Below are 52078 nucleotides of genomic sequence, written 5' to 3' on the forward strand. Positions count from 1 at the left end.
CCCAAGCTGCTCCAGCTTCGGGACAAGGGGCTGTGCTGCCCCCTGCTGCCTGGAGCAGTCCCCTGCCTGCAGTGTGAGGGGTTCCTGCTGACCCCAGGGAGCCCAGCCCCACTTCACAGGGACACGTGTGGACATCGGGCCCAGACCTCGCCCCCGCCTGGCACCTTGGTAACTGTCCTGATGTTGTTCAAAGGCCATGTGTTCTCTGTCTGACTTGAAACCAAAAAACTCTTTAAAGGGACTCTGCTCGCTTCAGGAAAGCGCGCAGACAAGCAGACCCTCTCTGGTCTGAGTGCACGAGCCCCGAGAAACGACAGGAGCTGAGTGCAGACAATTCAACTTTATGTTTAAACAGGACACACAGCACAAGCGTTCTGGAAACATCTGGTGAGAAATCTCTGAACTCATCCACCTGAGGCTTCAGCTGTGGCAGGAGCGGCTGGCCTCACTGCGCAGTGACGGCGACCCTGGGCGCTGGAGCTGGGGGCCCCTGCGGGCTGGGCACTGGGGGGGCCGCCTTCTGGCTCCTCTCTGCAGACAGGCGCTCCAGCCGCTCTGTGTAGAAGCCGTTGAAGTCGAGCCTGCAGGGCAAGTGGGCAGGGTCCCTGCAGACGCCTCCGTGGCCACGCTGGTGACCCCCTTACCACCCCACGGTGAAGGGCACAGGAGGCACTCAAGTCGCCGGCACATGCGCACGCGGACACACACAACCGGGCCCGAGGCTCCACCTGCCCCAGCAATACTGAGAATAAAGCTTAAAGACACAGGTGAGGACTTTCCTGGTGGCACAGTGGTTAAGAGTCTGCCTGCCAATGCAGGGGACACGGGTTCGAGCCCTGGCCTGGGAAGATCCCACATGCCACGGAGCAACTAAGCCCGTGCGCCACAACTACTGAGCCTGCGCTCTAGAGCCCGCGAGCCGCAACTACTGAAGCCCGGGCGCCACGACTACTGAAGCCCGCGTGCCTAGAGCCCGTGCTCCACAACAACAGAAGCCACCGCAATGAGAAGGCTGCGTGCTGCAACGAACAGTAGCTCCCGCTTGCCGCAACTAGGGAAAGCCTGCGCGCAGCAACGAGGACCCAACGCAGCCACAAAAAAAAAAGACACAGGTGAAGTGAGACAAATGTCTCCAGCCCCTGGACGTTGGGGCTCTCCGAACCCCGGAGCCCAGGACATTGGAACGCCTGTGGGCAGAATAGGGCAGCCCAATGTTTGGCCGAGCCTGAGGCTACCCAACAGGAGGCTTCCGAGGGCAAGGACAGCCCCTTCCTCACCTGAACCCACCCCCAAAGCGAGCAGGCCCATCACGTCCCCTCTGAGGAGCAGGAAACCGCCGGCCCCAGGTCCACAGACCCCACCGACCGGCCCTCGGGCCCCGCGCGCCCGTCCTCACCATCTCTGCACAGCCCTCCCCACGGCGCCCCAGATTCCGCGGACTCCTGCTCGCGTCAGACCTGCAGGCTCGCCGCTCCCGGGGTCACGGGAGGTGGACCCCAGGGGGGCACCAACGGGGCCCTGGAGGCGCGGCCGGCCCCACATGCCAACACGGCAGGCCGGGCGAGCGCTGCCCTGACCTCCTGTGCGTTCCCCACGGTCTTCTGACCTGCCGCCAGCGGGAAGGCAGTGCCACCTCACTGCTCATCTGGAGACAGTGCGACGGCCCGCGGCTGGGGCCAAAGGGCCCTTCCAGTGTCCTGGGTTCTGGCTTGGGGCACAGCGGCCAGTGCAACTGACCCAGGCCTGGCCCTCGGAACACAGAGAAACGGGGCGGGGGCTGATGGGGCGGCCTGACGTGTACCGGTCAACACGTGCACACACGTGAGCACGCATGACGCACATGTGAACACACACATGAATACCCGCTCACGTGTGAACGCCCAGATGCCATTCCTCCGGCGAGTGACCAGCAGCAGCATGAGGAGGCCAAGGGCAGCGCCTCGGCTGGACAGACGTGGCCTCTGTCACACCTGCTCCGATTGGCGGGAGGACGTGGAGGGGCAGGGAGCCGGCGGGGGGCGGAGCACCCACCTGGAGATGACGCTGGCCATGCCATGCTCGCAGTCGCTGGTGCTGTAGATGCTCAGCCGGGCCAGGAGGTCGAGCAGGTGGGCTGAGAAATTCTTATCGAACTTACTGATGGTGGCCTCGAAGCTGGGGGCCAGCTGCGGAGCGCCCACGTGCTCGGCCAGGCACTGCAAGACATGGCTGTAGTGACTTGGCCGCCTGCCAGCAGCTCAGCCCCCTTCTCTCCTTTTTTTAAATAGAAAAATGTGTCTCGGGAATTCTTCACGTGATGAGGGGTAAAACGTTAGGTACTGTGAAAACCCCTGAGACGGCAGGACCTAGAGACGCTCCAGGCAGCCGGCCCTGCCGTGCGGCCCCACCACACGGAACCAAGAAGGACGCGAACCTCAGGGTTTCCGTGTGTGGCTCAGATTTTCTGGCTGACACTGTTCTCTCTTGACCGCCGCTCAGCAAGAGGGGAACCTGGGAGTGCCTGCCTGGTCTCACCCTGCCCCACCACACCCCACCCTACAGGACGCACACAGGCACCCGCCGAGCCGCCTGGCCCTTCCAGTTACAGACAGACTATAATCACAGTGACCGCGGGCCCCTGTGGGGCGTCCCCACGGCTCAGCCTTACCACACCCCCCCTAAACGACGCAGCCTCGCCATGGGAAGTCGGGAAGGGAGATTCTCCGTGGCTTGTATTTGGAACATAAATTTAAGAGTCTTTTTATCAATCAAAGGGAAGACAGGCATGGCAGGCTGTAGCAGGTGTGGTTTCTAAGCGCCGTGACCCTAATGCTGTGTCAAATCCCAGCAGGAGAAAGGAGGGCCTCGGGACGCCCGCTTGGCCACCCACCCACCTTGCGGGCACGCTCCTTGCGGGCACGCTCCTGGGCCCGCTCGGCCCCCGTGGGCGGCCCCCGCACCGCGCCGTGCTCCAGCGTCAGGTGGCCCAGCTCGCTGTCCAGCTTCATGCTCTGCGTGAATCTCTTGGGGGTCGGGAGGAAACGCTCGTCAGCCACGACCAGCCCGCTCGAGGGAACGCGGCCCCCACGTGGCTGGGAGGGTCTGCAGGACGGGCTCCCCGCCACCCAGAGCCCCGGGGGCGAACCTGCATGCAGTTGGTGAACATGACGCACACGGACATGAGCTTGGAGAAGACGCGCAGCAGCTCGGGGTTGGTCAGCATGCAGTCCTTCAGGCAGCTGTCCAGGAAGCTGGTGTGGTGGCCCAGCACGTCATCAATGTTGGAGGCCTGGGCGGGAGACACCGTCAGAGCCGCTCTGCTGAGACGAGCACACCAAGGCCCTGACGGGGCTGCTTTGTACGCTCGGTGTTGTTTCCATGTTTTAAACAATCCTGTGGTCTTTGGGGGAAAACTTCAAAATATCGCTAAAAGAACACACTGAATGTGCCCCAGAAGGTCCAAGGTTTCGTTTTTAAAGACAGAAAACAAGGAAGAAACGCTGCCCCCTTGCACTTGCCGCTCCTGGCATTTGGTGACATGAACTTTTTGGCTGACGGCCCCCAGGGGCCCTGGGATGGGCCTGGATGGGGCGCTGACCCAGCACCGAGGCTCCGAGGGAACCGCACACTCTTCCGGCAGCCTGAGCCTGGGCGACGTGGTCCTGCGTGCCCTGCCCTCCACTGCTAACACAGCTCTGGCGGCATCGGGGGAGCCATCGGGGGAGCTGTAGGGTCCGTGCCCCACCTCCGCCTCCCTGACCCCTGACCAGGCGTCGCGACCAGCTGGGCTAAACTCACAGATCTCAGGCTCTTCTCCAGGATGTGCCAAGTCGGCTCCAACACCTCAAACATCATGTAGTACTGGATGTTCTGGACGAAGTTGAGCATCCGCTGCCGCAGGGTGAAAGCGCCCGCGAACCTGCGCCAGGCGAAGGCGTCAGATACACAGGGCGCCCGCGGGCCCCCAGCACTCGCGATGTGCCGAGCACCCCTGGGCCTGCAGGCGCTCCCAGCCCTGGAGGAGCCGGAGGTCCACGAAGGGCTCTGGCTCAGACACGCCCCACCATCCCACAGTCTAACGGCAGCATGGAACATCAGAGACATGGAGGCTGCACATGCCAGCTCCTGGGTCTCTGTTTTCGGGGTGTGGAGAGGAACCTCCCTGCTCCACGGGAGCCCCGGAGGACGTACCACTTGGCCGAGTGCAGGGAGTACTGCTTGGCAGTCTTGTTGCTGATCCAAACGTTGCAGAGCTGCCGTTCCACGTGCTTGCAGTAGAACATGTGTCTGAAGAGCATCTGATAGCGGGTCAGGGCTTTCCTGCGAAGAAGGAACGAGGCGGATTCCGACAGACGCCTGGGGGTTGTTGCTGGCACCAGACATCAAACGCGAGGCTCACGGGGCGGAAGGTGACCTGAGCAGCCAGTAACCCCCAGGGGCCTAAGCAGGCGTGAGAGCCTGATGCTTACCTGTTAATGATCAGAGACAGGGGCCACTTCACCACGTAGTCGAAGGAGAAGGCCTCGAGGCCACTCAGCGTGAGTTCGGTGGGGTCAGCGTGGACCATCGCCTTCTCCTGCTTGGTCTCGATGGCGAGGACACGCAGAAGCTGGGTGATGAGGTCGTGAGGCATCAGGTCAATCTGGGGAAAGAGAAACAAAAAAGCATCAGGTCCCAACCCCACCCCGGCCCTGCATCACGAAATGGAAAAGCGAGTCCAGGGCCGAGGAATCTCCTCCAGACATGGATTCTAAGTCTGGGAGGCTGGCTTAAAACACCAAACATCTACTGATAAACCTTAATTAAAAAACAAAACTGCTTTCAGTCAAAACAGAAAAAGAAGAGTACAGAGAAATTACTTTAAAAACATCCCTGATGGTATCAAGGAGAAACAAGGGAAAGTGAGAAACCCTGAATCCCGCGAGACTTAGCCCTTCTCCACCACCTGCACAGGCCAGGCGGAGGGAGCACGTGGCGAGGGTGGGGCACGGCGGTTCTGGGCAGGGAAGGCAGTCCACACACTGCCTCATTCACACCCTTACAAGGTGCCACCTATGTGCCAGAGACGTGGGACAATTCCTGTAAACTGATAAGAAACTGAGAGGATAGAGGATGAATGACAGAACCACAATGAAAGACAAATAAGGAAGGATGAAGAAGTGCACAGGAGTCCGCAGGTGAGAACTCACGCCACCTGCTGCAGAAGTGGACCCTGAATGGTGTGCTCCCTCCCACCAGGGCCGCGGCCCGACTCAGCGGGCAGCCCGGGGCCCGCGGACTGAGCATCAGTGATGTCAGTCCAGTGGAGCACTGGCCGTGTGCTTTGACCCAAGAATCTGACTGCCAGGATCTTATACTATAAGAACATTCCTGCACCTCACAAGAGACCCCAAAACATATGAAGTGCGAACTGACAGAACTGAGAAGCGTCTACGATGACAGCAGGAGGCCTGACACCCTGCTGTCAACAACACAGACAACCAGGCAGGTCAGAGACAGGACGTGAGCACAGTGAGCTGACTGCCCCCACGGGATGCGGCCCCAAACAGCTATTAGGCATGCAGAACACTCCCCAGGACAGACCATACGTGAGGCCACAAAGCCAGAACTTACTAATAAGATTATCAAAACTGGTATCATAACATGCCCTCTGATTACAACAGGATGAAGTGAGAAATCAGTAAGAGAATAAAATAAGAAAATTCACAAATAGTGAAAATTAAATATGCTCTTAAAACAAATGGGTCAAGGAAGAATCACAGGAGAAATTCAAAAACATCTTGAGAGAGGCTTCCCTGGTGGCGCAGTGGTTGAGAATCCGCCTGCCGATGCAGGGGACGTGGGTTCGTGCCCCGGTCCGGAAGGATCCCACATGCCGCGGAGCGGCTGGGCCCGAGAGCCATGGCCGTTGAGCCTGCACGTCCAGAGCCTGTGTTCCGCAACGGGAGAGGCCACAACAGTGAGAGGCCCGCGTACCACAAAAAAACCCAAAAACAAAAACCAAAAAAGCAAAAAAAAACATCTTGAGACGAAGAGAAATGAAAACACCATAACCAAAACTGATGGGATGCAGTAAAAGCAGAGCTCAGAGAGAAACTCAGAGCAGCAAATGCCCGTGTTAAAAAAGAACAATCTCAAGTCAACAACCTAACTTTACAACTTAAGAAACTAGAAAAACAGCAAACTAAACCGGAGGTCAGCAGAAAAAGGAAGATAATAAAGATTAGAGAAGAAATAAACAAAACACAGAACAGAGAAACAACAGAGAAAACTGATGAAACCAAGTTAGCTCTCTGAAAGATCAGCAAAATTGATAAGCTTTTAGTTACATTTGACTAAAAAAAGAGAAGAGACTCATATTACTAAAATCAGAAATGGAAGTGGGGACATTACCATCAACCTTACAGGAATAAACAGGATTATGAGAACTAATTCCTACACAAATTCCTAAGCACACACAAACTACCAAAACTGACTCAAGAAGAAACAGAAAATTAGCACAGACCTGTAACCGGAGAGGAGACGGAAGAAACAACCAAACCTTCACAACAAAGAAAGCTTCACTGGTGAATTCTACCAAACACCCCAGGAAGAGCGGACACCAACCCTCTTGAAACTCTTCCAGAAATCCGGAGGAGGGAACCCTTCCAGATCAGTCTATGAGGCCATAGATGCTACAGAAAACTAAAGCCAACATCCCTGCCAGACACGGATGCAGAGTCCCCCAGAGACCCCAACCCCCCGGTTCAGCAGCCCACGGAGAGGCTCACATACCACGACCCCGAGACGCGTCCCTAACAGAGCCGAGGAAAACCCTGTGAGCATTTCAGCCGGGGCAGGAAAAGCAATCGTCAAGGGCTGGCTTCTGCTGTCTCTCTCTCCAGGTCCCTGGGGGCGCCTGCTCACCTTGAGGTCATCTTTGAAGGGGTCAGTGTTGGCGGTGCTCATGCGCAGGGCCAGCTCCAGCAGCGCCTCCAGGCGGGTGGGCGTGATGTCGTCCACTGGCTTCTTCAGCTCCTCCTCTGTGAGGTCCATGAAGTGCACGAAAAAGTCGCCCTGGTCCATCAGGAAGTAGCGCTTGATGGACCTGTGGGCAGGAGAGGTGAGAGGCCGTGGACACGAGGACAGCCCAGACCCGCAGAGTGCTCCCCACGAGGGGTGCTGGGGTGATGGGGGGAGCTGGGCGGAGACCGGGAGGAGGTTCCCACGCCCACGGGTGCCCCGAGTCCACGGGTGCCCACGCCAAGAAATACATTTACGGGGGGACCAGGGGTCAGCTCCAAATGTGCTGAAATGAACAGCAGGGTCACAGCACTGCACAGGACATGCTGCCAGAAAGGCACTGGGGACTGCAGACAGGTCCCTGGGAGGGCAGGGGGCCAAGGAGGGGGCTGGCGGCCGCAAGGAGGGAGCTGTGCCACCACAGACGAGGGGAGGCGGGCAAACACGGCCCTCTGTCGGCCTCTGGGGGCGGGCGCACCTCAGGCGGGCCACGAGCTCCTTCTCCTCCATGAGGAAGTCCAGCAGCACCTTGCTGGCATAGTTGAAGGCCTTCTCGATCTGCTCCACGTACGCACGCTCCTTCAGCGTGTAGATGACCTCTTTGGCCACAGGGCAGGTCACGTCATGGCCACACTCTCTGACCACATTCAGATATTTTCCTGGAAAAAGTCGGATTACCATGCTTGCTATATACGTGATAACTCGCAGGCCTGAACCCCAGACATCGCAGCCCCAGTGCTGGCCAGAGGCAGGCAAGAGAACCAGCCAGCTGAGCACAGTCCCTAACCCCTCGCCCAGAGCAGAGCAGCACAGCTGTCGCCACAAAGGGCTGCAACCTCCTGTGACTTCATACCTGCACTCGCCTCATCAAGCGCACAGGAATAACCTCAGAGAGCCTCACGAGAACCAGACGCTACACCACCTCCCAACCCCTCCCTCAGCCCAGATCTCAGAACCAAAGTGTGAGGCCCCGGCTGGAGCGTGTCTCCAGGTAACTCATCCCACACGTGTCTCTAAATCACGTTCCTGACCACAAGGAGATGAGTAAAAACCCTGCCAGCCCAGTGGGGCACGTGTCCTTTACTGCTTTTCCTGTGTTAGTCTGTGATACTGAGAAATAAGACACATACCTCTGGTCTTTGTTCTTGGTTCCTGGCACTGAGCTCCTAAAACCCTTGGGATTTTGTGGCTCTGCCAGAAAGGCACTGGGGACTGCAGACAGGTCCCTGGGAGGGCAGGGGGCCAAGGAGGGGGCTGGCGGCCGCAAGGAGGGAGCTGTGCCACCACAGACGAGGGGAGGCGGGCAAACACGGCCCTCTGTCGGCCTCTGGGGGCGGGCGCACCTCAGGCGGGCCACGAGCTCCTTCTCCTCCATGAGGAAGTCCAGCAGCACCTTGCTGGCATAGTTGAAGGCCTTCTCGATCTGCTCCACGTACGCACGCTCCTTCAGCGTGTAGATGACCTCTTTGGCCACAGGGCAGGTCACGTCATGGCCACACTCTCTGACCACATTCAGATATTTTCCTGGAAAAAGTCGGATTACCATGCTTGCTATATACGTGATAACTCGCAGGCCTGAACCCCAGACATCGCAGCCCCAGTGCTGGCCAGAGGCAGGCAAGAGAACCAGCCAGCTGAGCACAGTCCCTAACCCCTCGCCCAGAGCAGAGCAGCACAGCTGTCGCCACAAAGGGCTGCAACCTCCTGTGACTTCATACCTGCACTCGCCTCATCAAGCGCACAGGAATAACCTCAGAGAGCCTCACGAGAACCAGACGCTACACCACCTCCCAACCCCTCCCTCAGCCCAGATCTCAGAACCAAAGTGTGAGGCCCCGGCTGGAGCGTGTCTCCAGGTAACTCATCCCACACGTGTCTCTAAATCACGTTCCTGACCACAAGGAGATGAGTAAAAACCCTGCCAGCCCAGTGGGGCACGTGTCCTTTACTGCTTTTCCTGTGTTAGTCTGTGATACTGAGAAATAAGACACATACCTCTGGTCTTTGTTCTTGGTTCCTGGCACTGAGCTCCTAAAACCCTTGGGATTTTGTGGCTCACAAGCCCCTTTCACCCACACCTGAGTTTACACTCGCAAGGTGACTCCTGGCCATCCGTACACAGCTTCGGGATGGGGGCTGGCGGCCGGAGGAACCAACCACGTGACGGGAGAGTGAAACCCTCAGCCCCGTCCCCATATCTGGGGGGAGGGAGGGGCTGGAGGCTGAGTTAATTCCCAACGGCTCGCGAGCCGATCAGCCGTGCCCTGTCCCGGAACCTGCATGAAAACCCTGCAGGAAGGGGTTTGGAGAGCTTCTGGGCTGGTGAACGTGTCCACCTGCCAGGAGGGTGGTGCCCGGCACACCCCAGCTCCACGGGGACAGACTCTCCTGTGCTCGGGACCCTTCCACACCCGCCCCATGGACCTCCTCATCGGGCTGTTCATCTGCATCCTTTACAACATGCTCTGTAACAGACCAGCGATCTAGTTAAGTCAAGTGTTTTCCTGAGTCTGGGAGCCGTCGTGGCAAATATCGAACCTGAGGAGGGGGTCGCGGGAACCCGATTCATGGCCACACTGGATGGAGTGCAGTGGCCTGGGGACCCGACACTTGTGACCGGCGCCTGGTGGGGGCGGCCTCGAGGGACGGAGCCCTGACCCTGTGGGGCCTGCACTGACCCTGGCACGTAGTGCCAGAACTGAGTTAAATGCAGGGGGGGTCACCCAGCTGGTGTCCACGGGGAGCGGAGAACTGGCTGTTGTGCTCAGAAGTGCTGGGAGCAGAAAACAGTGTTCCTTTAAGTGGCCGCAGAGCTTTAAGAATCACAGAAGGACGGTGAGCCAAGCTCAGGGGCGGGACGGAGTGAGCGCACCGGGTGCCAGCACTGCGGGCGGGCGCCTACCCCGGTGGGCGGCGGGCGGGGACACGACACAGCCCGCCCGGCCCCGCCCCCACGGTCACCTGTGCTGAGCACCTTGCCCGCCATCTTCTGCAGGAAGGACGGGATCTGCCGCTGCACCACCGTGTAGCGCTGGTCCCAGTACTTGTCGTTGTAGTCCTCCTGGAGCTTCTCCTTGCGCAGCTCACGCTCCTCCACCATGAACTCGCTGCAAGGCACAGAGCTCGCCGCACCGGCCACCACGAGCCCCAGGAGTCCACGGGGGCCACGGACAGCCCCGCCGCCCTCGACTCTCAGCCGTGAGTGAGGATCCACCCGCCGACCCCCTCTGGGGCGAAGTGCTCATCCCCCGGGCGCAGAGGGGACTGAGGTCGGCAGGGCTGGACGGGACGCTGGCTTCACATTACTCCACCCGCCCCCGCTACGGGAACCTCGCGTGTTCTTCCATCTCGAACGCGGGCAACAGGACGACACTCCCGTCAGGCCCATGTTCCTGTCACCAGCAGAGCCAGACACCCTGACGCCACCTACGCTTACCGAGGAAGGGCTGCCTCGCCAGGCCCTCATGCTAGATTTTGTCATCTGGGTCGTTAGTAAATTACGTCTAGACAACAGGTTCATTTTTTTAACGTTCCGACGTGTACAACAGATACACGTCAGCACAGAATTCTCCGTGAGCTGGCGCGCTTCACGTTGTGTGCTGAGTGTGGGGTCAGCTGAGAAGGGCCCGCAGGCCCCCACCCCACCCCGCTACCTCCGCGGCCCCTACCTGTACGGGTCGTCGATGATGCCCCTGTAGATCCACTTCTCCAGGATCTCGAAGTAGGGCACGCTGGCGGCCGTGGTGAGGTACAGACACAGCTCCTGTGCCTGGCTGTCGCCCGTGTAGCTGAAGCTCCGGTCGTGCAGGAGGCTCAGGGTCGACCCCCCGACACACTCGCCTTTGTCCACCGAGGTGGCTGCCAGGGGAGAGGACGGCGCTCAGTGCTGAGAGGGCCACCGGGCCACGACGGGCCCCTCCTCAGGGAACAGGCCTTCCTTTTGGGATAAGCTCCAACTACAAAGCTGTGGTTTTTGGAAGCTCCCGGAGTCTTCCTCCCGCAAACGAATACAACACAAAGCTGCACGGCTTTCGCCTCCCAAAAGTAAGAATCGGAGGACGAGAGCCCTGGCTTGGGGGTCCCTCCCACCAGGTCCGCGCACCCAGGGAAGCCAGGATGTCCACGGTGCGCATGGCCGGCTGGATGTGGAACCAGAGCTTCTGCAGGGACAGCAGGCCCTGCCTCTGCAGCTGCTCCAGCTGCGTGACCAGGACCAGGTACTCTTTCACCAGCGTCCTCATGGCGGCCGCCAGGGCGTGGTTCACCTGCCCGTACTCGAAGGAGGACTTTTCCTCGACGAACCTGCGAAGAAAGGCAGTCCTGAGCACCGGGCAGCTGAGAGCTGCGTCTCAGAAGGGATGCTCAGAGCCTCTGCCCCAACCCCAGAGGGCACCGTGGGCAACGCCTCCCTCCTCCAGGCCCAGGAGTGAGGCCGCGACTGTCCCCGCAAGGGGCTGAGTGCACTTTGCTGGGTGCCTACCTGGTCACGGTGGAGTAGCTGGAGGCTGCTGGGAGGACCCTGCTCACCAGCTCCCGGATGGACAGGTCCAGGCTGGGGTCCACGAGGAAGGTGCGGCTCTGCCTCCCCGTGAGGGGCTGGGCGGTAACGTACCTGCCGTCCACACCCACCAGCACGTACAGCAGGTCCTCCACGACGGCCGCCTCCTGGGCAGCCAGGGGCAGTGTGCCTGTGGGCGCAGACGCCAGCTGGCCTCGCCGCCCCCAGACCCCCCTCCGCCGCCCCTGGGTGACTCCCTCCAGTGCTGGTGGATGTGAAAGCCAAGGCGATCCCTCGGCTTAACTGATCCCGTCGGGGGGCCAAAGGCTGAGATTACACAGCCTGGACCGGCCTGTCGGAGCCTTAAAGCAAGTAAAACCCTCCAAACAGAAATTACCCGCTTGCACTTAAAAGGACAAAGTTGGGAACGACAGAGCGCTTCTGATATGTGTCGTGCTCGTAACACTCACTACAACCTGCTAAAGCCTGCGTCACTCAGGGAGAAAAAGGCTTCCTCTGAACGCTCTAAAACGCTGATGATTTCTCTTTCACAGTGCGAGATGGTTCCCTTTGACCCCGATAGACTGAGGACAGTCACAGGCCACGGACCAGGGCTGCCCCCCAAACGCCTCGCGGTCCCAGCGGCTCCCCACCTCTTGGTTCTCAGCCCAGATGGCCCTCGGCACCCTCCCGACACTGCTGGGCCAGAGGCAGAACCAGGAGAGAGGCGTCCAAGAGGCCGCTGGTGCCCTGGGGCCGCCCGTGTCAGCCCCAGGGCACCCGGAACCGGGGCCTGGCAGCTCGGGATGGGGCGCACCACACACCCGCGCCTACAGAAGCCCCGCCGGCCTTGCACGTCCGCAGGCGCACACCTGCCGGTGGAAGCAGGACGGCTCTGAGCCAGTGGCCCCCTGTCCGGGCACGGGTCACTCCGGACTCAGAGCCGCCCCTGAACTTCAGGTGGTTTTCCTCCACGGCTCTGGCAGGTCCGACTCCAACCTCAGGACCCCTGAGGGAGGCAGGTCCGGCTGCCTGACCCCCAAGTGGAGGGCTGCTGACCTCTGCACTGCTTACCGCCAACCTTGGCGTCTCCCTGGCCAAGGCCCGGCTGAGGCTCTTGGGGTGCAGGCCCCGGGTGGGCACCTAGGGTCCTGGGGCAGACGCCACCCAGGCCCCAACCCCTCTCCCCGCCAGCGGGGAGAGCAGAGTGTCGCGGGCTGCGTTATCGTGAGGCGGGCCAAGAGACTATGTACAGGACCTTCGGGAGGCACGGCCAGCTTGAGGCCTAGCTCTGAGGGACACAGTGCAGAGGCTGGGATGGGAGGCCGCATGAGCCGCCTGGGTCTCCGCAACTCACCGGGGTGCAGGGCACAGGCCGGACACTCGAAGCCGGCTCTGGGACGACGGAGACGCGCACTGGGGGCCGGGCAGGACAGGGCTCAGGTCTGTACCCTCGTGTAGGGCCACCGGCCACCAAGGTCAAGTTAAAGAAAACCAAAAATCCAATTCTCAGCTACGCCAGCCATCCGACGCCCACCAGCTGCGTGTGGCCGGTGCATGCACTGGACGAGACAGAAAGTTCTGTGGGACATGCTGAGACCCCAGCTGTTGGGAGAGGACAAATGCCCTCAGGCTGAAAGGGCAGGTGGAGGTGGGGCTGGGGCCAGGCGGGCGCAGCGGGAGGGACGCAAACACCACGCGGGGAGGAGGAGACGCCGGGGAAGGTCGGAGCCTGCTGTGGACACGCTCAGCACACAGATTCTCCCGGAGTTCAGGAGAGCGGCGCCAGGGACAGAGCTGGGGTCACACTGGGACACTGGATTCCTTCAAACTGACGTGGTCACTGGGGAAGGGGACATTTGACGAGAACCAGGAGCACGGCCCGAGGATGCGAGACGAGGTGGGGGGAGGGGTCCCCCGGGGGACGGGGTGTGTGGCGCAGGACAGTGCCTCTGCTGCCCAAACGTCCAGAAAACCGACTGCGTCCGCAAGACCTGAGCCCGAGGCTCGGGGACCCATCAGAGGCTGCTGTGCGGGAGCTGCACACGCGGTTAGAAGACGCCCGCGCTCGTGCCCTTGGGGACAAGGCCCTGCGTCAGGGCAGGACTCGTGAGGGCGGGAGGCGCCACGCCGCCTGGCCATGGACGGGCTGGCCCAGGTGAGCGCACGGAGCTGGAGGCCGGCGCGAGGAGGGTCAGCCCGGCTGTGGGTGGGCGGCGGGCAAGTGGGTTGTAGGGGGACCTGCCTCAGCAGGGATTCAGACGGCAAGATGACTAGGGACGGCTGGTGGGGGGTGTCCTGCAGGGCCGCTGCACGTCACCTGCGGAGGCAGGTCCCTCCCGGGTGAGGCTCTGCGAGGGGGAGGCCAAGACAGGGCTGAGGACGACCACGCTGACCACAGGCACCGGAGCATAGACGGGGCCAGGGGGCCGTGGAGGCTGCGTCAGGGCCTGAGGCGCTGGGCCAGGGGGTGACAGAGGGCAGTATGGTGACAAGAGGCCTGCGGGATGGGCGTCAATCCCACCTCCGGAGCCCACGGGGTGCGGTTGCAGAAGGGACACGGGCCAGGCTGCCCATCCGGACAGAGTTCTCCCCGGGAACGGCATCACGCAAGGCAGCCTCGGAGCCACCCCCACGCGAGGCCCGCCCGCTGTGGCCGGTGTGTGCGAGCAGCCACACAGGAAACCTACACGGGAAACCTGGCACGTCAAACACCATAAGCACGTCCTGCCCTGGAGAGCCAGCGCCTGGCCGCCTCCGCTCTGGCCGAGCCTCCCCCAAAGGCGCCTCATGCGGGCTTGGAGCCTCCCTGGCTTCTAACTGGTCCAAGCCTGCAAACGCAACACGGAGACGCCACGACCGCGGGGAACAGACTCCCTCAGTGGTTCTGCTGCCAAAGTCCTCCAGATTCTGCCACGTGTGCAGTGGAGCCCGAGGCGTCTCATCGGCCTGCCCAGCCAGCCCCTGGGAATGCCAGGCCCCAGGCCTGCAGCACCGGGGCCCCCACCTGCCCTGCTTCTCACCCTTGGATGTGGCCCCGGCGCCCAGGCTCCTCTGATGGCCACAGAGCGGGCGCGGCCACACTCCCCTCCCCAGGCGGGCTCTGCGGGCGCCTCTCTGTGAGCACCGAGTGTTCCCTGCTGCCCCTGCTTCCCGTGTGCCCCGGGAGCCAGAGAGCGAGACGGCAGAATCTGCAGCGGCATGGCTCACTGTTGGGAAGGCCGACCCGGTGATCCTGCCATCCCAGGGCTGCCCGAGCCCCAGGACGCAGGCGCTCCTGAAAGCCGGGCAAGAGCCAGCCCAGACACTGGCACATCACCACCCACTGCTGACCGGGGATGGGAACATGAAGGACGGTGTCCGGCGGGCACTGCTCCTTGCCATGCGGCCAAGGGCAGGAGAGGGCCCGGGTGATGGCACAACGCCGGCCCGCCGTCTCCGCAGGGCTCGGCCCTCCCTGCCGCGACGAGGCCCCTGCAGTCAGAAGTCACCGCGTCACCTACCGATGGGCACAGCCGCGTCCACGCTCGCGCCTGAGCCTGTCAGGAAGTCCCCAAGCAGCATGGGCCTCTCGTACACCCACGATGGGAAGACAGGGAGGCGCTGGCCCAAGTTTTTTTTGTTCTGCTTGTCTCGAAGCATCTTTCTCGTGAGTTCCAGAGACTGGTGGGGAGGTTTTTAAAAACAAAAAAGAAAGATACGCCTTCAGTACAAACACTTAAAACTGACACGTCCGCAGTATGAAAAAGCAGATGCCTGAGCACACGTGTGGAAAAGAAACACACGTGTCTGAGCCCATCGCAGTGCAAGGGGCCGGGGACAAGGCAGATGGGGCCCAGCCCCTCATCAGGGTCTGGTCTGCACGGGGCCCACAGGTAAAGCAGGAGCTTTCGCACGGTGCAGGCCCACTCTCGGGACCTCCGGGCACAGCTCACCGCTTTTCCCGGTGGCACAAGGTCTAGGCCTGAGCTGCCAGGTGAAAGGAAGGCCCAGTGAGAGTCGGCCGGAGAAGAGGCGCCCCTACTCGAGCCCCTCGGGACTGAGGGACAGAGAGGGATGGCCACTCTGGCTCGGGCAGGGAGCCGTGGTCCCCACGGGTGCCCAGCTCTCCGAGCACTCGCAGGGGGTGAGGGGGTGTCGAGGACAGGGGCAGTGGTGGGAGGACCCCATGAGATGGGGACAGAGGACATGCCCAGCCCACACTGGCCTGCAGCTCAGACCTCAGGATGCAGCTCTGAGCGGCTCGAGAGCCAGAGGCAAGACTGGGAAGACAGAAGGACGGCAGGAGACCAGGGCTGGACACAAAGTCAAAGGCAAGAAAAGCGGCAGGTGAGGCAGATAAAGTATCACCTCAAACCAATTGCCCAGCGTCAGTGAGGGGAGCCAGGACTTGCACTGGCCAAGCCTACAGAATGGGCGGGCAGCAGCCACTGACCCCCCCAGGTGAGTCAGAACCCCCCACCTGGGGCCCGTAGCTCCTGTCCCAGAGCCAGGCCCCCACCGGGCCAGACTCCACACTCAGACGCCTCTGCCACATGGTACCTGCTGCCATGTGGGGCCCGTGGCCACGCTGCCCAGCTGCTTCCTCAGCTCCTCCAGCTCCTGCATGGAGATCTTGGAGGCTGTGGCGGGGGCGCCGAAGCTGGCAGTGCTGCTGGCTGCGGCACCGGCCGCGAGTTCCGCTCTCTCCTTGGCGTTCTGCTGTAAATACTGCAGGGTCTGGAAGCGCACGGCCCGGTGTCAGGCGGGCCTCAAGCTCGTGTGCTCCGCCAGGCCCCACCGCCCCACTCCACTGCCTCCAGCTGCAGCCTCCACGCGGAGGCCGAGAGCAGGGGCCCCGCTCGTCCTGGAGCTACAGCCTGCTCTCCCGACGCTGCCTGCCACGAGGTGCCATGCCCCCAGATCACGGGAGGTCGGGATCCCAAACCCTGTTTCCAGTGGCTCGGCCTTTGCTCCACACGAGACCGGCCTCCCTTGCTGCTCGAGACCACGTCCCTCCATCTGTCCCGGCGTGGTGGCCACCACGCGCACGGCCACACGCTTCCCTGCTGAACGGACCCTGGGCCTCATGATGCGAAAGGAAGCGTCGACCAGCCCTGGATGCCCTGGGCCACGGCTCCTCAGACTGCACGCACTTCCTTCAGTATCACAAGTTAACACACGCTCAATTTAAAACCGACAAGAACACGGCCTGGACAACGAAGGACAGAGGCCCCCAGCCCCAGAGGTCACAGTTAACGCTCCTTGTGTTGATCACCACCGCGCGTTACTTCCGTTCGGGTGTGCGTACCTCAGTGCTACAGGTGTGAGGCCGGGGGGGTTAACAAGGGGCCGCCCAGGCGAGGACAGATCTCAGGGGCCAGGCGGGACACCCATCCGTCCATCCCCCCAGACGCAGAGAGGCTCTCTTCCTCACATAGCCACCCCCGAGCCCGGCACCCACCTCCCTGTCCTCCGTGAGCTTTGACAGCAGGTACACCAGGGGGTCAAGGTTCCTCGTGTTCTTCGATTTCAGTTCATCATATTTCTTCAGAAAGTCCTCAGGAGTACGAGAAAATTCTGCTATTTTAACCTCAAAAGCACAGACAGAATGATTTAGAGACGATAACTAGGAACTTTAAAAAGCCTTGCAAAAACTAAACCCAAAAATACACAGTGAAGTTAGGTAGATGGAATAGTCACGTGTCTCTGAACTAAAACGAAGAAAACTCAACAAAATGCTTTGTTAAACTTACCCATATTCTCTTCTGTGGTTTCTCCCATGTTATGCTTCCTAAGCCTTAGGTCAGACAACAACCACTTACGTTTTTCCTAGTAGTTTATGCATTCATTCCATACACTTAACTCTTTTCTCTCTGGAATTCATTATTACACACACGTTCAGGGGCTACGTTTTCTCATGGATTAAAATGCTCCCCTTAAAATAAATTAGACATAACTACGTGTCCTAAGCTCTCTGTTCTGCTCAGTAAGTTTCCTGAATTATCCTTGTGCCATCATTAGGCTGTTAAAATAAATGAAGCCTCATCACGTGTTTTTAAAATAAATTTCAAAATTGTCTTTTACTGAAAACCTGTAATTTTGAATTTTACATTATTTGAATTTAAAAAAATCCACTTTGAAGGGATTTCAATGTGGCTAACGCCAGGAGCTTCCTTTTTCACCCAGAGGAGAATCTGTGTCACGATGTGAACAGAAATCAGGACCATCTGGGCCTCCCTCCTCATGCGGCGCAGGGAGGGCGTGGCTAAGAGTCTGGGTTCCCAGGTCAGGCTGCCAGCCCAACACTCTCCCCGAGCCTTCATTTACTCATCTGTGCAACGGGTGATGGGGAGGAGCCAACGGAAGCAGAGCGGAGCAGAAAACATGGTCCATGAAGAGCATGTGACAAGTGTTGTCTGCCAGCGTACTGGCACCGCTGTGGCTGCTCGTCAGGAAGGTGAACTTTGCTCCCAGTGCAGCACCGGGGACAGGCACTCACTTTGGCACTGTGTGCAGACACAGTGGTTGTGACATACGGGGTCCTGTTCTTCTGCAGCAGGTCGATGTAGACCTCGGCCCCGTCCCCTCCGTGCACTCGCAGCAGGCTGAGCAGCTCATTGACGTCGTGGTGAATCCGAAATTCACTCATGATTTTGGCTCTGTGTTCTCCTAAAGGTAAGAGGAGAGCCATTTATAAAACAAGAGGCTATAAAATTAAAAAGTTTTAAAGCAATTGAACTGGCCAATGTCAGGTCTTTGAGAAGCCAAATTGTCACAGGGCCCATCCTGGCCCGAAGGTTCCCCGTGAAGACACCACCACAGCCTGCTCCGACCAGCACGTGGGGCCCCTTCCTGGGGAGACTCCTCCTCGCCCGCCGCTGGGGTCTGTCATTCTCACTGGGCGCTGCCTCAGTGGGCAGCTCCCATGGGAATCAGTGCTGAGCACCATCAGCTCCAGCCAGGTTCCAGGCTCACTCCTCAGCTCGGGGGGGCCGGCACGTGCACCCAGAGTGGACGTGGCCCTAAGGCCCGGGCCCCCCCTTCCTCCTGGGTGACCCCAACCACACGTGGCCCTGGGCCAGCAGGGAGCTGCTCCCCTCAGGTGGCAGACAGCACTTTCTAGTCCCAGCTGTGCAGATACAGTGGTCCCAGCCCTTCAGGGACCCTGATCTATACAGGGAGCTCTGCATAGGCCTAAGCCACCGCCCCTCGCGGCTCCCCCATGAGGCCCACACCTGCAGCTCCAGTTGCCTCCAGCTGTGTGTTCTCTGTGCACTCTGGTAGCCAGGACGCTGCCTTTCCTCGCCCAGGCTGGGCTTTGCTAAGACTGCTACACGTCTCCTATGTACTTGAGCTGGGTAGGCTTCCCCTTCAGCTCAGTCTGCCCTGTGGATCAGATGTCCTAGGGTCTCCCCACTGGATCTCACTCATGGTCAAAACCATAAATGAGATCCCATCAAGAAGACAGTGGTAGCCTGCAAGGGGACTTCTATGCAGATGTCCCCAAAGGGACAGTAGTGGCCTGCAGGGGGACTTCTGTTCTCCCACTGATGACTGGTCCAATTAGCCATTATTATTAAGAGTAAGACAGACAAACACGGGCAATTAGTCATAGATTCAACAAATAAACATGAGCAAACTTCACATGTTTCACATAACTGTTTCAACATGGCTACGCAGGGTCCATAATTTAGGATCATGAACAACAAAAGACTGTTGGAAATTATAGGCAAAGTCATTTCTGTCTGTGATTTTTCTGAGGAAAGGGTCTTTCAACAGATTCTCAAAGGCTGTGACCCTAAAAAGGTTAGAACGGCTGTGTCAACAGCTCCAGTGAAGACAAGCCATGAGTTAACAGCAGGTGGGGAAGGCTCGGCACACACGCCCACAACGTTGATATTAATTTGTACCTCTACATCCAGAGACTCTAATCCTGAGTGATGGAAAACAAGTTCCCCACATACAAATATCACAGTCACCTACATAAACGTCAAATACCGGTCAGAGGCAGGGTGTCTCCAAACACGAAAGCAGAACAGTAAGTGTGAGCTGGTGTGGAACTCGCCAGCATGCATACATTTTACACCAGGAGGAGGCGCTCACAGTGAGTGACCACAGTCATGGGCACGGGGCCTGGGCTGCGGGATCCCAGGCAGCCTGAGCCCTGACTTGGTGCTTCCAGGCTGTAGGGCCCTGGACAAGGAGCCTGTCCTCTGTAAGCTTCCTCTGAAAAGGGGTGAGTACTAGATCCTGCCCACGAAGCTGCTGTGGAGATTACATACAGCACCTAAGGGCCTGCACTGTTGTTATCAGAAAAGCAGAAACAAACGTTGCTATTGCTACACGTGGCCAACCACCTGGAAACACCCGCTGTTACCCGAGCAATGGAAAACTGGATCTGAATCACTGCCAGCATCCTCAACCATCACCTTCTAATTAGTCACAGAGCGGCTGAATGAGGCACTGCGAACTACAAGCCAAACAGAAAAGACAGCACGGAGCTCTCCCACCAATGGCCTCTTCCATTCCAAGGGCAACTGCTTTTACCCACATTCTACGAGGTTTCCAGGGACCGCGGGGTGTTCTCTAACAGCTGGACTGAGGACCACTTTGGCCACCTAGACGGCATGGACACTGCGTTTGCCATCTCTCCACCAGTCACAAGTGGGTGGACAGGGCTCTTCAGAAGAAAGATCATTTAAGAAAATGTTTATTTAGAAACTATCTTCGTGAACCTTGACATCTGTGGTAGAAACAAGAGCGCAGACATTCCACATCAAGTATTAATACTACAAGGAGCCTGCTGTTCCACGTGGATCTGGGGAACAATTCCTGCAAGATCTGTGGCTCTCACCTGCAGGTAGCACCTCCCCTGAGGGGACCTGGAAATGCGTGCAGGACTTTTGGTTGTCACCTCACCGTAATGGTGCTCCTGATACTCCCCGGGGCGGGAGGCCAGGGGAGCGAAACACCAACACAACCCTCCCACCAAAACTGCCAAGAGCGTCCGCACCCAAGACAACTCTGAGGAACATTTAATTACAACAGCTCGGCTGATCTTTTTAATGCTCCCGAGGGCTTCACCCTACTGGTCGCCACCAACGGACCCACAGACCCCGGTGATTGTGAGCTGCCGTGGGGCCGCGGGACCGGCACAACAAATCGCGAATTTCCCAAAGACCACTCGGGCTCCAGTCTGCGGACTGGTCTGGAGACAGGATGGTCCAGAGGCCGCGGCAGCCCTTCAGGTGGGAGACAAGGCGCCGGGGGGGCGGGGGTGATGGCAACGAGGACGGGAGGGAGGAGGGAGGGAGGGAACCTCTAGAGCCGGGAGCCGGCGCTGCTCGGGGCCGGGAAAGGGACCCGAACCATCGGCGGGACGCGCGAGGTCAGCTCCGCATAGAAGCCGCCCCCAGGCTCAGGCCCCTCCGCCCCGGGACTCACCGCAGGGGCGCGCCCGGCCCGAGCCCGCCAAGCCGGCCAAGCCCGCAGGGTAGCCCCGCCGGCGGCGGAAGTGGCGCTCTACGTCACGTCCGGCCCCGCCCCGGCCGGCTCGCGGACGGTGGCCGACAGGCCGTGGCGCCGCTGGCGCTCAGGGCGATGCAGCTGCCACCCGCTCTGCACGCACGCCTGGCGGGGGCACCCGGGTCGGCCGAGCCTCTCCCCGTGGAGCGGAACCCCGCGGCCGGGACCGCGCCCTTCCGCTTCGCGCCGCGCCTGGTGCGCTTCCCACGGGAGCACGACTTCTTCGAGGTGCGTGAGCGGAGGCAGGAGAGAGCGGTTGTGGCTGGGGGCGGAGCCGGCGCCCTGGGGGCAGGGCTTGGATGGGGCGGGGGAAATGCTCGGGGCGGGGCCTGGGTGGGCCGGGCCTGGGTGGGGCGGGGGCAGACTCCCGGTGGGCGGGGCTGAGGCTCTGGGTGGGGCCGGGGTCCTAGGGGCGGGGCCCGGGGTGGGGCCGGGTCAGAACCCACGACGCTGTCTCCCGCAGGACGGGGACGTGCAGCGGCACCTCTACCTCCAGGATGTGCTCACGCAGGTGGGCGGGGCGCCCGAGAGGCCCAGGTGAGTGCTGTGGTCCAGCAAGGGGCCCTTCTTGCGCTCTCCTGGCCCCACCCTCTGCCCGCCCCGCCCCGCCCCTGGTGCCCGCCCCGCTCCTCTGCCTGTACCACCACCGAAGTCTGGCCTCACCCCCGCCTAGCTTGTCTGTAAAAATGTAATTGTTATGAAAGTAGGATCTGGGCTTGCAAGAGAAAATCCGAAGCTTTATCCGTCCACTTAAAGGGGAGTGTGGTGACGGGAGCCTGGCGTCCTGTCCGCCGTGGGATGGCATCCCCATCAGGCGTTCCTCTGGCAGGGTGCCTGAGTTCACCTGTCAGGTGGCCGGCTGCTGCCAGGCGTTCGGCGCCCTGGACGACTACGAGCACCACTACCACGCTCTGCACGGCAACGTCTGCTCCTTCTGTGAGCGGGCCTTCCCTTCTGGACGCCTGCTGGACGCCCACATCCTGGAGTGGCATGACTCGCTCTTCCAGATTCTGGCCGAGCGGCAGGACATGGTGGGTGACAGCTCGCCCGCTGAGGCCAAGGGCAGTCATCACGGGGGCTCGTCCCTGAGCCGTGTGCCTCGTGGTGCCAGAGCCTGGGGTCGGAGCGCCGCGGTGAGATGGGCAGCCCTGGGGTCAGGCTGGGGTGATGCTCTTTCCATTTCAGTATCAGTGCCTGGTGGAGGGCTGCACAGAGAAGTTCAGAACCAGCAGAGACCGGAAGGAGCACCTGGTGATGCGTCACCTCTACCCTGTGGACTTCCGCTTCGATAAACCGAGGAAGAGCAGAGGGTGTGTGGCGGTGCGCCGGGAAGCCGCCTCCCGAGCCTAGAAAGCCTTTGCGCGCATAGACTTTGAGGGTGCAGATGCCCTCGTTCAGCATCTGCCGTTAACGTTACATTTAGCTGCAGGTTACAGAAGCCCTGACAAGTCGGGAGCCGTTAACCGAGAGGGGTTAAGCAGATGGGGTGGTTCTGTGTGTGGCCCCGCCGGCTGCAGGGAGGACGGGAAGTGGAGAACCTGCCTTCCCGGGCCTGTGCTGGGAGTGGCTGGGGTACCATCTCGGGGTCTGCCGGGCGTGCAGGAACACCACCGCGTCCCTCTGCATTCGCGCTTCACCTCCACCCCGTTCATCACCTCCCTTCCATTCTCATGTGGGCCTTGGGGAATTTGTCCCAGGCCGTGAGCCCCTCACCTCACGTGGGGCCGTCTGGTTTTTCCCTTGTCCCGTCAGTATATGTTTACAAACTTGACACAGCCACGTGTTACATGTTACTGTTCAGAACGCACTGTGGGAAGTACCTCTGGGAGTAGCCTGTAAGTGCGTGTTACGTTACTTTGCCTTTTCATTAAGTGATTTCCTCAGGTGAAGCTTCATCACCATCTAAAAGTAGCATTGATTGAAGTCGTTTCAGACTAAATTGTTGTCCCCAGACAGCACTTTGCTGTTCACAGTAGAATAATCTGGAGAACCAACTTCAATATGGGAGATTTTTATAAGGCCTTGAGTATAAGGTAACTCTTTCCTTTCCAAGAAATCATTTGAAGGAGAAGAACCCTACGATGCTGGATTGAGACACTGGTGTTCAGGAGGAGACGTTCAGTATTGTGTGGTTGCTTTCAGTAATTTTCTCAGTGATTGTAATGGAGAGACGTTTGGTACCGTTGGTAGTCATTTGCCACGTGACACCATAAAAATACTGTTTTTAAAAGACGGAGTGTGACTATCAAACCTAAATTCATAGAACATGGCTTGTGTCATATGAACATTCACTTCTCCACGTTCTGGTAGCCTGAAAATTACTCTCTGATACAACAGTCATAAAATAGCTTTGCAAATTCAGTCCTGGGGGAAGCTGGGGCTGCAGGCACTGACACCTGGAAGCGCCCTCACCACCTGTCTTCCCCAGCCCAGCCATGCCCGGTGCCGCTGAGCAGGTGTTGGCAGAAACCCTGGGGGATGACGGGGTGCCTTCGGAAGGCGACGCCATGGAAGTCTGCTCTGAACACGTGGAGCCCCCACCAGAACCCGCGGGAGAGAGGCGGGCCTACAGCCACAGGTCAGTACCTGGGCACCTTTCTGAAGCAGGTTCTGAAGCTGTGCTTCTCCTGGAGAATTCCGGGTTTGACCCTGGGCCGGCCCAGTTCTCACTGAGAGAAACCGCCCCTGGGTTGGAGCGTTGGCTTCAGCGGGAGGTGAAAGCCAACCATCCTGCTGCCCTCGGACGACCTGGAGCCCCAGCAGCACAGGACTGCAAAGCACTGACCCCCTTGACCATGGCCTAAGCTGGGATGGAGAGACCCAGGGTGTAATTGCTCGAGTAACAACCTACGAGTCTGTCTTTCTAGTATTAACTGTGCTTTTATCGGAGATAAAGTTGATTCCAAATCTAATTTGGGGGTAAATGTTGGAGAAATAGAAAAAATCGCCAATAAATTCAAACCGACAGGGAGATGAACTCGTGTCCTTCAGCTGCCCTCGCGCAGTTGCCCAGAATTTGGCCTGAGAGTGAGTCCCAGGTGCCACCCGGAGGGCGGGTCACAGGGAGCCTGAGCTGGAGCCCGGACACATTCTCCTGGGTGGGTGGTCGGTGGCAGGGGGTCAGTGGCGGGGAGCGTCTCCCACCGGAAGCAGGTTTGGAGCGGCCGGCCTGCTGCAGGCAGGGAGGGGAGAGTCCGGTGAGAGCGAGCGAGCGGACACCCTGCGTGGCTCGCGGTGGAAGAGGGAGTGTCCAGAGCAAGAATCAGGCCCCACGAGCCCACGGGACTGCCAGCGTGACCTGGGTTGTTTGCGAGCGAAAGCGTAGCAGTTTAGCGTGAAGGTGTCTCTCATTTCAGGATACCATCTACCATCTGTTTTGGTCAAGGTGCCTCACGAGGATTTAAAAGCACCAAGAAGAGAAATAAGCACCAGTAACGGCGGTTCCTCTGCGGCCCTGCGGCGGTGTTGCCGGGCTTTTCCTCTCGCCCCGCGGGGGCCCCAGGACCCCGGCCTGTGCCGCCCTCCATGTCGCGGGCCTGTGACCGACTGAACGAGGCCGGTGGCTATGTGGGAAGCCGTGGGGGAGCCGCGGATTCCGGGAAGGGCCCCCTCGTGCGGTGACTGGGGTGTTGGGAGCAGCCCCCGCCCCCCAATGTCCTTGTGAAACACGTGGAGTAAATGGTTATCGTTAACGGTCTCTGGTCGACATTCTGTGTTGGGGGGAGGGAGATCAGCAGCAGTTACTGGTGAGGACTTTGTTTTCAGCAGCCACTTCTCAGAGGGGGTGACTGACTTGCACAGCTCATCAGGGCTTCAAGGGAGATGCCCGTGGTCCTCGCACCCGAGCTTGGCAAGGTGAGCGGAAGCCTCGGGTGGAGCTGGGGAGCCGGGAGGGACCTGGGCCGGGGAGGGCGGAGCGCAGACCTAGGCGGGCAGCTGACTTGGCTCCAATTTGATGACATCAGGGCCCCCAGGCTGGACCTGGGGAGTGGGGACCCACCAGCCGGCTGTCCCCCTGTGGTGCCCGGTGCTTCCGTGCCCACCCGAGGCCCCGCTCGGCCCATCTCGCCTGGCCTGCTCCCACTCTGGGCTCCAGTCTGGTGGGGGCAGCAGGTTCTGGCCTGCGACCACCCCCGCCAAGCCCTGTGCACAGCTCTGCAGACATGGGTCGGGGCTGGTGGTTGTCAGTTTGAAGTTGTTCTTTGGAAGATTACTTGTCTCCTCTTTGTCTGTCGTGGTTCCACTAAGATGTCAGGGGAAGGTACTCATCGCCCTACCTGCTCATTGTTGAATGTCTTGAATCTGGGTTTTATCTCTTCAGATATTGTCTTTACTCCAATCTCTGTTCCTTCTCCTTCTAAAACCCCAACCAAATGTACGTCAGACACCCTCCCTCTGTCTTCTAACAGCCCTTCCGTATTTCCCATTCCTTATCTGTCTTTGTTACATTCTGGATAATTTCTTAAGATCCACTTTTCAGTTCACTAATTTTCTCATCAGCTGTATCAAATGTGCTGTTGAACTCATTCAGTGTTTAATTTCCATAGTTACGATTTTCAATTCTTTAATTCTATGTTGTTTTTCTAATTTGCTGGACTTTGTAGCTTTTGTTTATCACATTTTCAACTCATTCTTTTCTTTTTTAACATGTTAAACTTATTGTACATTCTCTGATTGATAATATCAATGTTTGAAGACTCTGTGGGTCTGATTTTTCTGTCCATTTTTTCTGTTGACTCACTCATGGTGCCTTGTTTCCTGGTGAATTCTGTGATTTTTGGCTGTGAGTTTGTATTTCTTGGAACTTTACCTCTGGAGTTTCTCTGACATGTCTGGGTTCTTCCTGAAAGAATTAGTATTTGCTTCTGCCATGTGACTGGGGAGCTATGATCTAGGACCACTTTAACTTTAAAATAAATTATTAGAAAAAAAAGAAGGACTTCCCTGGTGGTCCAGTGGTAAAGAATCCGCCTTCCAATGCAGGGGATGTGGGTTCAGTCCCTGGTCGGGGAACTTAGATCCCACATGCCACAACTACTGAGCTTGTGCACCACAAACTACAGAGCCCACATGCCCTGGAGCCAATGCGCCTTAACTAGAGAGGAAAAAAAAAACAACAAAAACCCACACCACAACTAGAGAAAAGCCTGCGCATCACAACGAAGAGCCTGCACCTCAATGAAAAGATCCCTCATGCCTCAATGAAGATCCCGCATGCCACGACTAAGACCCGACACAGCCAAAAAAATAAAGAAAATAAAAAAGAAAATAAAATTTAAAATAATAAAAAAAAAGGGCTTCCCTTGTGGTACAGTGGTTAAGAATCTGCCTGCCAGTGCAGGAGACGGTGGTTCGAGCCCTGGCCTGGGAAGATCCCACATGCCACAGTGCAACTACGCCCATGCGCTGCAACTACTGAGCCTGTGCTCTAGAGCCCGGGAGCCACAGCTACTGAGCCAGCGTGCCACACTACTGAAGCCCGCGCGCCTAGAGCCTGTGCTCCGCAACAAGAGAAGCCACCGCGGTGAGAAGCCCGAGCACCGCAACACACAGTAGCCCCCGCTCGCTGCAACTAGAGAAAGCCCACGCGCAGCAGTGAAGACCCAGCGCAGCCAAAAATAAGTAAATGAAATGAATTCATAAAATAAATAAATAAATAAAAAATTATCAGGTATGAGTTTTCACCCCCCAATTCACTTTTCCGCAAATGCCTTTTCTGTGTTGTCTTTACACAACCTTAGCCAAAGCAGAATATCTGAGTAACAGACACAGACCCCTCATTTCACTTATAGCAAGAGAAATAGAAATAAAAATACACAGACCCTTTCTCACACATCCAGTTGACAAAACCCAAAGGTTTGATGGCACACCCTGTTGCAGGGGGTGGGGGGACACGCATCTCATACTCTCACACTTTGTCAGTGGGGTGCTGAATGCTGCAGCCACCTACGAAGTGGAGTTTACCAATGCCTAACAAAATCACTTCTGCACTTACCCTTTGACCTAGCAGTCCTACTTCTGGAGATATACCCTGAACTCACATTGGCAAAAATTCAAAATATCTACCCTAAAGGTATTTCACTCTTCAGTGAAATTTCTTATAGCCGATTACTGAGGACAACTCAAATGTCCCAAGTACCAAATGATCTGAGTAGTGTTGAGAACTGAAAGTTTTTGGCTTGAGAAAAAGAAGATACAGGTTTAGGATAATTGAAGTTAATAAAAACCCCATAGTCCTGAATTTGAATTAGAACTATTGCTATAAACCCATAATGTATATACCATATTTATTAAATCAATAACTTTACTGAAAGCCTGGACTAGTTTTTTGAAATCAAGGAAGTTATTGAGGAATGCCAAGCTGGGAGTCAGGAGTCACCTTAAAAAGGTCCTGCTGGCCAAGAACAGGACAGCTTGAGTGGCACTGAGAACAGTAATTGCAATTGAATGAAGCACATGAAATATACGTAAATCCATGAGTCATAATCATTCTTTAAAAACAAAACCTCATTGACTACCTTTGGGAGGAGATCAGGAATTGATATCTTTTGAAAACTGGTAAATCAAGGGAAAGTCAAGGACTTCTGCCTTTCCTGAAAGAACTACACCTCTGGGTAACGAGGTGCTGATGTCAGCGTCTGCGGACATAACAAAAAGGGTGAACCAGACACTGGCTATTTCCTGATAGACGTTCACCACACAACCTATTGCGTAGTCTTGCCAAAACATCAAGGCAGAGCCTGAGGTAAGGGGTTGCATGGAGGTGGTTTATTTTGAGAGATGATCCTGAGGGACAGGAGTGGGGGGCTGGGAGGGTGAAACAAGGGAAAAGGGAAAGCCCACCCTAGGGGGGCATTATTGGAGTGGTCCCCACTGTGGGCAATTGAGGCTCCGTCCCACCAGAGACCCGAGAGCAGAGGATTCGTTCACCGGTGTCCCCACGGGCATGAACTCCCTCCCTCACGCTTCCAGGTCTGCGGTGTGAAGGGCCAGTGTGGTCAGAGAAGCTGCAGGGCGGGGAGCCTCAGAGCAGTGGTGGGACATGCTGTCGGCAGGCCCAGGCTTCTTGGGAGGAGTTGTTGCTCAGCTCTCAGGTGGCCTGAGAGATGTGAGGCGGGCATAGAGGCACCGGGGCCCTGGTCCAGCTTCCAGACACAGAACACGTGAACTACATCCAGGACGCAGGGCGCAAGACGCAGACACCAAATCCCTAAGACACACACTGGTCAACGGCAGTGTGTGGACCCTAGTGAGATCCACGTTCACATAAACAAACTGAAAAAACCAGACCAAGACTACCTGCGGGTTAACTTACGTGAAGGCAGTGTGAGGCGCTCCACAACCCATTCCCAATGAAACTGGTGAAAACTATAACAACAAAAAAAGACAACAATACCTACAACCTCTGGGAATGGTCCTACAGGCAAACAGCAAATAGAGAAGCATCTATCCAAGAAAATCTATGAAAATTTGGTAAGAAAGGAGAGTGGGGTATCTGACCCAAGACCACTCCCTCCTCCCCACTCAGCTCGAGGACGCAGGGACCCTGCACCAGAGGCTGCAGTTGAGAACACAAGACGTCCTGTCCCCTGGCTCTGTGTGGAGGGGCTTCCTTCCCTGAGCAGCAGGCCTAGGTGTTTCTATCTGCCCGGTGCCTGCTGCTGAGGCTAAGTGCGGGTGAGGCTGGTTGAGAGCAGGGGCTCCCTCCTGCCCAGCCCAGCTCAGCTCTTGGAGTGGAGGCTCTACCTTGGCACCACTGAGGGTGCTGAGGCCCTGGTCACCTTCCCTGGCTGTGGGGCAGTGGTTCTCACCAGGAGAGGTGGCCGAGAGGACACCAGGCTGGCACCCCTCCCGTGGAGCTCCTGCAGCAGGGGCATCCCACAGAGAGAAGTCTGCCCTTGTCCTCACCCCAGTTCCAGAGCCACGGCTCGGAGGCTGGGGGGATGGGGGTGTGTGAGCAAGTCGGAAAAACAGATCACTCCTAATTTCTTCCCAAAGGAACTGACTGTTTGCAACAGACTGTGGAGAAGTTCAAGCCCAAGTTCTCAAGAACAGTGAGGTAGTGGTGGGCACTCAGGCGGAGGGTCAAGATACAGGCTAAGTTGGAGGCTGGTTCACAGGAGGGAAACAAGTGATAAGAAAACCGTGGTGGGGAGGGGAGCCCTCGTGGGGTGGAAACACACGTGAAACGCTGACTCAGAAAAGACTGTGTCAGAGAACTTGATTGGATTACTTTGTCGAGGAATTTATGCCCAGGGGATTGTTGAAAACAGTAGAGCAATCAGCTGGCAATTACTGGAGTTTAACAGCTGGGTGTGGTCCCAGGCGACTGCGGACTGCCCAGAGGTGCATCTCCCTCAGGACATCAGAGGCTTAACACTGTGGGCGTGGGCGTGGGGCGGCAGATAGTCTTCACGGAAATAACCCAGCCAGTCACCAAAACAATGAACAAGCAAATAATAATAAGCCCCAGAGGAGGGGGACCAGTACCCAGAGTTGCTACAACATACTATCTACACTATCCAATCTCCAACAAAAAATTATGAGGCATGCAAAGAAACAGGAATGTATAACCCATATGTCTGCAAAAGCAAGCAACAGAAAGTGCCTGTGAGCATTACAGGATGTCAAATCTGTCAGAAAGGACTTCAAAGTAGCCATTATAAGCATGTTATAAACATGTTCACAGGACTAAAGGAAACTATGATTAAAGAATGAAAAGAAGGGTTGATGACAATGTCTCATGTAATAGAGACTATCGATAAAGAGATAGAAATTATGTTTTTAAAGAGAACAAAATGGAAATTCTGGAGTTGAAAAGTACAAAAACTGAAAAATTCTAAAAACTCACTAGAGGGACCCAACAGTAGAGCGGAACTAGCAGAAGAAAGAATAATGAGCTTGAAGATAGATTGATTGAGATTATGTAAGCCAAAAAACATCGAGAAAAAATAATGAAGAAACGTGAGGAGAGCCTCAGTGAAACTTGAGATACCATTAAGAACACCAACAGGCATGTAATGGGAGTACCAGGGGGAGAAGACAGAGAAAAGAGCAAAAAAATTTGAAGAAATAATGGCTGAAAGCTCCCCAAATTTATTGAAAACCAAATAACCTATACATCCAGGAATCTCAATGAATTCCAAGTAGGATAAATGCAAAGGGAGTCCAGACACATCATAATAAAAATAGCAGCTGACTTCTCATCGGAAATAACAAACACCAGAAAGAAGTGAGATAACATATTCAAAGTGCTCTTATGCTATTAAAAAACTGTCAAGGGGACTTCCCTGGTAGTCCTGTGGTTAAGACTCCACACTTCCAATGCAGGGACTATGGGTCATCCCTGGTTGGGGAACTAAGATCCCACGTGCCTTGAGGCGCAGCCAAACAAACAAACAAATATTGTCAAGAATCCTACATCCAGTAATCAGAATGAAAGTGGAGGCATCACCACATACCATACAGATATAGAAAAGACTCTGAAGGAATATTATGAAACAATTGTATCCCAACAAATTAGATAACTTAGATGAAATGGGCACATTTCTAGAAAGACACAGAGTCATAAAACTGACTCGAGAAGAAACAGACAATCTAAATAGACCTATAACAGCTGAAAAGATTAAATTAGTTAAAAAAGTAAAAAAACAAAAAAAAAAACTACCCCTAAAGAAAAGTTTAGGACCAGATAGGTTCACCAATTCTACCAAATAGTTAAAGAAGAATTAATACAAATTTTTCAAAAACTTCCTAAAAACAGAAGAGGAGGGAACACTTTCCAACTCCTTTATAGTCCAGTATTAGTGTGTTACCAGAACCAAGACATCACAAGGAAGGCATAGTCCAATATCTCTTGTGACTATGATGCAAAAATCCTCAACAAACTTTAGCAAACCAAATCCAGCAACATATAAAAAGAATTATACACCATGGGACTTCCCTGGTGGTGCAGTGGTTAAGACGCCATGCTCTCAATGCAGGGGGCCCAGGTTCGATCCCTGGTCAGGGAACTAGCTCCCACATGCTGCAACTAAGAGTTCACATGCCACAACTAAGGAGCCCATGTGCCGAAACTAAGAAGCCTGTGAGCCGCAACTAAGAGGAGCCCGCCTGCTGCAACTAAGACCCGGTGCAACCAAATAAATAAATAAATATTAAAAAAAAAAAAGAATTATACACCATGACTAAGTGGGATTTATCCCAGGAATGCTACTAGGTTGGTTTAACATCAGAAAAACATTTAGTGTAACACATCATATAAATAGAATAAAAAACAAAAACCACATGATCATCTCAATTGATGCAGAAAAGTCATTTGACAAAATCCAACTAAGGATAGAAGAGAACTTCTTTAATCTGATAATGGCATCTATGGTAACCCCACAGCTCACATCATACTCAATGGTGAAAGACTGGATGCTTTCAGGAACAAGGCAAGGATACCTGTCTGGCCACTTCTATCCAACATTGTACTGGAGGTTCTGGCCAGAGTAATTAGGCAAAAAAGAAAAAGAAGAAAAGAAAGAAAGGAAGGAAGGAAGGAAGGAAGGAAGAAAGAAAGAAGAAAGAAAGGAGGGAGGGGGGAGGGGGAGGGAGGGAGGAAAGAAAGAAAGAAAGAAAGAAAGAAAGAAAGAAAGAAAGAAAGAAAAGCATCCAGATTGTAAAGGAAGAAGTAAAACTATTTCTATTCACAGGTGACATGATATTGTATGTAGAAAATCCTAAGGAGCTCACTGAAAAATGATTAGAACTGATAAAAGAACTCAGCAAGGTTGCAGGATAGAAGATCAATATACAAAATCAATTATCTTTCTATACCCTTGCAATGAACAATCCAAAAATGGACTTAAGAAAACAATTCTAATTGCAATATTATCAAAAAGAATAAAATGCTTAGGAATAAATTTAACAAAAAATTGCAAAACTTATACCCTGAAAGCTATAGAACATTGTTCAAAGAAATTAAAGAGGATCTAAATAATTGGAAAAACATCTCACGCTCATGACTGGAAGACTTAACATTGTTAAAATGTCAATATTTCCTGAAACAGTCCCTAATCCACAGATTCAATGCAATCTCTATCAGAATCCCAGTGGACGTCTTTGTGGAAACTGACAACCTAATTCTAATATGGAATTGCAAGGAACCCAGAAGAGCCAAAACATTCTTGAAAGAAGAATAAAATAGGAAGGTTTCAAAACTTACTACAAAGCAACAGTAGTCAAGACACTGTGGTACTGTCAGGAGGATAGATATATAGATCAATGGAATAGAACTGAGGGTCCAGAAATAAACCCATACCCCTATGGTCAAGTGATATTTGACAGCATAAAAAGACCATCCAATGGGGAAAGAGTAGTCTTTTCAACAAATGGTGTGGGATAACTGGATAACCACACGAGAAAGAATCAGGTTGGACCCTTACCTCACAAAATATTCAAAAATTATCTCAAAATGCATCAAAGACCTAAATGTAGGAGACGAAACTATAAAACACTTAGGAAAAAAACATAGAGTGAATCTTAATGATCTTGGATTTGGCAAAGGATTCTTAGGTATGACACCAAAAGCATGAGCAACAAAATTAAAAATAGATCAATTGGATTTCATCAAAATTAAAATAGTCTGTGCTTCAAATGACACAATCAAGAAAGTGGAAAGACAACCCACATAATGGAAGAAAATATATGCAAATCCTGTATCTGATGAGGATTTAATATCCTGAATGTATAAAGAACTCCTACAACTCAACACAAAAGACAACCCAACTAAAAAATGGGCAAAGGACTTAAATAGACGTTTCTCTGAAGAAGATATATAAATGGCCAATGAGCACATGAGAAGATAGTCAGTATCTCTAGCCATCAGGGAAATACAAATTAAAGCCTGAGACTTCACACCCACAAGGCTGGCTGGAATCAAAATGTCAGATAATAGCAAGTGTTGGAAAGAAGATGGAGAAATCGAACTTTCCACTATAATCTACCACATTAAGAGATTGAATGGGGGAATCAACTGATCATCTCAATATATGCAGAAAAAGCATTTGATAAAGTACAACATTCACTGATGATAAAACGTCCTATTAACTAGTTGCAGAAGGAAATGTAGGTCACCTGGAAAAGGTATTTTGAAAACCCCCCCTGCACATATCATGCTTATGGTGAAATGTTAAAAGTATTTCCTTTAAAAAGCAAGAATAAGACAAAAGGCCCCTTCTGGAAACTTCTAGCCACACTCACACTGCAGCCTCTAGCCAGCCCAGTAAGACAGGAGAAAGAGGTAAGAGGTGGGTACCACTGCGCTTTGTTTCAGTTCCATTTAACAGAAAACCCAAACCATTGCTTACACGGGTAGGAACGCAATCCTCTTTGGCCCCTGAGGACTCCCCAGCCTCCTGCAGGGTCCGGGGGCGCTGGCTCTGGGTCTCTGAGCGCAGCATTCACCGCCCCAAGTTGTGGAAACAGGGGCTCGCCGAGGGTAGGGGTGAGTACATGGTTCCTTGTTCTACAGATTTTCAAAGTCAGCCTGGAAGAACGGTAACACCCCTTGGATGCGTAAAGGAACAATGCAGCTGTTTGGTGTGGTTTTTAAAAACACGTGCTTCATAACATGCTGAGACATTTCCTGCCCACATTTTACTGCCTCTGAAATTTAGCATCTTATCATCATGGCCATGTTGGTTAATTTGCTATATGGTTATTTTTCTTAATGGTCTAATCAATGGAAATACAGCATAATGTATGGAATATCAGAAATAGCAAAAACTGTGTATATTTAGTTAATGAGGCAACACCTTTTAAAAAGTCAAATGAAAGTACCAGAGCTTCAGGCCATCTGGATAACATTATGCATTATCACACCAGGGAAACACAGTGCAGTACAGTGATTCAGAAATACTTCCTGAGGGCGTGCACAGATTTGGGATCAGCGAGGCCAGCAGAGAACCCTGCCCTTTGCCTGCCCCTGGCTGGGTCCATGAAGCATGGCATCTCTGGCGATGCAGAGACGGCATTTTTCTTAACATGCCAATCATTTTACCTTTACAGTCTGTTGGGAGGAAGTACTGCCTAAGTAGTGTTTTCTTGTTATTAAATGTTTTAAACGCACAAAAGCAAATGTAAAATCACACGTCTGGGCTTCCCTGGTGGCGCAGTGGTTAAGAATCCGCCTGCCAGTGCAGGGGACACGGGTTCGAGCTCTGGTCCGGGAAGATCCCACACGCTGCGGAGTGACTAAGCCCGTGCACCACAACTACTGAGCCTGCGCTCTAGAGCCCGTGCTCCGCAACAAGAGAAGCCACCGCAATAAGAAGCCCGCTCGCCGCAACTAGAGAAAGCCGCGCGCAGCAACGAGGACCCAATGCAGCCAAAAATAAATAAATCAATACATTTATAAAAATAAAAAATAAAATAAAATCACACGTCCTGGCAAGGACAGTAGATACCACAGCCCCACAACCCAGCTTAAGAAGCACCCAGTGTTTACTTTTAGGAGTCCCATGAGAGGGCCTCTACCCTCCCGGCAACTGCTTCTTTATGATCGTTCAAGACCTATGGTCAGATCGCGGGAGTCCCCAGAAGTACTGAAGCAGAACTGACCTGGCCCAACCCTCTGAGTGGTCCACAGGCGCAAGACCTGCGGCCTGGGGTCCATGCCTGGGGTGGGCCAAGAGCAGCACCCCCAGACACAGAGTAGGCAAGGTTGGTTTGGGGGCCAGCAGGGGCCATAGAGCTGACTGGGTGCCAGGAAGGGAACCTGGGGTCCAGCCTGATCCCCACCCAGGAACCAGAGGTGACCCTGACGTGGGAGCCTCAGGGCAGTCTTCCTGAGACCCAGGCTTGCTGGGTGGGTCACTGTCTAGGGTCCTCCATAGTCCCACCTTCCCCACTCTGGCGCTACCGGGGTCACCACGGTCCACACCTTTGCATAACTTGGCCCACTCCTTGTCCCCAGATCAGGTGGCCCCTGTACCTCCAGAGAGGCGTGTTCTGCCCTGAACTGCTCTCCTGTCCCCCTGTCCAGGTGGTCTCCCAAGGGCAGGGCTGCTGTCTCCAAATCCAGCAGCCGGGCATGAGGCAGGTGACTAGGAACCAGCGGGGTCGGGGGAAGCAGGACTCTGGAGTTCGGACCCCTCTATGCAGGGTCCTGAGGGGTGAATCCTCCCGCGTTGGCTCCGGCCAGCTCGGGCAGCCTCAAGGCCTTGGAGACACGGTGGCTGAGGAGACGGCCGACAGTGTCCCCCGGCCCCAGGACCTGGCCCAGGGCATTCAGGGGCCCGAGCTGTCTATGAGAAGGTGGACAGGCAGTAGAAGTCCACAATGCTCCTGCCCTGGGCGGGAGCCTGGTCTAGAACAACGGAAAAGTCCTGGTCTTGATAAGTTTGCTTCAGCCTTTCCCAGCAAGGGCACCCAGCTGGTGGGCTCTGGGCCTCCACAGAGCCTCGCTCACCCTCCAGTGGTCTGAGTGCCAAGCCCTGAGTCAGACAAAGGATGGTCGAGCTGCTCCGTGGGGTCCTGAGAGGAGAGGCTCCCTGGGGAGGTGTCTTGGTCAGAACCGGTTATGCAGACCCGCAGCAAATTGATGCAGCCAATTCCTCTGCCAGCCCCGGGCTGCCCAGCGCCCTGGGGTGTGGAGAAGAGGATCAAAGTATTGACGGGCCTTAAAAAGCCGCAGATGTGGTCCTGCAGGCACCTGGGCACACACAGAAGGCGGGTGGTCGCTCTCAGGGCCCCTGGGCCCCTCGTCCGGCTCCCTTGGTGCAGTGGCCCCCACCTGCGTTCTCTGGCACTTTCCAGACCACGGACGGGTCTGGTCCCTTGAAAATCGTGGCTGGAGCTGGGTTCTGAGCTGAAGCAGCGCAGGTTCAGGACTCGCCGGCGCACGCGCCCCACGAGGGGCTGGACGCATCTGGCCTCCGCCCCATTCCCATCAGCAGGCCTTCATTCTTAGCAGCTGCACTTCAAGAACTGCGGTAGCTTCTCTTTCAAATTCGTCCTGAGTTTGCATTTTTCCAGGAAACCGAGGGAGAATGATGGCTACGACATGCAAATTGATGCAGTATTACCCTTGCTTCCCGTGGAGCGGCACCTCCGCTGGCTGCCCAGTAAAAGTCGGTGCTTCCCCTTCGCAGGCGGCAGGACCCCAGCCCTGCAGTCATTACAGGGAGAGACGGGCCTGGAATTGGCCTCTCGCGTGGCCGCTGCGTGTCCCTGCGCGCACGCGGCAGAGGCGGTCTGCCGCCCAGGTGCCCCCTCCAGCCCGGCGGGTGACGGAGGGGAGGGGAGCCAACCCCAAGATCGCCAGCCACGGCCCCAGCCCTGAGTCGGAGGATTGGGGGCGGCAGGGCAGACCTCGGAGCGGGGAGAGGGTCGGACCGTCCTCTTGCTTGGCGCCGGGCGCCCGATTCCTAAGCGATGTCAGCACGGTGTCAAGAGGCAGCGAAGGAGGAGCAGCGGGTCCCCGGCCACCGGCAATGTCGGCGCGCCGGTAGGACGTAGCTGGCCGCTGGCGCCGCCGGTCCTGCTGCGGGTGCGCGGCGGTTCCTTCTCTTTCCGCCCGACAACGCCGACCGCCGTCCCGCTCCAGCTCGGTCCCCGCGGAAGCCAAGCGACCGCGCCAGGCCCGCGGCGCGGTCCGCGCTCCACCGAGGCCGCGGTTCCGAGGCCGCCGGGCCCACGCGGGGACGCCGCGCGCACACTCACCACACGCGCCCTCACGCACACGCTCCCGCAGAGACAGCGCTTCGCCTCGGGCTCCCGGACGTTCTCTAGTAAAATAAACAAATAAATGAACGCGGGAAAGAGTCCCTAAAACAAGCGTGAAAGTTTCCACTCGCTCACAACGCTGAGAAACCTAGTTAGCGAAAGCAGTTGGTCAGTTTCTCCTTAGCAATTCGGGCACCAAACTGTTCCTGTCGTTTCTTTGTTCCGAATCAGTTTCCTGCCGCCGCAGCCAGAAACAATCTACTGAGCTCTTCCGAGGCGCCGCGGTCAGCGAGACAGGTCCACAGAGTAAACCTCAGAATACTTTATTGGCTGCTTTGTACACACTGGAAAGCCCTATTTTGTCCATTTCGGGGACACTATAAAACTATGTTCACTGTCTTTCAGGAAAGTTTGCACTAACATAACTTTTTAAAAACAGTTTTTAAATATCCGTAAGATAACCACAGATAGTCTTGCGGCATCCATTTTAACACAGTATTAACAACAACAAAAAACAAAACCTGAAAAACGAGACAAGAAGAGAACCCCGAGACGCCCGCTGCGCGCCAGGAGCAAGGACCCGGCCGGGGCGCCGCTCGCCCGCGGGGACCCGTCTCCGGCCCTGGGAAGGGGTGGCTCCGGTGGCGAAGACAACACCCCGCCCCCCCGCCCCCCGCGCGCGTGCCCTTCCTCCCCAGCGGACCCCCAGGGCCCACGGCCTCGCAGCCCTAGGACAGGTAATACATGCCGTAGGCGGCCACGGGCGCGGCGAGGAGTCCCGGCACCTGCGGCAGGGAGCCCGCCGCGCCGCCGTACACGGCCGGGGAGCCGTGAAGGTGGGCGCCCAGCGGGAAGGGCAGGGCGAACGAGGGCAGCAGCGGCTTGGCCGCCAGCTTCAGCTTCTCCAGCTCGGCCTCCTGCAGTCGCTTGGCCTTGGCCCGGCGGTTCTGAAACCAGATCTTGACCTGCGTCTCGGAGAGGCTCAGGCTGCTGGAGAACTCGGCGCGCTCCGCGATGGACAGGTACTGCTTCTGGCGGAACTTGCCCTCCAGCGCCAGCAGCTGCGCGGTGGTGAAGGGCGTCCGCGGCCTGCGGTTGTTCTTGTGTTTCCTGAGGGTGCAGGGTGGAGGGCTGGGGGCGCCTGGGGGAAAGAGAGCACAAAGCGGGCGCTCAAACGCCAGCAGTGCGCGCCAAGGACGCTTCCGGATGCGTGTCCCGGCTGAGACCAAGGGCCTCAGTTGAGACAAGATCCCCCCAAACCTCCGGGCTAATAGAAGCGAGGCACCGGGGAGACGGCGCGCGGAGAGGGGGGCCGTTGTGGACTCGGGCTCTGCTCCCCAGATCGGTGGCCCTGCGTCCCTGGGGAGGAGGGGAACTCTGTCCACTTGGAGAAGCGAACAACTTGGGCGGGAAGCCGCCGCGAGACCTGAGCGGTGAGCGCAGAGGCCGAGCAGAAGGGTCGACCATCGCGGGGAGTGACGGCAGCAAAGGCGGTGCTCGGCCAGAGAGACCCCGAGACGAGAAGCCCCGGGTCGTGGGTTGCGGGCTCCGCCCCAGGGTAGAGCAGAAGCCTGTTTAGCGTGGGACCGGGGGGCCGCCGTGGGGTTCGCGCGCGCGGGAGGGGTCGGCTGGGCTCGTGTGGGCTGGTTTCTTTCTCTGCGCCCAGGCCGGCGCGTTAGTGGCTGGTTACTTTCCAAAGTTACGAGAGACAGCGTCCTTCCCGCCCTAGTCCTCCGAGCCCGGGCCGGGCGGGCTCCTCTCGCAGCCCAGAACCGTGCAACAGGGCACTTACGTGCGGAGGACAAGGGGGCGGCCGCCGGGACCCAGGCCCGGGGTTCCGCGGCGCCCCGCGGCCTCTCCTCCCGGGGTTCCGCGGGCTCCGCGCCCAGCCAGTGCTCTGCCTGTAGCAGCGACTCGACGCTGAAGGGCAACGGGACGGGCCCCGCACGGTCCCCGCTGCACGTCCTGAGCCCGGCAGGGTTCATGCCGAGCGACGCCGGGGCCATGCGCTGGCCGGCGGGCGCGGGGCTGGCGGGGCCCAGCAGGCGCGACGTGGGGCCAGCGCGCCGCGACACTGCCGGGGGCTCCACGGCGCCCCCGCCCTCAGAGCCCTATAAAAAGGCGGCGCCCCTTTCATGCCCAGCTCTCCAATCGCCGCTGTCGCCGCCGCGTGGGCTCAGGCGTCCATTGGTTTTGCTGACCCGGGAGGGCGGGACGGCCGGCTGGGACTCGTGCGCCCCAGCCCCGGGCGGCCTGGCGCAGCCCTGTCGGTTTCCCAGAGCCCGGCTGTCCTCTCCCGCGACGCTGCGGCCCGGCGGGGAGGACGAGGAGCTGGCCCCAGCCTCCGCACGCGCGGGAGCCCACAGTGCGCGCGACCTGGTTGAGCCGCGGTCCGGGCACAGGTCGGGACCGCGCGCGGATCCCGGGACGCGGAGAGCTCGGCGCCGTGAGAGAGGCGGCGCCGGCGCCTCCCGTCCGCGGCGCCGTCCCTCTGCCGTCGCGCGCCGGCTGCTCTTCCCGCTGCGCCCAGCCGGAGCCTGAGCCCTGGGCGCGTGCCTGCTGTGGCCCAGGCGTTCCCTCCGAACCCTGGGGGCTGCTTTTGACTGCCCCCGCGCCCGGACCGAGGACCCTGCTTCTGTCGCCTTGTAGTCGGGCCTCAGGCGCCCTGGCCCTAAATGGCTTTTTAGGCACCCGTAGCTGCCGATCGCTCTCCCTGGCGTCCCACGGCCTGGCCCCAGGAGCGGCCGGAGGGGCACGTCGAAGGTCCCCGGGCAGGGCCCGGAGCCGCGGAGAAGGCGGAGGGGCCGACCTCTCACCCGCCTGCGACGCAGGGCTTGGGGCACAGGCAGGGCGCCTCGGGCCGCCGGGGCGCGAGGTCAGTCGCTGGGTGTTGGATTCACCGTCAGCCTCTCCCGCTGCGCACTTGCTCGGCCGAATCGTCCGGAGTCGCGGGACCTGGGACCTGGGAAAAGCCACGCGGCGCGGGCTTCCGACCGACCCGGCCAGACGCGGCCGGGCTGTCAACGGGGCCCCCGCGGATCAGGCGGAGAGGGATCCCTGACCCGGCTCGTAGAAGGTGGAGCCAAGGCCCGACAGAGATTTGCACTTACTCGGATTATTTTTCCAAAACTGAACCAATCTTTGGTTTAAAAACCTTCCGGGGTGCTGCAGACGAGGCACCGCTCTGCAGCCTCTCCCCGAACGGAAGAAACCCCGACTGCGTTTTAGAAAAAATCATGAGATTGGTTTGCAGGTAACGCCTTTATGTCCGATTAATATCCCAGAACACGGAAACAGCAACCTAAATCCGTACATGTTTATTTTTGAAAAACCAAAGTTGTTTAATGAAATCTAGCTTTGGGTGACACTCTATCCAGTTCAGCTAGAGAAATTCAATTAGAAAGTTTCTCTCCATGCAAACTTAGAAGCATGACTGAAAGGGGCCCTCAGACCCCTCCTGGCCAGGCCTGCGTCTGGGGCTAGATCAGTTCTTTCTGCATTCCAAGACGGATTGCCCCTTTCTAATGTAATAAAGATGTTCTGAGTTGATTGAAGATAATTGCATCATTAGAGCACTTTCTTTGAAGGCCTCTGTCCAGATAGCTTATCTTTGGCAGGCTACTCACGGAGCGTTTGAAAAAGAATTTTAATGAGGATGACAGCCAGCTGCCTCCGCCCGCCCCATGTCCACTCAGGACACTCCGGAGGTGGCCTCTGGGTGGATGAAGTGGGGGCCTGGCTGCGGCCTGGCTAGCTTGGGGGTGGGATGGGGCCATGGGGCCAGGCGCAGGGGCCAACCTTCAGGACCCGCTCCCTGAGGGTGTTAGACTGGTGTCTCTAGTTCCCAACAAGGCTGGGCCAGTGCTGACCAGGCCCCTGACTGGCACTGGCTCCAGCAGGCGGGTAGAGGAAGGAGGGAGGGAGGAGGTGGGGCTGGGGGAGGGCCCCTGGGCTTGGATATCACAACCCAGACCCCAACACTGAGCTCAAACAGGCCTCCAGCACAGTGTCGTCTCCAGCCCCGCTGGGCCCTCGGATGGGAGATGGGGCAGGGGATGGTGGCAGTGAGAAGGAAGGGATCCCACTTCTGTCAACGGGGGGGCTTTGGGCGCAGAAACATGGACCCTGTGTGTAGGGGAGCCTGGGCACCGTCTCTGGCCACCAGGAGGGATGAAGATGCATGCAGGGACCCGGCTTCCCAGCGGCCCAGGAGCAGGCCAGCCAGGCACGTTGTGTGGACAGGAGCCCCCACCGCCACGTCCCAGGTGAGCCCCTGAAATGACGGCAAAGCCCCAAAGACTACCCCACTCAAACTGCAGACACTGTCCCCAGTTCGAGTGGCAGTGTTCCTGCAGTTTGCTCTGAGCTGTGAGGGGACAGGAGGTCAAGCAAAGGCCCAGACACTTCTATTTGCTGTGTTCCTGTGCCTTCCTTTGGTGCTGAATTCATGGGGAATGAACACATCCTTAGCTTCCAGAAATGAGTGACGAGTACGAGGACAGACACGGGGGGGCTGGAAGCCCTAAGGGGCCTCCTCAGTGGAGTCAGTGTAGCGAGATGATTCTTGAGAATGGCTTTTGTTTTGTAGGACTTATCTGGGCAAGTTTGGTACTGGGCAGGACTCAAACAGAAATGCTCTCCCTCCTCTTAAAACCTGGTGGAGGGGAGGGTTTGATGCTGCAGAGGTGAGGTCACGTAGAGCTCACGCCAGACGGTGCCGCAGGATTGAAGGTGATACCACGTCAGTGATTGAAGAAAGTGTCCCCTTTTGTTTGTGGATGGTGGGCTTCCCGTCCGGGATGCGGTCTACATGGTGGTAGCGCTGTTTGCACACAAGGGACCATGACGGGCCCATCTCCTGGGTCTTGCTCCAGAGCGGGACCACGCACTCCTCAGGGCCCCTTCCAAAGGGCCGCACTTCCCAGACAGTGTAATCTCCAGGGGAAACCATGTTAGAAACCATCGATTTATGCCTCATCTTCTATGTCATCGCTGTCATTGCTGAGGCCCCAGAGCGCCTCCTATTCATCCTGAAAGGCTGGGGCCACTCCCCTCCTCAAAGGCATCTGTGTTGGAGCCTTTGAATTTTTCCTTCTCAGCTTATTGGAAAATTGCTCCAAACACAAGTGGTACTTTACCCATGACTCTGGCCAGAGGGGGACTAGGTGACATGAGCTCCAGCAGCTAGTGGGTGTGCTAAAAGAGAGGCAGGTGGGACGTGAGGTCCCCCAGGTGGGACGAGAGGTCCCCCAGGTGGGACGTGAGGTGCTCCAGGTGGGATGTGAGGTCCCCCAGGTGGGACGTGAGGGTCACCTCCCCAGGTGGATGCTTTGGTGTCACTCAGGAGAGGACCTGCTCTCCGTCAGATGAGGCCCATGAGATGGGAAAGGCTCCGTTGAAAGTGGGAGCTGAGGAGAGAAGGCCCTGGGACTCATCCTGCAACCCCATCACTTCACAGTGTCTCCCCACGTCTTTTTTTTTGGCCACACCTCGCAGCGTGTGGGATCTTATTTGCCTGACAAGGGATTGAACCCATGCCCCCTGCAGTGGAAGCGTGGAGTCTTAACCACTGGACCGCCAGGGAGGTCCCTCCCCACATCACTTCTTTTCTCCTGTTCACCTCTATCTTCTCTGCCAATTTACCTTCACATTTACTCTTTACATCCAGGGCTTTGAAACTTTGCCAAACCTCCTGATGGGGGAAATCAGAGGAGAAGCCCATCTTTATGGAGTGACCCCTCTGTCCAGAGCAATAGGTGCATATAGCTTTGTCCAGTACAGAATGACCCACCCCCCCCCAGGATGTCTGCAGCCTGGTCCCTGGGACCTGGCAATATGTCAGTGTACGTGGCAAAGGCGGGATTGAGATTGAGATTGAGATTTTTTTTTTTTTTTTTTTTTTTTTTGTGGTACGCGGGCCTCTCACTGTTGTGGCCTCTCCCGTTGCGGAGCACAGGCTCCGGACGCGCAGGCTCAGCGGCCATGGCTCACGGGCCCAGCCTCTCCGCGGCATGTGGGATCTTCCCGGACTGGGGAACGAACCCGTGTCCCCTGCATCGGCAGGTGGACTCCCAACCACTGCGCCACCAGGGAAGCCCGAGATTGAGATTTTATTTTGAGGGTTAACAATTTTTCTTTGGAGATGCTTGAAAAACAGGCGGGGGATGGGGGGAAAAATGACATCATGCAGGAGAAGACAGGAATGAGTGTAGGATGGTTTTAGAAACAGGAGGAACCAAGCAGCCACTCCAAGCTTGATGTCCCTTGGCTCCAAGGCCCCAGACGGGACAGTAATTAGACCCAGGGCTTCTCGCCTGTGCTCTAGGGCAGGCTGGACAGGGTAGAACCGTGGCTCGGAAGTGAACTAAGAAGCCCACAAGAGTCCCCTGGTGCCAGCTCTTTGGGCAGCCTGATGCTTACCAAAGTCACTGATATCTAGGAACCAGCTCTCAGATTCATTGCCTTTATTGTTTCCTGGTTTCTATTTCATTGATTTCTACTGTGATCTTCATTGTTTCCTTTCTTCTACTTAGTTTGGGTTGTCTTTGGTCTACTTTTTCAGGTTTCTTAATGTGGAAGCTGTCATTGATTTTTTAAACCTTTCTTCTTTTCTAATATAGCCCTCAGTGCTATGAATTTTCCTCGAAGTACTGCTTTGGTGCATCCTACAATTTTGATATGTTTTCAATCTTAGTTCAAAATAAGAATTCCCTTTTGATTTCTTCTTTGACCCAGGGTCACTCAGTGTGTTACTGAGTTTCCAAGTATTTCAGGATCTTTTAGGGATGTTTCTGTATTGGTTTTCATTTTACATTCATTTGGTAGAACACACTTTGACATGTGTCCTTTTACATTTATTGAGACTTGTGTTACAGCCCCAAATATGGTCTGTCTTGGTCAATGTTTTCTGTTGTCCCTGAAAAGAATATGAATTCTTCTGTTGCTGGGTGGGGTGGTCAGTAAATATCAATTGGGTCAATTGGCTGATAAGCACCTACCTACTGTATTTATTGTTTGGTACTGTAGGGTTATAGGCTCATTTTCTGCCTACTTGTTCGGTCAATTATAGAGAAAGGGGTATTGAAAACTTCAATGGTAATTGTGAGTTTGTCTATTTCTCTGTGATTCTACCAGTTTTCACCTATTTTGAAGCTGTCTTATTAGGTCCACAAATGTTTAAGATTGTTACATGCTTTTGACAAATTGATGCTTTTATCAATTTGAAATGATCTTCATTTCTGTAACTTCTTGGCTCTAAAGTCAACTTTGTCTAATGTTAGTGTAGAGACTCCAGGTTTTTTTTGACTAGTGTTAGCATGGTTTTCACTTTCCATGCTTTTACTTTCAACATAGTTGTGTATTTATCTTTAAAGAGTGCTTCGTGTAGGCTCTGTGCATGTGGGTCTGGCTCTTTTATCCACATTGACAGCCTCTGACTCTTAATTTGGTATTTAGACCAATTACATTGGTGTACTTATTGATAGGTTAGGTTTATTTTTAATTTTTTTATAGCTTAATTACATTTTTGCGGGGGGGTGTTTTGGGTCTTCATTGCTGCATGCGGACTTTTCTCTAGTTGTGGTGAGCACAGGACACTGTTTGTTGTGGTGCGTGGGCTTCTCATCACGGTAGCTTCTTCTGTTGCAGAGCATGGGCTCTAGGTGCATGGGCTTCAGTAGCTGCAGCACATGGGCTCAGTAGTTGTGGCTCGCGGGCTCTAGAGCACAGGCTCGGTAGCTGTGGCGCACAGGCTTAGTTGCTCCACGGCATGTGGGATCTTCCCGGACCACGGATCGAACCCATGTCCCCTGCATTGTCAGGCGTATTCTTAACCACTGCACCACCAGGAAAGTCCTGATAGGTTAGGTTTAAATCTATCATCTTACTAATTATTTTATAACTTCCCATCTGGTCTTTGTTCTGTTTCTTTTTTTGATCAATTGAATATTTTAAAAAGTATTCCAGCATATCTGCTTTGTTGGCTTATTAGCTATAACTTTTATTATCATTATTTGCTACTTTAGGGTTGACAGTATACATCTTCAGTTTACCGCAACATACCTCTAGTGATATCATCCTGCTTTGTGTACAGTATAAGAACTTTACAGTAGTGTTTTGTATCTCCATTTCTCCCTTCTGACTCTTGTGCTATGGTTGTCATACCTTTTACTACTACATGTTATAAGCCTCACACTACATTCTGTTTAAACAGTCAGTTACCTTTTAAGGAGATTTAAACAATGAGAAAAAGTCTTTTCTATTCCTCCATGTAGTTTCAGTTATTGGTGCTCTTCATTTTTTTGGTACATTCATATTTCCATTTGGTATCACTGTCCTACTGTGTAAGGACTTTTTTTTTTTTTTTTTTTTTTTTTTTTTTTTTTTGTGGTACGCGGGCCTCTCACTGCTGTGGCCTCTCCCATTGCGGAGCGCAGGCTCCGGACGCGCAGGCCCAGCGGCCATGGCTCACGGGCCCAGCCTCTCCGCGGCATGTGGGATCTTCCCGGACCGGGGCACGAACCCGTGTCCCCTGCATCGACAGGCGGATTCTCAACCACGGCGCCACCAGGGAAGCCCTAAGGACTTTTAAAAATCTTTCTTGTAGTGCAACTATGAGTCGGCAGGTTTTAGTATTTGAAGACATTGCTCCACTGTCTTCTCATGTGCACTGTTCCCAACGAGATCTCTGCTATCGTCCTCATCTTTGCTCCTGTGCACACAAGGTGTCTTCTCTCTCTGAGAGAAGATTTTGTCTTTATCATTGGTTTTGAGCAACTTGGCTATAACGGACCTTGATGTAATTTTATGTTTGCTTTGCTTGGTGGGTCATGTTTTTGGCACAAGGATTTATTACAAACATCTCCACTTCACAGAGTCACTGGAGGTCATGGGAAACCCCACCCTGGGCTGCGTGCGCTGAGTTCCTTGGGTGGGACCGCATCTGGCTCTCACCTGCACCGCTCAGGGGCCAGCCAGGCACGTGCTCCCTCCCACCTGCGTGCAGGCTGAGGGTCCATCCTGGGGGGTCAAGCGTCGTGGGCAGCCTCGTACAGGCCTTGACTTGGGAGGAGGGACGGGGAAGCTGGAACAGAGAGAGACGTTGGGGGCAGAGGCCAGGGCCACAGCGCTCAGAGGAGGGGCCGCAGGACCCATGGGACTCGTGAGGGAGGGGCCCCAGGGTTCAGAGCAGTGAAACTGCAGTGGGTCTGCAACTGCTTCTCCTAGGAGTTAAACGGCCCACCCAGAGTCTCGGGGGAGAACCCTCTGTCAGGACCCTCTGACCGAGGAGGGGCTGGTGGAGAGGCAAAGGCCTGTGAACAGCTGGAGGCCCTGTGTGGCTGGAGTGCAGGGGAAATTGGGTGCTGGGAGGAGACGGCAGGTTCTGGGGCTGGGGTGTGGCTGGGGTCAGAGCTCTACTCAGAAAGCATGGAGGAACGGGCACCCTGGGGCCCATCTCGTCTCCCTGTCACCTGCCCGTCTACTGCGAGCGCTCTGGGAAGTCCACGGAAAAGTTCACGTGGCACCTGGGCCGAGGGATGGTGACAGCCTGGAACCCCCAAAGCAGCCCCCACCCCTGGGAAGGGGAGGGAGGCAAACGCCGGTTCAAGTCCTCACGACTTTTCTTGGTGCTGCAGGAAGAACTGGCTTGGGGCCCCTCCCTCCCCTGCTCTCCTGGGTGACGGGGTCCCGGGTCTGGGTGGGGATGGAGTGATGCGGGCGGGTGGGGGGCTGCCCAGGCCCACCCTTGGCAGCCTTTGGCTCTTCCCCCCGTGAGCCGTCCCACTGCGGAAGGGGGCCTCTCACGAGCCGTGGGCACTGCGGACAGAAGTGCCGGTGAGGGGCGCCGGCTCGTAGCATGGGTGGGGAAGGCCGCCAGCCCGAACCCCATCCTAGGGAGAGACAGAGGGCTCCTCCTGGGCCCGGCCCCTCCCCCGGGAAGTTAGAGAGGGTCCCGTTCAGCTGGACCACGTGCTCCCCTCCCAAAGGCCTCCTCCCTGCCCGGCCCTACGGCCCAGAGCGCGGCCCCCCTCTGAACGCCTGGCCAGGCCCATTTAATCACGGCCTGGCACCGTCCGGCCAGGCAGGGCTCTCCCCAGGCGGAGGAGTGTTCAAAGGGCCTGAATAAACAGGTGGGGCATTTTGGGGACAACGGGCGGCCTGGTCTCCGGCCTCCAGGCGGCAGGGACTTGTGGAATCCTCCGGCTGCCGCGCTCTGCTCTGTGCAGCTGACGTGCTTTGTGCCATTGCCACCGCGGGTTAATGAGCTGGAAAACACAGTTGCACCTCCCCGGCTGTGAAAATCGCTTCAGGGGCGGTGGAGTCAACTTAGTTGCTGGGAGAACCCAGAACTGATTTCCTTTGTCAGGAGGGCCCAGTGCATCCCGGCAGAGGCCACGGGCCGGGTCTGGGCCTCCTCCCGAGAAGACCCCAAGCAGCCCAGGCCTCAGAGGGGCTCTGAATACAGCCAGGGACCCCAGGAAGGAGAAGACTTGAAAAACAAACAAAACAGCAGGCGCCTTTCTCCTGCCTCCCCCAATTTCCAGAGCCCTCCCCCGCTTTTGGACTGAGTACCAGACCCCTCCCCACATCGGGCGCCACGCCAGGAGGACGATGCTGGGGGCTCGGGACTCCACCCCACCCCCACTCCTTCCAGAGGAGGTCAGCAGGGCCAGCCCTGCCCGAGAGGCCCCCAGTGACCACTCTCGACCTTGCCTGTCTCTTGGCCAGCTCCGCGTTCACGGCTGAACGTCCAGGCGCAGGGGGCATGTCCGGGGGGACCGCAGGGTAGATCTGAATCATCTCTGAGATGCAGGGTCATGAACGTGTAACCAACTTCTGAGCCTGCCGAGAGCGCCTGACGTTTTGTGACGTTTTCTCCCATCTTTCAGGCTGACCCAGTGTTCGGCTTTAGATCTTTATGAAGTTGTTGAAGGCCAGCTTCTGTGGATGCCTTGAAAGACCATGTTCTGGAACGCAGTCTATCCTCATGACACAGGTGGGGCTGCAGGCCTCAGGGGGCCGGGCTGAGCCCTGGTGGGTGGCGGGCTGCGCTCAGGGGGTACCCCTCCCTCTGCTGCAGGGCGACTGGACGCTGGGCCACGCCACAGACGGGCCACCAAGAGCAGTCGACTCGGATCTTCACGAGGGTCGAGGACCTGTGGGTCATTTTCTACTCGGGCCTGGAATTCAGAGCCGAGCCCCTGATTCCAGAACCTCATTCTGTGGTTTCCAGAAGCCCAGAGAAGCTGGAAGTGGTTTGAGGAAGGCCTGCAAATCCCGGGGGGAGGGGGTGTCTCAGGACAGTGAGTGGTGTTGAGGGGCGCCGGTGTCAGCAGGGTGGGCCTGTGTAGTGAGACCCGCGGACCAGAGTGCAACCCCTCAAAATGGGGAGAAAAGAGACGCCTCAGCCCGGGACTGAGAGGTCTCCTTGTTGAATTCTCCTTATTGCTCGTATGTGGACTTTCAAAGCCAGGTGATTTCAGAACAGGAGCAGCCTTAACTTGGGTGCCTTTCCTTTCCTTGAGAAGCTTTCTGTCTCCCTCTCCCTCCACAGCAAGGGAAGCTCTCCTTTGTCCCCAGTAATGAGCCATATCAGAGTGCTACCACGTGCGGCAAGAAGCCTGGAGTTGGGGGCGGTGCCGGGGGCCCTGCTCGGAGCTGCCCGCCCACCCACCTGCCCGCCGAGCCCCTTGCACTTGGGGCACGTGGAATGTTCTAGCTGCCAAGGCCTGGGGGTGTGAGTTGGAGGCGGTGCCCACATCTCAGACCCCCACCCACCCTGAGCTCCACCCTGCAGGCCCCGTGCCGCGCCGTCTCCGGTCACCCCACGCTCCTGGCTCTCAGAGCTGACCCACGGCAGAGGACAAGGTGGGTCTTAGAGAGGGGTCAGGGGACGTGAAGGGGCGCACTGGGAGTCGCGTGCCCGGTTCTAGTCTTGGCTCGGCTGAAGGGCCGTGCCACTGACCTGGTGTCTTAACCTCTCTGGGCCTCAGTTTCCTGTTCGGTCTCCCCTCCATAAGCCGAAGCAAACTTACAAAGAATTCCCTCAGTCATGGTCACCAAAGCCCCTGTGCACTGCCCTCCACCCCCTCCGCTCAGCCAGGCACAGAGGCACTGGGGAAGGGCAGGTCGCCGGCAACCGAGGGCAGCAGGTGGCCTTCGGGAGAAGCAGGGGCTACTGAGCTCTGCCTCTCAGGGGAGGGAAGGGAGCCGTCCTGTCCTGGGCCCTCAAGGACGATGGGGCCCGCTCCAGCTGCCCGGGGCCTTGAGGTGGGAGGGTGCCCCTGGCTGTCCACTGAAGTGGGGGGTCCTGCCGAAGTGCCCTCCGCCCTCCCCGACCCCTGTGCAGCAGGGACCACTCCCACAACCAGGACGGCTGGGCCGCTCATCCTCTGAGCCTCTGCGGGAGGCTTCTGGGGGTTGTAATCCCACCTAATCCTGCTTCAGATCCCTGCGGGCAGGAGGAAGGCCACACACAGTGGCCTCGGCAGATCCTGGTCCTGGGGACAGGCCAGGGGAGTGGCCCCCTCCAGCCCTGAGACCCTCCCCTCGGGGTCTGGGTCCAGGACCTGCGTGCACAGGTGAGAAGCTGAAAGGCGGAGGTGCCGGCCTCTCTGTGGCCTCCCCTCGGCCTGGGCGAGGCCACGCACAGAAGGCAGGGTCAGCTAGCCCGGTCCGGGTCCAGGGCCAAAGTAAACCAGAGCTGGGGCCTCCCCAGCACCTTGGATGGGAGCTACCGGGGACCTTAAAGGGCGCTCTGGCGTTTTTGTTCGCACTGAACATGGACCCTGCCTCGGGAAGTATATGCCTTGGGAAGTCTTCTCTGAGCTGATGGCCTCCATTCCTGAAAATGGCCAAGTTGGAGGCCAACTTGTGATGAGGACCAAAGGGGCCAGCCCCAGAAAGGGCATCCCCCCAGCACGCCCCCCACTGCCCCAGCTGTGCCCACTCAAGGGGAAGGGGGGCCTCAGACCACTTGGGCCCTGTCCACCCTCCAGAGGCCACTGGGCAGCGCCTGGACCTCTCCAGGGAGACGGAGGGAATAAGGGGCAGGGAAGGGCCGGGAGGTCACAAGGGCACTCTTAATGCCTCCTCCTACAGCCCTACAGCCACGAAGCCACATGACACAGGAGAGGGACGATTAGGTGGCCCGGTCAAGGAAACCCAGAGTGAAATCTGAGAGGAGACTCTAAGGCCAGGAGCGCTGTGGGGACAGAGGCGAGGCCGAGAGCCGGCACCGCGGGAGAGGGAAAGGGGACCTCGGGTCGTCAAACCTGTGGTTGAGACTCTGGGCTTTGTTCTAAACGTGGTGGTGGGGGGCAGGGTCAGGCATGAAGCTTCAGAGGCTCAGATCAGAGGGGCTACAGCAGCTCTCTATTCCCGCCTAACAGATCCCTCCAGCAGGGTGGGTGGGCAGCTGCAGTCAGGAGGCGGGTGGGCAGGCAATGAGGGCCTGACGGGAGCCAGTGGAATTCCTCCGCTTGATCAGAGAGGGCTGGCAGTGTGAACTGGGCACGTTTGTGGATGATCCATGACCCGAGGCTTGTTGTGTTTGAAAACAACCTATAGAGGGTAATTAACAATCAAGTATCCAATTTAATCCTGGTCTGAAAGCTCATTTAAGACTGAGCTGCTGAGTGAACACTTGGGCAGGGGCTCTGACTGCCGGGCTCTGGAGGAGGGCGGCTGTCTAGGCCCTGGGCTTCAGTCGGGGGCGAATGAGGGCCGGGCACACCGTGGTGCTCCCAGACTCCAGATGGGACGGGCGACAGGCTCACCGTGGGGGAAGGTCACTACTGCCAGGCTGGCATGAAGGGCAACACCTTCCCTGGGATGGCGCAGGCCCCAGGCAGCCATCCTGGTCTTGGAGCCCGACTCACACGTGTGACCTGCATGCAGCTTGTGCCCGGCTCTCGCGGGGCCTCTGTGTGTCGGGCCAACCGAGGACTGGGCCTTAACCAGAACTAGCATCTGGATAGTTCTTTACTCCCTTGGTTGCTAAGCCTGAGCGGGGTTCCCATTCTGTGTGCGCCTATTAAGCTGCCACCCCTCAGCCCTGCACTGGACCTTCTCTGGGGCACGGGTGAAATCCCGGAGGCGCTCATGCAGCCCAGAGCCGGCGGCAAGGAGCCCAGGTCGCCGGGGAGCCGTGCAGGGCCGAGGGTTCCCTGTGCTCTGAGGGGTGGGGAGACTTGCTGGGGGTCTAGAGCAGCAGCAGGGCCCCTCAAAAGGGGCAAAGCTGAGGGGCGTCCCAGGCCCTTGCTGCCGTGTGGCCCTCGGTCACCCAAGACGAGCACGTCCTCCTCTCCCTGCCAGGTCAGGGCTGGGCAGCCTGTGCCCACCCATGACCCAAAGAAGGATAATGCTTCCCCGGTTCTTGGCGGTGAGGCGGGCTGAGCCCCGGTAGGCAGGCATCCAGGCATCCACGGCCTCTGCACCACCACGCCCTCTGCACCACCACCATGTCCGCAGGACTCTGAAGAGCGCCCACCAGGCCAGGAGGGGCAGAGCCAGGCTCAGGCAGCCAGCGGAGGCTGGTCCCCAGGTCCCTGGGTGCTGAGCACGTGCCCCTCCCCAGGGCGCTCTCTGGTGTCCCCAGCGAGGGCGCTTTGGCAAGGAACATTTTCACCGCCCTGCCTCTCCCCAGAGGGCCCCCCACGCCAGTCCTGCTCCTCCTCCACCAGACGGGGGTTGGAGGGACCCAGCGCTGAGCTCTCGTCAGACGAGGAGGTCCTCGAAGGTCCTGCGCCTCCGAGTCTGTCAGGTTGTTGCAGGAGGAGGCTGTGAGCTGAGGCCCCTCTCGGATCCCCAGGTCGCAGACCAGCCGGAATTCTGCCCTTTGGCCTCTGGGGTTGGCTGCTCGTCCCTGGTTCCTGCAGTGGCCAAGGAAAACCAGGCTCCCTGACTCAAGGATGCTGTGGCCACGAGGGCACCGCCGCCTCAAATTCTTCCTGACTCCGGAACAGGCAGTTCTGGCTTTGGCAAACACCGGGGTGGTGAGCCCAGGGCAGGCACCAGGCAGGGGACCGGTCGGTGGCAGGTTTCCCAAGGGAGGGCTGGAGCCACGACCCCCGGTTTCCCGGCAGAAGCGCCCAGGAGTCGGGGCCGGAGAAGCGCCGGAGGGGCCGGGTCGGACCAGCCACACTCGAGTGCGCGCCGCCCTCAGGGACAGTCGGCCTCGCGGCCCGCGGCCCCTTTGTTATGCACATGAGGGTGCCGAGGCTGAGTAAGGGTCCCCAGCAACACGGAGTCACCGATGAAGAGCACTTTGTTTCCCAGTCTGCGGGCTTGGCACATGCCTGCTGTTTCCCAGTGGCCTCCCATTCAAAGGGCCCGGTCCGCCATTCTTTGTCCCCCTAGGTGCCCGGCCGACAGCCCCCG

At 56.9% G+C, this 52078-nt stretch overlaps 3 protein-coding genes across 4 annotated transcripts; 1 reads left to right on the top strand and 2 right to left on the bottom strand.

Moving 5' to 3' along the window:
* Positions 1 to 330: 330 nt before the first annotated feature.
* TUBGCP2 (tubulin gamma complex component 2) lies at positions 331 to 20989 on the bottom strand. Its single transcript, XM_024121429.3, has 18 exons — positions 20906 to 20989; positions 17961 to 18130; positions 16923 to 17051; positions 16022 to 16198; positions 14983 to 15142; positions 11462 to 11669; positions 11084 to 11283; positions 10650 to 10839; positions 9943 to 10088; positions 8325 to 8505; positions 6886 to 7066; positions 4449 to 4621; positions 4171 to 4299; positions 3778 to 3898; positions 3125 to 3268; positions 2874 to 3002; positions 2032 to 2195; positions 331 to 581 (listed from the first exon to the last, which is right to left on the bottom strand). The coding sequence occupies exons 2-18, from the start codon at positions 18108 to 18110 to the stop codon at positions 446 to 448; spliced, it is 2718 nt and encodes a 905-aa protein (XP_023977197.1). The 5' UTR covers positions 18111 to 18130; positions 20906 to 20989; the 3' UTR covers positions 331 to 445.
* On the top strand, positions 20983 to 26242 carry ZNF511 (zinc finger protein 511). Of its 2 annotated transcripts, none has more exons than XM_024121431.3 (6): positions 20983 to 21214; positions 21450 to 21523; positions 21816 to 22017; positions 22172 to 22296; positions 23415 to 23564; positions 24372 to 26242. In XM_024121431.3, the coding sequence occupies exons 1-6, from the start codon at positions 21062 to 21064 to the stop codon at positions 24388 to 24390; spliced, it is 723 nt and encodes a 240-aa protein (XP_023977199.1). In that variant the 5' UTR covers positions 20983 to 21061; the 3' UTR covers positions 24391 to 26242. The 2 variants fall into 2 exon arrangements, with proteins under 2 accessions (XP_023977199.1, XP_023977198.1); XM_024121430.3 differs by having other exon boundaries at positions 24343 to 24840.
* An 11183-nt stretch (positions 26243 to 37425) lies between these two features.
* VENTX (VENT homeobox) lies at positions 37426 to 38703 on the bottom strand. The gene is made up of 2 exons (XM_055081321.1): positions 38490 to 38703; positions 37426 to 37838 (listed from the first exon to the last, which is right to left on the bottom strand). The coding sequence occupies exons 1-2, from the start codon at positions 38701 to 38703 to the stop codon at positions 37426 to 37428; spliced, it is 627 nt and encodes a 208-aa protein (XP_054937296.1).
* Positions 38704 to 52078: the final 13375 nt, after the last annotated feature.

This window comes from Physeter macrocephalus, chromosome 20 (genome assembly GCF_002837175.3).
Source record: "Physeter macrocephalus isolate SW-GA chromosome 20, ASM283717v5, whole genome shotgun sequence".
Taxonomy (NCBI): domain Eukaryota; kingdom Metazoa; phylum Chordata; class Mammalia; order Artiodactyla; family Physeteridae; genus Physeter; species Physeter macrocephalus.

What these genes read in the sequence shown, in the direction of transcription:
- TUBGCP2 (XM_024121429.3), bottom strand. Translation starts at nt 18,110, where the DNA reads ATGAGTGAATTTCGGATTCACCACGACGTCAATGAGCTGCTCAGCCTG. An exon ending in GGACATCCTGGCTTCCCTGG is followed by an intron (nt 10,840 to 11,083) that starts GTGCGCGGACCT and finishes CTCCCCTGGCAG; the next exon opens with CCACCTCGGTGGACAAAGGC. An exon ending in CCTTCAAAGATGACCTCAAG is followed by an intron (nt 4,622 to 6,885) that starts GTGAGCAGGCGC and finishes CTCTTTCCCCAG; the next exon opens with ATTGACCTGATGCCTCACGA.
- ZNF511 (XM_024121430.3), top strand. Translation starts at nt 21,062, where the DNA reads ATGCAGCTGCCACCCGCTCTGCACGCACGCCTGGCGGGGGCACCCGGG. An exon ending in GGGGCGCCCGAGAGGCCCAG is followed by an intron (nt 21,524 to 21,815) that starts GTGAGTGCTGTG and finishes TTCCTCTGGCAG; the next exon opens with GGTGCCTGAGTTCACCTGTC. An exon ending in AAACCGAGGAAGAGCAGAGG is followed by an intron (nt 22,297 to 23,414) that starts GTGTGTGGCGGT and finishes TGTCTTCCCCAG; the next exon opens with CCCAGCCATGCCCGGTGCCG.
- VENTX (XM_055081321.1), bottom strand. Translation starts at nt 38,703, where the DNA reads ATGGCCCCGGCGTCGCTCGGCATGAACCCTGCCGGGCTCAGGACGTGC. An exon ending in CGCCCCCTTGTCCTCCGCAC is followed by an intron (nt 37,839 to 38,489) that starts GTAAGTGCCCTG and finishes TCTTTCCCCCAG; the next exon opens with GCGCCCCCAGCCCTCCACCC.